At 41.5% G+C, this 51,627-nt stretch overlaps 1 pseudogene; it reads left to right on the top strand.

The window, feature by feature from the left end:
* The first annotated feature begins 20,730 nt into the window (after window positions 1-20,730).
* LOC116582160 lies at window positions 20,731-21,560 on the top strand (annotated as a pseudogene).
* Window positions 21,561-51,627: the final 30,067 nt, after the last annotated feature.

The following is a 51,627-nucleotide window of genomic DNA, read 5'->3' as shown; positions in this document are numbered from 1 at the left end:
GCAGAAATGTCTCTTCATGTCTTCTGCCCATTTCTTGATTGGACTATTTGTTCTTTGGGTGTTGAGTTTGATAAATTCTCTATAGATTTATAGATTTATATATAGATTTATACATAATATAGATTTATAAATAAATTCTTTATAGATCTTTATAGATTTTGGATACTGGCCCTTGATCTAATATGTCATTTGCAAATATCTTCTCACAGTCTGTTGGTTATCTTTAGGTTTTGTTGACTGTTTCCTTTACTATACAAAAGATTTTTATATTGATTAAGTCCCAATAGTTCACTTTTTTCTTGCTTCCCTTGCCTTTGGTGAAGTGTCTAGGAAGAAGCTGCTGTGACTGAGGTCAAAGAGGCTGCTGTCTGTGTTCTTGATTTTGATGGATTCCTGTCTTACATTGAGGTCTTTCATCCATTTTGAGTCTATTTTTGAGTATTGTGAAAGGAAATGATCCAGTTTCATTCTTCTGCATGTGGCTGTCCAATTTTCCCAATACCATTTGTTGAAGAGACTGTCTTTTTTCTACTGGACATTTTTTCCTGCTTTGTCGAAGATGAGTTGACCATAGAGTTGCGGGTCCATTTCTGGGGTCTCTATTCTGTTCCATTGATCTATGTGTCTGTTTTTGTGCCAGTACCATACTGTCTTGATGATGACAGCTTTCTAATAGAGCTTGAAGTCCGGAATTATGATGCCACCAGGTTTGGTTTTCTTTTTTAATATTCCTCTGGATATTTGGGGTCTTTTCTGGTTCCACATAAATTTTAGGATTAATTTATTCCATTTCTGTGAAAAAAGTTGATGGTATTTTGATAGGGATTGCATTAAGTGTCTGAATTGCTCTAGGTAGCATAGACATTTTCACAATATTTGTTCTTCCAATCCATGAACATGGAATGTTTTTCCATTTCTTTGTGTCTTCCTCAATTTCTTTCATGAGTATTCTATAGTTTTCTGAGTACATGTTCTTTGCCTCTTTGGTTAGATTTATTCCTAAGTATCTTGTGGTTTTGGATGCAGCCCACTGATTTTTAAAGTACCTGGAGTTAAGCCTTGCTGACTGCAAATACAAAGTTAATTTAAGTCCCAGTGGCTTCAATGCCAAATATTATGGGAATTCATCCTCCTGCTCCTCTATCTTCCCAGCTTTGGTCCAAAATATGTATTTTTAAATAATTCTTGGACTAAAGAAGAAATCATAATGCAAGAAAGTATTTAAAATTGATTGTGAAAATACTATATTTTTAAGCTAATGGGATGTCAGTTAAGTGTCTTCCTCTTGATTTCAGCTCAGGTCATGATCTCAGCATTGTAAAATTGAGCCCCAAGTTGGGCTTTGTGCTGGGTGTGGAGCCTGCTTGAGATTCTTTCTCTCCCTATCCCTTTTCCCCTCCCCATCTTTCCTCTAAGCAACAACAACAACAACAAACAAAACAACAAAACAATATATAGTGTAAGGATGCAATATCCTAAACAAAATAACCCCCAAAAGATTCAGCAAAATGTAAAAAAGATAACATATCTTCATCAAATTGGATTTATGTGGAGATTTCAAGGTTGGTTTAACATCAGAAAATTTATCAACATAACTCACCAATTAGATCGAAGGAGAAAAATCATACAGTTGTCACAGAAGATGCAGAGAAAGAATTTGACAACCATGATTTAAAAAATACTGTTAGTAAATTAGAAATAGCAGGTAGCTGCCTTAAGCTATCAGAATCTATCAAAATTTACAATAGGTTTGATGTTAAACTAGAAAAAGTGAAAAGATTTTCCTTTGTAAATGGGAGCAAGAAAAAGGTGTCCACTTCTATTCAACATTGTACTGGAGGTCTTAGAAAGAGCAGTTAACTCTGGAAATAGAAATGCTTAGGAGTAGGGGGGAAATGTCATTATTCACAGATATTAGTATTGTGAACTTAGATTTGGCAAAGTTCCTGGGTTGATAAGAAGCTTGTAACAGCCCAATGTGCTAACCAATTGTGCAACAGCATAAGCAGTTTATAAAGGTCATGTTATACTTCCATATATCATTAACAAGCAGAAAATGAAATCTAAAATATGAGCAGTGGGGTGCCTGGGTGGCTCAGTGGGTTAAAGCCTCTGCCTTCAGCTCAGGTCCTGATCCCAGGGTCATGGGATCCAACCCAGCATTGGGCTCTGTGCTCAGCAGGGAGACCGCTTCCCTTCCTCTCTCTCTGCCTGTCTCTCTGCCTACCTGTAAATACTGTCTGTCAAATAAATAAATAAAATATTTTTATTTTTTTATTTATTATTTATTACTTAATTATTTTATTTATTTATTATTTATTATTTATTTATTTTTTAAGATTCTAGCGTTTAAAGATTTTTTTTTTTAAATTGTGCCTCCATCAGAAAGGACGAATACCCAACTTTTGTAGCAACATGGACGGGACTGAAAGGGATTATGCTGAGTGAAATAAGTCAAGCAGAGAGAGTCAATTATCATATGGTTTCACTTATTTGTGGAGTATAACAAATAGCATGGAGGACATGGGGAGTTAGAGAGGAGAAGGGAGTTCGGGGAAATTGGAAGGGGAGGTGAACCATGAGAGACTATGGACTCTGAAAAACAACCTGAGGGTTTTGAAGGGGCGGGGGGGTGGGAGGTTGGGGTACCAGGTGGTGGGTATTATAGAGGGCACAGATTGCATGGAGCACTGGGTGTGGTGCAAAAATAATGAATACTGTTATGCTGAAAATAAATAAAAAGTAAAATTTTTTAAAAATTCTAGCATTGACATTTCTAAAGGACATCTGTCCTATATCTGCTAAGTTGAAATTTTCAGGTCTGGGAAGGAAAATGCAGGGTGACAGTAAATAGGCAATATGTGTATATTTGTTAAATATATCTTATGCTGATTACAGAGGAAAAATATGTTCATTGTAGGTAACATGAGAAAATGAAATACATATATTTTATATTTTTAACATCTAGAGGTCTGTACTCATATAGACCCACAAATTAGTGTGTCTTCTCATGACTCCTTTGTTTTAAATTGTTTAATACTATTTATGCTGCTTTAGAGTCTGCTTTCTTCAAAATAGAATATTTTCAGGATCAGTGACTATTTCATACCATAAATATTTTTTTTCCTAAGATTTTATTTATTTATTTGACAGACAGAGATCACAAGTAGGCTGAGAGGCAGGCAGAGAGAGAGGAGGAAGCAGTCTTCCGGCTGAGCAGAGAGCCCGATGCAGGGCTGGATCCCAGGCCCCTGGGATCATGACCTGAGCCGAAGGCAGAGGCTTCAACCCACTGAGCCACCTAGGTGCCCTAAATAAATAAAATCTTTTAAAAATTTTTATAAATAAATAAATAAATAAATATTAGCAGTAGCATTGAAAATATCTAATAAAACAGATCTTATTTTAAAATGTGGAAGGGGGACGCCTGGGTGGCTCAGTTGGTTAAGCAGCTGCCTTCGGCTCAGGTCATGATCCCAGCGGCAGGGAGCCTGCTTCTCCCTCTGCCTCTGCCTGCCATTCTGTCTGCCTGTGCTCACTCTCTCCCTCTCTCTGACAAATAAATAAAAATCTTTTAAAAAAAAAATGTGGAAGGGCTCCTGGGTGGCTCAGTGGGTTAAAGCCTCTGCCTTCGGCTCAGGTCATGATCCCAGGGGCCTGGGATCAGGATCCTGAGATGGAGCCCTGCATCAGGCTCTCTGCTCAGCAGGGAGCCTGCTTCCTCCTCTCTCTCTCTCTGGCTGCTTCTCTGCCTACTTGTGATCTTCGTCTGTCAAATAAATAAATAAAATCTTTAAAAAAAGTGGAAGACCTTTATACAGAAATCTAAAAACACTACTGAAATTTTAACAGACTTGAATCAAGTGAAGAGATATAATATATTCATGAAATGGAAGATCCAATACTGTAAAGCCATTAATTTACCCAGATTGGCTTATGGATCTATAAATTTAGTGAAATCTTCATCAAAGTGGTAAAAGAAATTGTGTGTGTAAATTGACAAAGTGATATAAATTGATACGAAAATAAAAGGCTAAGAACAGACGAGACACTCAGAAGAATTTGTTGAGAGAACTTGTTCTACCAAGTATCAAGACATTTTTAAGTACTATGAATTCTTAAAATATGGTATTTTGGCACAAAGAGCAAAAAATAAACTGGGGGAATAGAAAACCCAGAATAGACTCATGCATATATGAACACTTTATTCACAACAAAGATGACATTACGTATCAGTGGGGAAAAGATGGTCTTTCAGATGTGCAGGAAAAAACTGGATATTGCTGTGGATGAAAAGAAATTTAGGCCAAAAAAAAAAAAATTTAGGCCATTACTAATATGTTTAGATGGGATAAAGACATAAGAAAAGGTCAAACAATGAAGCTCTTAGAAAACAGTATCTTCATGGCCCCTGACAATGGGGAAGGATTTCTTTTCTTCTTCTTTTTTTAAAAAAGATTATATTTATTTGTCACAAAGAAAGAGAGCATGCACAAACCAGGGGAGGGGCAGAGGAAGAATCAAGCTCTGTATAAGCAAGGAGCCCAGTATGGGACTCAATCCCAGGACCCTGAGATCATGACCTGAGCTGAAGGTAGACATTTAGATGACTGAGCAACACAGGTGTCCCTGGGGAAAAATTTCTTTTCTTTTTTAAGATTTTATTTGACAGAGATCACAAGTAGGCAGAGAGGCCGGCAGAGAGAGAGAGGAAGGGAAGCAGGTTCCCTGCCGAGCAGAGAGCCCAATGTGGGGCTCCATCCCAGGACCCTGAGACCCTGACCTGAGCTAAAGGCAGAGACTTAACCCACTGAGCCACCCAGGCACCCCTGGGGAAGGATTTCTTAAATAAGACACAAAAGCACTGAGGTTAAGAAAAGGATTAATTTTACCACATTAAAATTAAAAGTCTGTGTTTATTAAAAAAAGAAAAAGACTATCAAGATAGTAAAAAGGAAGTATAGAGTGGAAGAAGAAAACTGCAACACATATAACCGAGGACATGTAACTAGAATATATAAAGAACCCTACAAAATCATTAAGGAGGAATGCCTGAGTGGCTCAGCCAGTTGAGCTTCTGCCTTCAGCTCAGGTCATGATCTCAGGGTTCTGGAATCAAGTCCCACATTAGGTTCCCTGCTCAGTGGGGACCCAGCTTCTCCCTCTGCCTCTGCCCCTCTCTCTGGCTTGTGCTCTCTCTCTCTGTCAAATAAATAAATAAAATATTTTTAATAAAATCAGTAAGGAAGAGGAAGGATAACCCAATAAAAAAATGGGCAAAAGACCTGATGAACTTCATGGAGAGGTTATCTACATAGTTACATAGTTAGCAGCCCTATAAAAAAGGGGAGAATCTCATTAATAATGAGGGAAATGAGGAGTAAAACAATGAGATAGCATCACACTCACCAGATCGACAAAGAGAGTCCTAAAAAAAAGTTCAATAAAAAATGGAGGATTGAAACAGAAAAAGATAATATATTGGTAGATCTAAATCCTACCATATTAATAATTATATTAAATACTAAAGAACTAAACATTTCATTTAAAGGATAGAGATTATCAGACTAGATTTAAAAAGCAAGATTTACTCAATTATATACGATCTACAAGAGACTAACTCTATTTTTTTATCTGATTTTTTTTAATTTTTATTTATTTGTCAGAGAGAGAGAGAGAGAGAGCACACAAGGACAGGGAGTGGCAGGCAGAGGGAGAAGCAGCCTCCCTACTGAACAAGAAGGGCAACGCAGGACTTGATCCCACTACCCTAGGATCATGACCTGAGCCAAAGGCAGATGTTTAACCAACTGAGCCACCTAGGTGTCCCAAGAGATTAACTAATATGAAGACACAGGTAGGTTGAAAACAAACAGCTAGAAGGAGACATACCACACAAACAATAGGCATAAGCAGTTTGGAATGGGTATATTAATATCAGTTAATATACCTGTCAAAACTAGCCTTACAAAAGAAGGCTACAGGGTAATTTCACACCTCAGTGCATGGACCTTAAATAGAATATTGACAGGCTCCAGTAGCACATTGGTGCAGTAATAGTTTATACCCTCATAGTTTATACCCTCAGTATAAACTATGTTTTATACTGAGGGTATAAATACTGAGGTTTTATATAATAGTTTATACCCTCAGGAATACAAGTACAGATTAGTAGATAAAGAGGAAGAAATGATAGGGGAATTTATGAAATGACAGGCATTTCATAAATTTTAGCACCTGTTCTTGACTTAAAGAAAAAAAAATACTTTGTCTGGGGGAAGAAATCATTTCCAAGCTCCTTCAGGTTGTGGTCAACATGCAGTTCCCTGTGGTTGTAGGACTGTGGTTCCCATTTCCTTGCTGGCTGCCAGTTGGGAGTCGCTCTCACCTCCCAGAGGCTGTTCATATGCCTCACCATATGGTCCACTCCATCTCCAAAGGCAAACATGGCATGTCAAATCCCCCTCATACTTGGAATCTCTTTGACTTCCACTTCTACTACCAGGTGGAGAAAACTATGCTATTTATACATTAGGTCCACCTAGATAGTCTCTCTTAAGGTCACTGATTTGTACTCTTAATTGCACCTAAAAAATCCTTTTGTATGGAACCAATGTAATCATGGGAGAAGCATTATGGGACAGAGAGCATAGAGGCCATTAGGATTCTGCATGCAACTGAAATTCAGAGGATTGAGGACAGGATTGTGAAGGTGGCATATGTACAAGTCAGCAGAGAGATATCATGAAGCTGTGAAAAAATATTAACAACACATGATTCTCTGTAATCCAAAAATAGTCTGAGTGGGAAAAAATTGTTCTCACAAAGAAAAAGAGTTAAAGGATGGAAAAAGAGGGGAGGACTGTAAGTCATAAATACTAAATTGCACATTTTTTGAACAAAGAGTCACTAACCACCTCTATCAATAATGGTATGAATTATATGAAGACTATTCTGAAATTCTACTTTCTCATCATCATAAGATTTTTGTGTGGGATAATTTGGACATGTATATCTTAAAAACTTTTATAAAGCTTTCTTAAGTATCTCCCAAAGGTGGCTTCTGCACAATAAAAAGAACTATCAAACTGGAAGTATGTTTATTTTTCTTTTTCTTAACTCATTGGTACAAAATGGGTCATGAAAGCCTTTTTCAAAGAACCAATGGAAGTCATTTGACTACTCTATTATTAGTCACTTCACAATATTCCAAACTAATAAAATGTGTGTGACTAAGTCTATCCTGATATGGGACACTAATGGTACGTGACAATTATTTTTAAAATATTTTGAAGAGTATTTTTTAAATTAAGGTTTAATAAATTAAGGTTTAGGAGTCCCTAAATAGGGGTGCCTGGGTGGCTCAGTTGTTAGGCATCTGCCTTTGGCTCAGGTCATGATTCCAGGATCCTGGGATCAAGCCCTGCATCAGGCTCTCCACTCGGCAAAAAGCTTGCTTCTCCCTATCCCACTCCCCTTGCTTAGTGTTCCCCTCTCTCATTGTGTCTCTCTCTGTCAAATAAATGAAGTCTTTAAAAAAAAAGTCCCTAAATGATAAAATTCCATCTCATGGTATTGGGGTTTACTAAATAAGCATAAACATGTTTCATGGAGAGCTTACATTATTTAGTGTTTATTTTGCATTTTGAGGATCAGTTGTCAGACACATGCCCAGAATAATCTCTGACACATAGTATCCAGTTGACTGTAGTCCAATCCATTCTAATTTGATCCTTAGCTACAGAGGGTGTACATTTGTACTTAGAAACTAACATCTTGGGCGCCTGGGTGGCTCAGTGGGTTAAGCCGCTGCCTTCGGCTCAGGTCATGATCTCAGGGTCCTGGGATCGAGGCCTGCGTCGGGCTCTCTGCTCAGCGGGGAGCCTGCTTCCCTCTCTCTCTCTCTGCCTGCCTCTCCGTCTACTTGTGATTTCTCTCTGTCAAATAAATAAATAAAATCTTTAAAAAAAAAAAAAAAAAGAAACTAACATCTTTGTTTCAACTTTTCATTCCTATAAACATAATTTGAATAACAGTAGCCTGAGGAAAAGGCAACTTCCCCACACCATCAGTCAATTACAAGACTCCCTTCTTTCTTATTTACACAGCTCCAAGCTTTTAAAAGATGTTCTGATAACATCAATTGGAAAGACATGGAAATTAATAAGAACATACTTTGTATCTACTTGGGTTTTCTTGGTTTCATTTTCATAACAGACTTTCCATAGTAATTTCTGAAGTTTTTATGAGGTGGAAGAAAGGCAGCCCAATGCAGGAGTCAATCCTAAGACTCTGGGATCATGACCAGAGCTGAAGACAGATGCCCAACAGACTGAGCCACCCAGGCGCGCCTAGCAGTCTTTAATAACAAATAGACTTTTCTCAGCCATCAAAAAGAATGAAAGCTTGCCATTTGCAACGATGTGGATGGAGCTAGAGTGTATTATGCAAAGTGGAATAAGTCAGTCAGAGAAAGACAAATACCATATGATTTCACTCACATGTGGAATTTAAGAAACAGAACAGATGAGCACAGGAGAAAAAAAAAAAAAAAAGGCAAACCAGAAAAACAGACTCTTAGGAATAGAGAACAAACTGAGTGCTACCAGAGGGGAAGTGATCAGGAGGGGATGGGTTAAATGGGTGACAGGTACTAAGGAGGGCACTTGTGATCAGCCCTGGGTTTGCGTGTAAGAGAGGAATCCCTAAATTCTACACCCAAAACTAATATTATATTGTATGTTACCTAACTGGAATTTATTTATTTATTTATTTATTTATTTATTTATTTATTTATTTACAGCATGAGTGGGGAGGGGAGGAGCAGAGGAAAAGGGAGAGAGAGAACGTTAAGCAGGCCCCACGCACAGTGTGGAGCCTGAAGTGGGGCTCCTTTTCATGACCCTGAGATCATGACCTGAGCCAAAATCAAGAGCTGTATGCCCCACTGACTGAGCCATCCAGGTGTCCCCAACTAACTGGAATTTAAATAAAAACTTGAAAAAAGAAAAAAATAATAAATATTTGGCATAAAAAAACAGCAAATAGGCTTCTAAATAACAAATAGACTTTCTCCCGACCCCTCTCTCTCTCTCTTTTTTTCTTCTTTCTGAAAGAGAGAGAGAGATAATCTTAATCAGTCTCCATGCCCATCATGGAGCCACATGCTGGGCTCAATCTCACGACCCTGAGATCATGACCTGAGCTGAAATCAAGAGTTCAGTGCTTAACCAACTGAGCCACCCAGGTGCCCCTCAAATAGACTTTTCACTAACTATTCCTGTCTAATTTTTCAAGGAGTGACGACATGTTAGCATATTATTTGCAATTTAAAACAATTATTTTTAAACCTGCTAAGCTGCTCCACTGTTATTTTTGAGATATCTGGGTTTTTTTCTTTTTATATTGTGGAAACTGTAGTTATTTTAAAAATTTTTTTATTACTGGATTATAGTTGACAGTGATACCTGTTTGGAAAATATTTTATTGACACTGGATTTGGCTTCTCGTGATCCTCCTTTGGCAGACATTTTTAGACAAATGTTCCCCACATTATTGGATTTCATAAGTCAGTAAGATACATATTTCTAAAATTGGCCAGGGGAGGTTCCCAACTTTTTAATTTTGCCAAGTGGCAAAATTAAACACTGTTAATAGAAAAATAGAAAAAAATAGTTAATAGAAAAAAAGTTTTTATTAAGTGCTTTTCAATAAAAGAGTTGTATAGTCAGAGAAGTTTAGAAAACCCCGAATCATGTATTTCCAAACTGGAAATTTAAAAGGAACTAGCAGGGGCGCCTGGGTGGCTCAGTGGTTGGACCGCTGCCTTCGGCTCAGGTCATGATCTCAGGGACCTGGGATCGAGCCCCACATGGGGCTCTGCTCAGCAGGGAGCCTGCTTCCTCCTCTCTCTCTCTCTCTGCCTGCCTCTCTGCCTACTTGTGATCTCTCTCTGTCAAATAAATAAATAAAATCTTTAAAAAAAAATAAAAGGAACTAGCAAAATCCCTCAGAAGACAAACAAAAAAAGCAAACAGCATCTACTATCTCCAAAAGGAAAAAAAAAAGGGGGGGGACATTTTTAACACCACAAATCTAGAAAGGATATAATATCACATGGAGAAGGGAAAGTTACTACAAAATTCCTTTGGTCCAGGGACCAGCAGCTGCTGGTGAGGCCAAAGTCCTTGTCCGTACATGACGCGCCCAAGTCACTGCTTGGCTGCTGTTAGGTCAGAAGCCACTTCAGTAGCCACTGCAGTGTTTGAGAGAGGAGGTGGGCTTCGTGTGTGTGTGTGTGTGTGTGTGTGTGTGTTAGCATCCCTCTCTATTTCTGTCACACTCTTACCTCTGCTCTCCTTCTCCTCCCCCCCTCCCTTCAGTGACACATGGTTTATTCCGCTGCTTCCTTTATCCTAACTGGAAAACTCTCAATCAAAATTACATGACACTCCTTCAAATAGAGCAAAGCAATTCAGACCCTGATTCCTCCATGGGTGGAAGTCGGAGGACGGGAGGGAGGGCGGCGTTCCACAGCTGTCCTAAATGCCCTTTTTGAATGTGGAACGTGAAACTTCTTTCTTTATTGCCTCGGCCTTTGCTGGCCCAGTAAGGAAGCATTTTGAGTCAATTATTCTTTGAAACATTACTTGCAGTGCCACTGAGAGTTGGTGACATTTTCCTTGGTTGCCTCTTATGACCTATTTATAGTCACTGTTTTAAAAATACGCCTGGCTTGACACTTTGGAGTCTATCAGAAATGTAGGAACATAAGTAGAAAAGGGTATAAAAACTAACAGAAAAATAAACAAAGTCAATGTATGTTTTTTAGCATATAGGAGTAGTCTTAAGATCTACACCTCTCGGGTCCCAAATAGCAGAGTCTAGGTGAGAGCTACTGAACTGTATCTCCATTCCTCCACATGGTCGGTGTCCAAGAAACCAAGAAGAGGTCAGTTTCAAGGGGCACATGACGGGGACCAGCACAAGTCCAGTTGTGTTTACATGGGCTGACACAGCTGCATGGGACCCATCCCAGCCCGTAAGGTGAGGACAAGGGCCCCTCAGAGCAGGGAAAAGATATTGTTTAACATTGTAACACTGATCGACACAAGCTCCTCACCCAGAGCACCCACAAGGCAATTTTGTTCACTCTTGATTTCAGCTCAGGTGCTGGGAAGGTGTTTCTTCATGATATTGCATCTGTCTCTAGACCTATGATCCCTGACACAGGTCTACAGCTGCCCTCTTAAACCCTGCATGGGGCCGCTTGGTGGGCCAACAATTCATTTCATGCACAAGGTCCAAAAACATGGCTGGAGAGACCATCCTTTCTGTGGAACCAAACTGTTATGGGGAAAAAAGTTTTCTACCTATATCCAATCAGGTAAAACTTCATTCCCTTCACCAATTATGAAGTAAGCGATGTATAAATGTGGTCTAGTTTCTTTTATCCTTTCTTTGCAGCTCTCAATTACCTGCACAGAATCACATGAAGATACTTTTCCTTATTTTTATTTACATTTGAATGGGAAATACAATCCCGTAGTTAATATTTTTTAAATATTGTGTCTCCTTCAGTTCATGTTCCATCATCATCTAGCACCTATTTCTAGAACCCTTCAGAGTTATCCATTTCTTGTCTTCCCTGTTAGGGCCCAGATGGGAAAAAAACACTTCTAGCTCACCCACAGGGTTTATGTGAAGAGGTTTTTCTTCCCCCTAACTCTCTAGGCCTTGGCCCTATTCCTTTCCTCTTACCTCAGAATGGAGTGAGTTACATGACTGATGAGTTTGGGAGAAAAAATGGTGTATGGAGCTCAGTCCTTTCCTTCTCTTTCCTTTTGTTAGCAAAGACAACTCCAGCAACAGACTTTTTACTCTACAACTCCATCTTGGAAAATACTCAGGGTTGGCTGCATGGGGAGGCTTGTAGGGGGCCAGTTCAGGTGGGCAAACTGGGTTCAGTATTGGAAAACCCGCTGTTGACACATTCCTAAGTTGTGTTTTTGATATGAGCTTTATCAATAATAAAGATAATATTTTGAATTCCAGTTGCCACTCTTTGTTTACCATCAGCCACAACATATTCTTCCAGAGATACAGACACATGTGAATTCTCCCTTACTCTTCTTTAAGAAAAACTAGTGGTAATATACTAAATAGACAACAAATGTCAGGAAAGCATTTGTTATAGTACATAGAGAAGATCCTTATTTTTGCTTATGGATGCATAGAATCCCATTGTGCTCTCTCTCTCTCTCCCTCTCCATCTCAAATACATAAATTAAATCTTAAAAAGAAAAAAGAGGGGCGCCTGGGTGACTCAGTGGGTTAAGCCGCTGCCTTCGGCTCAGGTCATGATCCCAGGGTCTTGGGATCGAGCCCCGCATTGGGCTCTCTGCTCAGCGGGGAGCCTGCTTCCTCCTCTCTCTCTGTCAAATAAATAAATAATATCTTTAAAAAAAAAAAAAAGAAAGAAAAGAAAAAGGAAAGAAAGAAAAAGAAATGCTCCAGTCCAGATCTTCTGAAGATTTTATTTATTTATTTGTCAGAGAGAGGAAAGAGAAAGGGAGAAAGAGCACAAGCAGGGGGAGCAGCAGGCAGAGAGAGAAGCAGGTTTCCTGCTGAGCAAGGAGCCCAAGGTGGGATTCGATCCCAGGACCCTGGGATCATGACCTGAGACGAAGGCAGATGCTTAACTGACTGAGCCATCCAGGTGTCCCTCCAGTTCAGTTCTTCTAAATCATAGTTGGGAGAGGCACCTGGGTGGCCCAGACAGTTGGGCATCCAACTCTTGGTTTCACCTCAGGCCATGATCTCAGTGTCGTGAGATCAAGTCTCCATTGGGCTCCACACACAGCATAGTCTGCTTGGCTTTCTCTCTCCCTCTCCCTCTACCCCTACACCTGCCCTCAAATAAATAAACAATCTTCTAAAATAAATAAATAAATCATAGTTGGGGAAAAAAGTATCGGGGCTACTAGGATTTGCTGTGAGCATCTTCTCTTGGGTGGGGGCGTCTATTATCCCTACTCATCTTTATTTTTTAAATTGTGACAGTGTGGTATTATAAAGGCATTGGTGATGAGTGCTTCCAGATTTTCTACCAGAAGAAGTTTCGGTGAGGAAACTGGGTAGACATGGGGGAATTGAAGTTACTTTTTGTTGTTGTTCACCCAAAAGATACATGAATATGTTGGAGATACAGGGTGTTTTAAATTTTTGTGGCATTTTGAAGCTGAACAGTTACACTGTTTTAGAAGCTGAGCCCTTCCCTCACAGAGATGTCATGAAGGGCTACTGGTCCACGTGTCTGCTGAGCTCAAAGACACTCCTGTCTTGCTTTTGCAGCTTTGATCATTTCTAATTTTCTCTCTGAATCTAGTCTTTTTTTTTTTTTTTTTTGCAACAATATGCCTTTGAGTGAAGAAAACACTCACAAGAACTTAGCTTGTGAATCTGACCACATTTGAAATGGCAGGCATGTTGCGGTGTCCTCAGCAGCCCGGGGCACTCGTACCTTTGAGGCCCTGGCTTGCTGGCAGTGCAGAGAGGACAAGGAGCAGGAGAGGTTCGTGGTCACGTGCAATGTTCTGCGCCCGATTTCATGTTGTCCCCTTTTGAAAAGCATAGATGATTTCTTTTTGAAAGTGAACTTAGCACATTCATTTGTTGGTTTTTCTTTATGTTTTTAAATGGTTTTTTGGAAATTATGTTTTAAAGATTCAATCTATGAATTTTTTTTTAAAAAATCACTCCCCGCATTAAAAAATCAGCTTAGTCATGGGAAATACAGAATAATTCATCTCCAGTTACAGGGAATAACTCTGTATTGAACCATAAAAGACACTAAGGAGATTCTTCTTTTCTGATACTGAATATTTCAGTAACTCCTTATCTGACTTTCCTCATTCACCCGAGCACCAATGGTTTATTTTAAGGAGAGGAGGGGACTAATATTTAAGGGACATTTGTCACTTCTGTTGTTCTTGGCCAACCAGAGAGTCATGTAGACTAAAACTTACTCCTGCCTTTCTTTATACGCACACACAGACATAAAATATCAACATTTTGAGAGATGAGCCGAGGAAGAAGAGCCTAGAGAAGGCGATGGAAATGGGGAGAAGAGTCTGATATACTGAGATTCAGTATTTCTGAGCATGAAAAAGAGAGGGAAGGAGAGAGGGGATGGTGGAAGAGATGGTCATGGCAAAGGAGAAGAAACAGCAGAGATGGGAAGAGAGCAGGAGAGACGAAGAAAAGAAATGTAGAGAAAGCAAATGATACAAGCACTTGATCTGATTTCAAGTCACTGATACAACTTACACATGGCTGTTCCTTCAGGTGGGGCTCAGGTGGGGCTGTCTCCCCTCCAGCACCTGGCAATGCAGGTCAGCCCTATTACAGTCTTTCACTGTGCTGTGAGGGAATCTTCATGAGGACACCATGTGCATTTTCTTCACTGCTTTAATGACTATGAGGGGGTACAGGGTTTCTTTTGGGGGCAATGAAAACTTTCTGGAATTCGGGACACAGTTTTGTGAATACATAACGTCTATCAAGTTGTGCACTTAAAAAAATCAATAAAATAAGGAAAATAAGATTCAAGCCATTCTTCTGCTTTTCCTTTTTTTTTTTTTTTTTTTTTTTTTAAATGCTCTTCTGTTCTAACATTGCTTTTCTTGGGAATGGGAAGTGAGGAAACCTCTCTTCTCTTCCCAGTTAAAAGAAAACTCATGCTGAAGCATTGGTTCTTTGACCTGGGCAAACAAAGAAAAAAGCATCAGTTATGGTATGTATTAGTTGCTCAAGTCTGACTTCTGGAATTTTATTCCCTTTGCCCATGGAAATGCGGGCTACTCTATGTAGCTATACAAATAGTGAGCGCAGAGTAGATTTAATGTTTTCAGCTGCACTAAGAGCCAATTCTGATACAAGAAATCATAACAAGCCTGCAATTTTCTAAGTAAGTGGTCAAAGTCAACCGAGTTTCCATTAGTTGTTTATTTAAGTAGAAATAACCTCTGTGTTAATCCTGGAAACTCCCTGTGATGAAGGGAGAGCATGTCCTTTCCTGAATTGCCTTCTGTAAGGACATGGTTCATACATGTTCTACCTAAAGCTAGTGCCCAATATTTCTGATCAAGATGATGGCAGTTAGGCTGTCCACTTTGTGCCTTCATTTCTCTATAAATAGCATATGTATCATGTGTCTTCCTCCTTTCTTTGGAGGAAAATGGTGAGGACTGTTTATAATATAGCGTGAATCTTACCTTTCTTAATTTATTGGTTTTTAAATGTATAACTCTTGGGGCACTTGGGTGGCTCAGATGGCTAAGCGACTGCCTTCGGCTCAGGTCATGATCCTGGAGTCCCAGGATGGAGTTCTGCATCAGGCTCTCTGATCAGAGGGGAGTTGACTTCTCCCTCTGACCCTCTCCCCTCTCCTTCTCTCTCTCACTCTCTCTCTCAAATAAACAAAATCTTTTAAAAAATGTATAACTTGTTAGGTTTTAGTATATTTACAAAATTTTGTCACTATTGAATTCCAGAACATTTTCTTCACACCCTCCCCCCCAAAAAACTCTGAATCCAATAGTGCTCATTCCCCATTTCCCACTCCCCCAGCCTCTGGAAACCACTAATCTGCTTTCTGTCTCATGGATTTGTCAATTCTGGATATTTCCTAGAAATAGAATCATGGTAGATAGCCTTTTGTGTCTGGCTTCTTTCATTTAGCAGAGTGGATTCAAGATTCATTCATGTATTAGCATATATTAGTATTTCACTCCCCTTAAATGCAAATCGAAGCCACAATGAGATTTCACCACACATCTATTAGAATGGCTAATATCAAAACCATAAGAAGCAACAAGTGTTGACAAGAATGCAGAGAAAAAGGAACCCTTGTGCACTGTTGGTGGAAATGCAAACTGGTGCAGCCATTGTGGAAAACAGTATGAAGGTTCCCCAGAAAGTTAAAAATAGAATTACCATATAATCCAGTAATTCCACTATTGGGTGTTTACCCAAAGAACACAAAACACTGACTCCAAATGATGTATACACTCCTGTGTTTATTGCAGCATTATTGACAATAGCCAAATTATGGAAGCAGCCCAAGTGTCCATCCACAGATCGATAAAGAAAAGTGATATATGTACAAAACTGAATATTATTCAGCCATAGGAAAAAATGATATGTTGTCATTCACAACAACACGGATGGATCCAGAAGGTATAATGCTAAGTAAATAAGTCAAAGACAAATACCACATGATTTCACCCATATGTGGAATTTAAGGGGGAAAAAAAAAGAATAAAAGTGTCAAGCCAAAATATAGACTCAAACCTACAGAGAACAAACTGATGGTTACCAGAGGGGAGCGGGGAGAGGGGATGGGTGAAATAGGTGAAGGGAACTAAGAGCTCACTTACCATGAGAAACACTAGTAATATAGGGAACTGTTGAATTACTATATCGTTCACCTGAAACTAATATGACACTGTATGTTGACCATGCTGGAATTTACAAAAAAATACTTCTTTCCTTTTTATAGCTAACATTCCACTATATTGATAGACAACGTTTTGTTTACCCATTCATCAGTTGATGGATATTTGGGTTTTTCCACATTTCCACTACTGTGAGTAATACTGCTATGAACATTCACATACTAGTTTTTATATGAACGTATAGCTTAAATTCTCTTGGCTATTTTAGTAGGAGTAGAATTGCTAGATCATATGGTTGCTCTAAGTTTAACTTTTTGATGAGCTGCCAAAATGTTTTTCAAATATGCTGTAGGGTTTTAATCTCTACCAGCAACGTATGAAGGTACCATTTCCTCTGCACCCTTTTCAGCACTAGTTATTGTCTATCTCTTTGATAGTCATCCCATCCTAGTGGGTATGATGTAGCATCTCACTGTGGTTTTAATTTGCATTTCCTTATAGACACATGGTGTTGAACATCTTTTCATGTGCTTATTGGTCATTTGGAGATCTCCTTTGGCTAAGTGTCTTTTCAGTTCTTTGCCATTTAAAAATTTTTTTTCTTAAAGTTTGTATAGTGTATCTTAAGATTTTATTTTTTTTGAAAGAGAGAAAGAGCACGCCCACAAGCAGGGGAGGGGCATAGGGAGAGGGAGAAGCCTGGTCCCCACTGAGCAGGGAGCCCTGACATAGGGCTCAATCCCAGGGCCCTAAGATCTTGACCTGTTCTGGTCAGACACTTAACGGATTGAGCCACCCATGCACCCAAAGATTTAAATGATAATTTCAAATGAATTTCCAGAGCCTGAGTTGTGGACTAATACGAGTGGGAAAGTTCTGGGGACTAATATGAGTGGGAAAGTCTGGTGGGAGTCCCACATTTTGGTGTCCTTTATCTCCAGGAACCCTACTGGATTTTTACTTTGAAAGTCGGACTGTGAATAGTCTAAACGCAACAATTAAAGACAGAGACAGTCAGTGTGGATTTAAAAAATAAGGCCTAACTATAAGAAACCTATATTATATGTAAACAGATAGATTGTAAGTAAAAGATGGAGAAAGCTTTACCGTGCTAACGTTAATCAAAGAAAGCTGGAGTATATCTACATTCATTTCAGGTAAAGCCAATTTATGAGCAAGGAAGGTTATCAGGAATGAAATGGGGCATTATATATATGATAAAGGGTTTAATTCTCCAAGAGGACATAACAACCTTAAACATATATGCACCTAACAATGAGCATTAAAACACAGGAATTAACTGAGAACTGAGGGACACCTGGGTAACTCAGTGGATTAAGCAACTTCCTTCTGCTCAGGTCATGATCCCAGGGTTCCGGGATAGAGTCCCACATCGGGCTCCTTGCTCAGTGGGGAGCCTGCTTTTCCCTCTGCCTGCCTCCCCCCACCTCTCTCTCTCTGACAAATAAGTAAAATTTAGTAACAACAACAACAAAACCTGATAGAACTGAAAAGAACAACAGACAAATCCACTATTAGAGTTGGAGACGTCTTCGGCCCTCTGTTAGTAACTGATGTATCAAATAAGTAGTAAATCAGTAAGGATACAGATAACCCAAGCAGAGCTATCAGTCACTGTATCACTGGCATGTACAGCATACATCATCCCGCATCAGCAGAAGGCACATTCTTCCCATTCTTACGTGGATTATTCACCAAGATAGACCATGCTCGAAATCATAAAACATACCTTAATAAATTCAGAAGTACAGAAATCTTACAAATAATATTCCTAGGGACGCCTGGGTGGCTCAGTGGGTTAAGCCGCTGCCTTCGACTCAGGTCATGATCTCAGGGTCCTGGGATCGAGCCCCGCATCGGACTCTCTGCTCAGCAGGGAGCCTGCTTCCTCCTCTCTCTCTCTGCCTGCCTGTTTGTGATCTCTCTCTGTCAAATAAATAAATAAATAAAATCTTAAAAAAAAATAATATTCCTAGATAATAATGAAATTAAACAAAAAGTGAAATTAAACCAGAAATCAATAATGTAAATATAGCTGGATCCCCCAAGTCCCTGAATTTTAAACAACACACTTCTAAATAATCCATGGGTCAAAGAAAAAGTCTCAAAGAAATCTAAAAAATATTTTGAATTCTACTTGAAAAAAACAAAAAGGAAAAGACTGAAAAAGTCGACCATACAAACAATAGAAACAATAAAAGCTTTGATTGTCAAAAACTTTACAGAGAACAAAACCAGCAAGCTGAGAAAAATATCCACAGCAAATATAAATAGAACATTCAGATTTTTCACATCACTCAGACCTCAATAGATAAATAGCATGAACCACCAGTTCACAAAAGGGCAAATTCAAGAGTCTAATCAGCACAATAAAACATTTAATTTTAATAGAAATAAAAGAAATATAATTTTTCCTGTTAAATTATCAAATATTTTAAAATTATACTAGTCTATTGAGCTAGACTTTTGAGATTAGTGCACTTTACTGAATCTATTGAAATCCATTAAAAAAATTCTATGCAGTATTGACAGGACTTTGGTAAGAAAGACTATTTTATACTTTACTAGTGATAATTTAAATTACTGCAGACTTTCTAGAAAACAATATGGCTAGTTATCAAGAGCATTAATAATGTTCATATACTTCAACCCAGGATTTCTACTTCTAAAATACAACAAATTTTACACACAAAGCCATCCTTTATATGAGTGAAAATTGGGAGCACAAAAATCCACAATAGATTGATGCTTACATATATTATGATAAATCTAGTAAGATTTTAGGAAGCTATCAAATATTGGTTTAACAAGTTTTTCATGATAGAATATGCTTTGGGAATGAGCAATATACAAAGTTATAAATTTATAGCTTATACATATAGTATAAATATATATAAATATACAAAGTTATAGTATAAACAATTTTATATAATTTTTTATATAAAAATGCAGAGCAAAAGAAAATAAGGAATTACAGCAAAGCAATTATTGCTGCAGTATTTTCTCTAGCTATCATTTTTTGGAGTCATTTTTTTTTTACTTTTTTTTCTTTTTAAAGATTTTATTTATTTATTTGATAGGATAGAGAGAGACACACACAGAGAGAGAACACAGGCAGGGGGAGTAGGAGAGGCAGAAGCAGGCTCCCCGCTGAACAGGGAGCCCGATGCGGGGCTGGATCCCAGGACCCTGGGATCATGACCTGAGCCGAAGGCAGGTGCTTAAAGACTAAGCCACCCAGGCACCCCGTTTTTTTACTTCTTTATAATATTTTGGCAAATTGCATATTTTCTAAGTGAGTATTCAGTACTTCAATAATCAATATTAAAAAGAGTAAATAAAAAATGAACTCCAAGTTTCTGGAATCCTGTTTCCTGTTACTCCTCCTGCTGAGCTCTAAAGCATCTTCCAAGGTGAAGGTCAAAAGTCACGTCTTCTGTGAAACCCTTCTTGACCCTCACAGACAGTCAGGCATTCCTCTGTGTTTGTCAACTCCTTTCAGGTAGCTCTCTCACCCACTGCTCCCACTAGACTGAGGAGCCAGAGTCATGTTTCATCATCCTGTCTCCCTGGCACCCAGAACAGCACCTGGTACAAAATAGATATTTAATTAATCATGATTATGATTATCGTCTGGCTCGCTTCACTATCCCCTTGATTTTCTTGCTGGAGATTCCTATCCTTGCCCAACTGATATTCCTGAGAAACAAGGAAGCCATGAGGGCAAAGAAATTCTCAGCCCCATCAAGGATTGCCATTCGTTTTCCTGCTCACGGCCACATGATTAGAAGTTGGATCCAAGACGTGAGTATCATTTCTGTCCCTGGCAGAAGAAACAGCCTGATGTTCTGAAACAGAATGAGTAGCTTGTGGTTATTTCTGCCACAGCTGAACTCTGATCTTTCTTTTCTATAGCAAATGGATTTGACTGCCCTAAGGAAAACCAGTTGAAAACTTTTAGGTGAAAACCTCTTCACATCTTAGGTCTCTTCTCTAGCTCCCTTAAAATCTGGTCCTGAGAGCAGCCTTTCTTGATGCTTGATTCTAGATTCTTGATCCAGGTCTGTACGAGCAGATGAGCATAAATGTTCTTCCTCCACGAATGTGTAGGAAGGAAATTTCCCACATACCTTTATACGAATGAGGTAGTTATAAAATGCATTAGTCATTATGGCAAAAAGAGCCCAAACTTGGATGATGCTCAAGGCTTCTTTTCCTCTGACAAATGAAAACCAGGTTGAAAGAAAAGTCTATGCATCTTTGGCTTTTCGTGCCCAGCGGGTCTCAAGCAGCATCTCCAGATGCTCATGGTCCCAAGAAGCGTCACCAGAATGCAGCAGCTACAAAGCATTGCACTCTTGATAAACTAGCTGGTGTGTTTGTCCCTCCTGCATCCACCGATCCCCATAAGCAGAGAGAACGTCTCCTTCTCATCACTTTCCTAAGGGACAGACTTAAGTGTGCCCTAACAGGAGACGAAGGGAAGGAGATCTGTATGCAGTGTTTTATTGAGATCAATGGCAAGGTCCGAACTAACATAACCTACCCTGCTGGTCATCAGCCCTGACAAGACTGGAAAGACTTTCCATTTGATCCATGGCACCAAGGGCTGCTTTGCTGTTCATCAGATGACACCTGAGGGGACTACATGTAGCTTGTGCAAAGTGAGAAAGGTCTTTGTGGGACAAAAGTAATCCCTCGTCTGGCGACCCGAGATGTTCGCCCCATCTGCTCTCCTGATCCCCTCATCTAAGTGAATGACACCCCATTAGGATTGATTTGGAGACAGCAGAGATTGCTGATTTCATCAAATTTGACACTGGTCATCTGTATGTGGTGACTGGGGGTGCTAACCTGGGAAGAACTGGTGTGATCACCTACAGACAGAGACATCCCGGTTCTTTTGACACAGTTCACGTGAAGGATGCCTGTGGCCACAGCTTTGCCACATGACTCTCCAATGTTTGTGTTATTGGCAAAGGCAACAAACCATCAATTTCTCTTCCCTGTGGAAAGGGTATCTACCTCACCATTGCTAAAAAGAGAGACAAGAGACTAGTGGCCAAACAGAGCAGTGGATAAAATGGTCTCTAGGTGATGTGATTGGAAGTCTTTATACTTAATTAAAGATAATACAGCATGAATAAAAAGGTATATGCATCACTGAAAGACACGAGACCAAAGTGAATGACCTTAAATCCAAAGAAATGGGCTCTTATTCTACACACACATCCAGAACAATGACAGTGGTTCTTTTTTCCCTATGTGATAATGTGTTAACTTGAGTAGACCATGGGACTCAGATATTCTGTCAAACATTTTTCTAGATGTTTCTTTTAGTGAGATTAACATTTAAATCAGGAGAGTTCAGGTCTTAATGAAAAAGACTCACTTCCCCAAGCAAGAAAGAATTCTGCCAGTGACTGCCTTTGGATTCAAACTGCAATTCCTTCCAGAGTCTCCAGACTGCTGGCTTAGCTTGCAGATTTTGGACTTGCCAAGCCTCCAAATCGTGTGAGTCAATTCCTTAAAATAAATCTCAATCTCTCTCTCTCTTTCTCACCTTGTCCCTCTCCCTCTCAATCTCAGTCTTTACATGCTGTTGCTTTTGTTTCTCTGGAGAACCCTGACTATTACATCCTGCTATAGCTGAATTGTTAGATCAAGGGATGCCCTGTGACATGTTGCCATTGGAAAAGAAATCTAATAAAGCTTTAAAACCATTTAGAACTGTGGGTGAAAAGACAGCCTAATCCTTAATTATTAACAAGGACATCTACCTCTTCAGGATTATGAAGTGTTTTGTTGTTAACCTTCTTTTTGAAGACAAAGACACGTTAATAGTGGGCAGAGCTGTGATTTTGCTTGGATCTTCAAGCATGATGATAGGGGCATTGCTGAATATCCCCAGTCTTTCTTCAACTCATTCGTAATGAAGAGAAGGCAGATAAAGCACCATCTAGGTCCTGGCAAGCCACTAAGTACTAGGAATTGATTCCATATTAGTTTCCAGTGGTTGTTTTGATAGATTACCATGAGCTGCTTATTTTTATTTATTTATTTTTAAAAGATTTATTTATTTATTTGAGAGAGGAGGAAGGACTGAGAAAGAGGGAGAAAAAGGCTGAAGCAGACTCCATGCTGAGGGCTGAGCCCCCTGAGGGGTGTGATCTTAGGACCCTGAGAGCATGACCTGGACGGAAACCAAAGAACCAGACACTTAACAGACTGCGCCACCCAGGCACCCCACCACGAACTGTTCAAAACAGAGCTCTTTTCTTGTACCATTCTTGAGACAAACGGGCCAACAAGCCAACACATCAGTTTCACTAAGGCTAACTGAAGGTGTCAGTTAAGTAGACCATGTTCCCTCTAGAAGCAAGAGGGGATCATCCACTCTTGCCTCTTCTGGTGGCTGCCCAATTTCCTTGACTTTTGGCTCCATTCCTCCACCTCTGGACCTTCTTGGCCCCATTAGTTTTCATTTCTCTTTAGCTGCCTCTAATCTGAAGCAGTTTTTAAAATCTTCCCTTGACTATCATAACCTTGAGAATTGTGAAGATCATAAGCCAGTTGTTTTATAGGAGATCTTTCAATTTGGGTCTGTCTGATGCATCCCCACGAGTAGGCTTGGATTCTGATTCTTTGGCGGGACCACTGTGGACATGGTACCATAGCCCCTGGCAGTGTCTCAGTACCCATGTTTTACTCTGCTTCATTACTTGTCATGTTAACTTGGATCACTTGATTACAAAGTGTTTGCTAGCCTTCTCCAGCATCCTTTTACTGTGTTTCCTTAGTAATTAGTGAGTATTTTGAGGGGCGGTACTTAGAGATTATGTAAATATTCTACTCCTCATCAGTTTCTCCTTCAGAAACCTTCAGTTTCTCCATTTGTCTACCTAAATATTTATGTATTTATATAATAGATTCTGCCATTGTTTCATGTGTTTTAATTCATTACTCTCATTATTTATTTTGATTCTCTGACTTAGCCAGTGGGTGCCTTTTCAAACTGGTTTCTGTTTCCTTTTGACATGTGCCCATCTTTTTTTTTTTTTTTGAGCACTTTCTTATTAGTTATGGCTGAATAAGACATATTCTAGGCTCATTGTTTACTTTTTCTGTTTGACCTCTGGAACCAGCTATTTTCCCAAGGATCCCTGATTCCTTTATTGAAGAATGATATTTATCTATTTATTTATAAAAGATTTTATTTATTTAGAGAATAAACACACATGTGTGTGCACAAGTGGGGGGAGGGGCAGAAGGCGAGGGAGAGAGAGAATCTCAAGCAGATTGTGCTGAGCACAGAGCCCAATGCAGGGCTTGATCTCAGGACCTGAAATCAAGACTTGAGCCAAAATCAAGAGTTGGACACTAACCGACGGAGCTCCCCGCAGCCTCTCACCGCCAGCGACACTCCCCTATCCCCCCCCCCGACCGTGCTCCTAGTGGAGAATGATATTTAGAATGAAGAGCTGGGTGATAGGTGTGGTTATTTCTATTTCTATTGTGGCTATTCTATTTCTCCCTTTCAGGGAACAGGCAGGAAATTTATATATATACACACATTTACAATTATATTTGTTTATCTACATATATTGAAAACTACGTGTTCACAGTACTATCTTCCATGCTAATCCAACAATGTAGGGTTCATTATAATTTTCTCCCTTTCCATATATGTAACTCCCTTCCCTGATAATGAGATACCCGACTCCCATCACCCAGAGTATATTTACTTATTTCATCTTCTCACCTTCTCATTCTCTGACACCCTGCTCTGGGCCACCACATCTCTTCACGCCTTCACAAAACCCCTCCCTTCCATGGCCCCTCATAATGGCTTTTAGACTAAATTGTTCAGAAAGGAAGGCGAAGGGAAAGAGAACAATTTTGTTCAGCTATGTTTTTTTTAAGATTTTATTTATTTATTTATCAGAGAGAGTGAGCACAGGCAGACAGAGTGGTAGGCAGAGGCAGAGGGAGAAGCAGGCCCCCCGCCGAGCAGGGAGCCCGATGTGGGACTCAATCCCAGGACGCCGGGATCATGACCTGAGCCGAAAGCAGCCGCTTAACCAACTGAGCCACCCAGGCTTCCCTGTTCAGCTATTTTTTATTGAATGTGTACTGGAGGCAAAAGATGATGCTGGGTGCTATTTGGGATATAGAAAAAAGTGAGATGCTCTGGAGTTTATAGACTTAGCAGACCCCTGGGCTAGATTATACAGTGATAACAAATGACTCCCAAAGCTCAGAGGCTTAAGACCATAATGGCTTATTTCTCACTCCTGTTTTGTGTCCTTTGTGCCTCTGTTCTGTGTGTTCTCTTCGTTTCAGGACCCAGGCTGAAGGAACAAGCCATTTTTAGGATGCACTGATCTGGGATGATCTTGCAGGAGGGGAAACGATGAGAGAAAAGAATAGGGTGGTGTGGGAGTCAGATACAAAGGAATGGATGTTCCATCCCATTTGGTCATGCTGGGTCTTAGCGCTTCTGAGTGGAAACAGCTTATGTCCCTTGTGCTCATAGCTCACTGGCCGATGCAAGTTACAAGACCAAACTTGACACGATTGGAGTGAAGAGAAGCAATCCTTCTAAGAGAGAGGAAGGGACTATTTGGGGGAAGTAATGCATTAAACCGCTTAGCGCTGTGAGAAAACAGACAGTACATACCTAATTAGCAGGCACGGAGTGAGAGGGGAAGATGTTTAGCCCATTTAATCCTGCTTTGCCATGAGACGGGTAGGAAAAATATGACAAACTGAAGGGTGTGATCCATTCTGTGGTCTTAAAGAGAGAAAGATTTCAGGTGAAAGCGAGAAACAGATAAAAGTGACAATAAGGATTCTTGCCTGGGTAGGACAAATAGGAGAAGTTAAGGAAAACAGCACATTCTTTAAGACCTGGGGAAGGAACATAATATAACATGTAACATTGCTGAGGAAGCAGATGTTTGGGTTAATAATTAAGATTGACCCTCTCCTCTTACCCACAGCCATACAGGGTTTTCTAGAGCTTTATCAGATTCATTTCCCAACAGTGGAACTCCACAGGGCTGTCTCTTAGACCAACAATTCATTTGTAACAAGGGGGGAAAACCCACTATCATTGGACTAGATATACAAACAGAATGAAAATCATATTTTGAATTTTCCCTAGTCTAATAGTTGAAAATAGTATATCCTCATAATTTTTGTATTTCACTTATTATGAGGAAGGATGAGCATCTCTTGTTTTCTGTCCCTATTTCCATTTTATCGGGCTGTTTTTATTAAGACTTTTATGCCTATTTTTCTACTGGGTTTTGGGTCTTTTTCTAATGATTACTAGGAAAGGTTGAGAAGGGTTTTGTGGGTCAGGGTTGAGATGAGGAATTCCGACAGAACTCTGCCAGGTGTTAGGGATGTCCTTGGACTGAGTCTCTCTCTCTAGATTACCACAAGTGAAAAGACTCACCTGTTTCAAGTATTTAGGAACAGCCACGAGTTCAAGAGGCGGGGCTTAAGGTTCATGGTGTGTTTTGGCGGGAGCACAGTCCCATTTCGGCCAAAGAGAAGTTCTTACTGTCTTAGGGCTCCCTCAAAGCAGAGCCTGTGGTGGGAGTTCCTTTTCAAGTGATCTTTTTTTTTTTCTTTTTCCCCAAGTCCTCTCAGGAAAAGACTAGGGAGAGAACCAGGACACGTTAAAGGAGAAAAACTAAGCAAGAATGCAGTCGGCTCAGGAGATTAGCTTCAGCCTGGCCCCAAGGGGAAACTCCGGAGCATGGATCTCATCACAGAGACAGTCAGCCCTTCGCAGAGAGAAGCAGCTTGCCATTTGTGCTCCATGCCAGTAAGTGACTCGCCGGGGGTGGGGAAGAGCATAGCTTCCAGGTCAAGATGGCTGCGGTTTGGTGGAGGGCCATCCTCTCCAGAAGGGAGCAGCCCTGAGCTGTTAGCAGCTACCACTTAGAGCAGCTGAGGGAGGGGGCACCTGCCTTGGATAGGAATCTGGGCGGGGCACCAACAGCTCAGGTTGCATTTAGCAGGATGTGGGGTTCCCCCCAGAATCCTGCAGTAAACTGCCAATGTCTAGTTCCAACTGTGTCCTTGAATGTCCCCTGAAAGTGTCCCCAGTAGCAAGTGGAAAAGCTTTCAACAAAAGCTAATGGACATAGCCCAGAAGCATAATTGTGAAACTCATGAATCAGTTCGACTTGTCGTGGCTTTGCCTAGGATCATCATTTGTTATCTTGAGCAAGACACTCTGCTGGGACTCAAGTGTTAGTTTATGAACATTTTGATTATTCTGGAGTCCCAGCTGTAAGACGCCAGAAGCTTGACTCTGCAAATATATCACTTAGTTACAGGTGGTAATGGCTCCATCGATGGTGGCAGAGGTTAGCCCAAGCAAATATTTATAGCTGACAATGAATGTGTGAGCAGGATGCTAATGAATGGCTGTGCTGATTGCTTTCCCCTGCCACAAACACTGGCTCCTGTTTGGTTTAGCTGCCAAACGGACGCTGTCGATTAGAAACGACAGGATGCTGGCAAAGATCCATAGGAGGGAAGAATATTAAGAAAATTAGCAAATTGTGTAACTTTTGATAGTTCTAGTTCCAAATATAAATTGTTTGTGGGTGTTCACGTGAGGTTATGGCTTAATTATAGGCCTAAAAGGAAAGCAATTAGATTGACAAGTAGGTTTGGATTTTTGAAATCTTTCAGTTTAGCACAGGAAGCCAAACTGATCAGCACGGGAGTTTTGACCTGCTCCGTTTCCGACCTGGGCCGGTTCACCCCTCCTTAGGCAACCTGGTGGTCCCCCGCTCCCGGGAGGTCACCATATTGATGCCGAACTTAGTGCGGACACCCGATCGGCATAGCGCACTACAGCCCAGAACTCCTGGGCTCAAGCGATCCTCCTGCCTCAGCCTCCCGAGTAGCTGGGACTACAGGCGCGCGCCACCGCGCCCGGCGAAGCCAAACTGATGACATCTTGTTCGATTCAGGTGGATGTATTTGAATTTAGATGTATACATAAAACAAACATTTTGCTCTTTCCAGTCCTTTCCTATTATAAACATCAGTGTTGAGTTTTTATTAGGACGTGTAATGTGTTTTTATATATACTTGCATATATTGGTTTGGCTTGTCAATAACATTGTTCTGTGTATTCATGGTGGTCTTGGCTGACAGTCTTATCATTCATAAAGACGACCAATCATCTTCGCTTTGGTTACACTGGTGGTTTTACATGTTGATGTTTTTCGTGGTTGAACCTATAAGCTGCTAAGATGCCTTTCAACATCATACATTAACTGCCTTTCAACATCATACATACATTAACCTCTCGCTGACAGGACCCCGAATGCTGAGGTGTGGGCTATGCCTTCCAGGTATGAGTATCTCTCACAGTTACGGCAGACATACAGACTGTGAGCTTGTGGGTGCCTTGATGGACACTTTGTCCTCTAGTGACCCACCAACATCTTGACCTGCTTATTCTGTGGGCTGTCTCATTGCATATCAGTGAGTCACAAAGCAGAACATGAAGGCCAGGAAAGCAGACATGGTGACCCAGTGCGCATGAAGCGTCTTGGAAAGAGTGACTCTGTGGACTATTGTTTTTCCAATGAATCTGCCGTGGTCCCATTTGGGCTTCCTTCATCTAAGCCGTAGGACTTTTCTTTAAGGCATGTAAAAGCTCCCTTGTCAAGAGTGAGAAGAGAGGGGCACCTGGGTGGCTCAGTCAGTTAAGTGTCTGCCTTCAGTTCAGGTCATGATCCCAGGGTCCTAGGATCAGGCCCTGCATTGGGCTCCCGGCTCAGCAGGAAGCCTGCTTCTCCCTCTCCATCGCCCCCTCCATCTGGCCTCTCTGCCTGCTTGTATTCTCTCTCTCTGACAAATATATAAAATCTTTTTAAAAAATGCGAGAAGAGGGTAGAAGGAACCAGCAGGTGTGTCCACTGATAGGGTAAAGTGGGCTTTTGGTCACAGCTTTTCCCAGAAGAATAGCAGCACAGGGATGCATGTACCTTGCTGTTCTTAATTTCTGACACAACAGTGCTGCTTTGCTTTGAGATAAAGGGCACTGCCCCTTCCTTCAATGGCAGTGTGAGTTTCTCTAGGGTGTCGGAACAGCAGCGCCGGTGAGAGTTTCTGTCATGGCAGCTCAAGGCTTGCTTACACGTACTATATTCCAGGCACTGTGCTAAGGAAAATGTGTACGTTGTCTTATCAAGTCCTTCTACTCACCCAGTGTGGTCACTGAAGGTACTAAGAGTGAGAACTTTTATTATCCTTATTTTGCAATAAAAAAACCTGAAGCGCAAAGAATTTAAATAGGTTTGTTGAGGTCACGCAGTTAGCAACAAGGGAGCTAGGCTTCCTACCCCAGCGTTCCTTAACCACTCAGTTACAGTGCATCCACGCCCACTGTTTGTGGGTCTGGCGACAGCTTGACTCTGAGTGCTGGGTGTCTGCTTTTCCAGTTACCTAGACAGCTGTCCTGGTTAGGGAAGCACTTAAAAGTATGGCTTTTTAATAAATTTTTAATCCTGGGGCCCCTGGGTGGCACAGTCATTTAAGCATCTGCCTTTAGATCAGGTGATGATCCTGGAGTCCCAGGATTGAGCCCCATGTTGGGCTCCCTGCTCAGCAGGGAGTCTGCTTCTCCTTCTGCCCTGCATCCCTCTCGTGCTCTCTCTCTCTCAAATAAATAAATAAAATCTTTTTAAAAATCATAATTTTTAATCCTAACCACTTAGACGGACAAATTTATTCAGTGAGTTTCTCTGATCCCTTAAGCCAAAGGAAGGTGTCCTTGACTTGTCACCATTGTCGTTTGCTCTGCGAATTCAGGCTGATGCAAGATCCTGTTGCCTTCACCTTCCCAGCGGCTTGAATCGGCTCATAACCTTTGCTTCCCGGGGTAACTAGAGGCGTCATTCCAATCTCTTTGGAGGCGGCCCCTCCTCTGAGGGGACCCTAACTAGAATGTACCCCTCATTAACTCCCACTCCTTTATTTGGTTTGATTTTTGTCCATGTCTTGTATCCCTTACCTGACGAATTATTTTGTAATTCTCTATATATTTCTGCATCATCTGGTAGAATATTAACCTCCTCGGAGGCGGGGATTTGGTTTTATATTCGCCCGCAACCTCAATGCCTCAGACCATGCCTTGCTGGAAATAAGTGATTTATAATATGCCCCCCCCCCAGACAGAATCACGTGGAAGCAATACACAAGATCCATATCCACCAAACCCAAAGGAAAAATAAACTGGTTTTTATGACGTCCTTATTCTGTGCTCCACACACCATGTCCTGCCCCCAGAGTAGTCCAGTCCTTCCCATTCGCCAACAGCAGCTGGAGTTATTATCATCAAGATGTTGGGATTCCAACTCAGTCCCCTCATCACACTGAAAACCCACCAAGAGCCCCCAAGCCACTGTATGGGAAAGCTGTTTTCAGTCTGCTTTGCCTTTGACTGTAAGCACAGCGGTCCTTCTCTTGGGAGCGTGCGGCGAGGTGTGATGCGATTCATGGCTAAGAGTGCGGAGGCTGGAGAGCGTGGGGTAAGGAAGCTGTCAGCTGGGGCACCGGGGAATTGAACGGTTTTGCAAGCATTTCTTGCAAGCTCCGTGACTTCAGCCCAAGCCTCCTCTGCAGTGAGGAGGTGGGGGGAAGCTCAAGGCTGAATGATTGATTCTGTTGTCTTTACTTCAGTAATAAAATCCCAGGGTTATTTTAGCGGGAAGTTTCTGATGTACCTTTTAGTATGTCACGCTTTTATCTTGAACTCCCTACCTTGTGAGGAGATGCTGCAGGCAAGTGGGGATGGTAGGGTGGTGAAGGGGACGTGCGAGGTGATTTTTATCACAGTGTGGTGAGAAAAGAACTTCCTTCTTTTTGTGTTAAAAGAGGAGCACTTGCTTTGTGCACACTGCAGCTGAGAACTTGACGGGACCACAAGAGGAGTCCTGGGCTGCTGCAGTTGTATGGGATTTTTCCTGCTTTAAAACATTAGTCTCTCTTATATAATCCTCAGACTATTTTTACTGAGCAGCACTTGAATGTGAGAAGAGTCCTTTAGAATAATTTCTGTGGAACAAATTTGGCGGCAAAATCTTTATTTTCTGCGTGACGTGGTAGATTCTTAAAGGACTTAAAGGACTCTTTTTCTTTTTTTGTTTTTTTTTTTTTTATCTTTTTCCTCTCAAAGCCATGCGGCTGTGCACGTTGGAAAACAGTTGCTTACTACTATCTGGAAATCAATTAAAATAGAAAAGAGTCATTTGTCCAAATCCGGATTTTCTCACCTTTAACATGGGACTGATATGCCCACTGTATAGGGTTATCGTGAACATTAAATGTGCTGATATAACCCAAGCTTTCAGCTCAGAGTTTTATAAGGAGCAGCCCTTCCATAGATTGTTCTCATCCTTGTTATAATATTATTATTTTAAGGAGAAGAAAGCAAAGCATTCAACTCGGAGCCTTACCAGCAATTTAAGGAAGTAGCTCCAAAAGACAAGACCAGCCAGAGAAAAAGCTGCTGCTGGGGATTTTGTATCAATCTGCACAACTTTCAGGTTTCAACTGGTACCAGTGTCTTCCTTCTGTTATTCAGGATGAAATATGGTGTTCTTAACAACGATTAATTTGTATCTATTTTAATTTTTACTTCACAAAAATAGGTTATGGGACACCTGGGTGGCTCAGTTGGTTAAGCATCTTCCTTCAGCTCAGGTCATAATCCCAGGGTCCTGGGATCAAGCCCCGCGTTGAGCTCCCTCTCAGCGGGGGCCTACTTCTCCCTCTGCCTGCTTCTCCCCCTGCTCATGCTCTGTCTCTCCCTCTCAAATAAATAAAATCCTTAAAAAGAAAATTTTAAAAAACAGGTTACACATTGACTTATTTCAGAATTCAAAAGGCACAAAGGAATTGCATTGATAAATCTGTCATTCTCCCTGCCACCAGCTCCCTCTTACAGGCAACCAAGGTTTTTTTTTTTTTCTTTCCCTAAAGAGAGGGTGTGGAGTGGGCAGAGGGAGAGGGGGAGAGAGAATCTTTTTTTTTTTTTTTAAATTTTTTTTTTTTAATTAATTTGACAGAGAGAAATCACAAGTAGACGGAGAGGCAGCCAGAGAGAGAGAGAGAGGGAAGCAGGCTCTCTGCTCAGCAGAGAGCCCGATGCGGGACTTGATCCCAGGACTCTGAGATCATGACCTGAGCCGAAGGCAGTGGCTCAACCCACTGAGCCACCCAGGCGCCCCGGGAGAGAGAATCTTAAGCAGGCTCTGTGCCCAGTGTAGTACTCAATACAGGGCTTTATCTCATGACCCTGAGCTCATGACTTGAGCCGAATTCAAGAGATGCTTAACCGACTGAACCACCCAGGTGTCCCAAGGTTAGTAATTTCTTAATAGTTAGTTAAATACAGAAACTTGTATATATTTTCTCCTTCACACAGATTGAGCCACATAGCATTTGTTCCACATCTTCCTTTTTTCACTTAGCAAATTATGTCAATAATAATCCTCATTTTTTAATAGTTGTTTAGAAGTCCTTGTATGAAGGACCATAATTTATAAGCCTCTTATTAACACACATCTGGTTGCTTCCGTCCTTTGCTATCATGGCAGCACCATAATCTTGTGCATATGTTATTTTTCACAAACGGAAATAGACCTGAAGGGTAAACCCAAACAAGAGTCACTTGGTAGGAATTGCCAAGGGGCCCCCAGAGCAGCTGTTGCCCTGTGTCCCCCAGTCACTGCCACAGGGTGACCCCAAATGTTCTTCCGCTCTGATACATCATTGGTAAGTGAAGTTTTAATTCCCATTTCTCTTATTTATGGGAGAAACAAAGTCAGAAGAAAATTCATTAAATGTCCTTACTATCCAGAGCCCACTGACGAGTCCCTGAAACCGGCAGAGTCACATTCCTCTAGGGACTCTGCTGCCTTGATGTTAATACTTTACTAAGGGTGAAAGGCAATCCCTGCCCCCACCACCCCTGCCAGGATTCTGTAAGTCTACTTTAACATATAAAAATGCCTTTGGAAACTTTCTTTATCTCTAACCAACCCACCCCCGGCGCCCACCAAGATACGTGTTGGCAATCATCCCCCAAGCATGTGGCTCACCGATATAGATCTGAAGGGTCTCATGACTAAGGTTCTCTTAGACAGTAATAAATGACCTTTTCCCAACAATAGTTAGCCCCCTCAAGATCCTGGAAACCTTGCTTCCAAAAATGCTTAGAGACCTGTGCTATCACTAACCCCCTCCCGACTGGAAAGGGGCCACTTCTCATGACCCCGGTGTAGCTCTTTCTGCCCATGAGTCCTTTCCCTGTACTTTAATAAAATCACCTTTTTTGCACCCAAGACATCTCAAGAATTCTTTCTTGGCCATCAGCTTTGAACCCTAACATCTTTCCTACATCATTATGAGTATAAATGAACACTTTTTTAAAAAAGGCTTAAGAGCCTTTTCTGCAAATGGTTGGTTCTCTCCTTTGCATGTTTCTCTCTTGGGCCATTGGTAAATGGAGTATTAAAGATTATAGTATATTGGGTAGCAGAAAGAAATAGGTCTTCAAGTTGGTGGATCAATACTCAGATTCTGGTTCAATCTTTCACTGGTTATGCAAATGCTTTGGTGCCTCAGTTTCTTTGTCTCTAAACTGGGAGGACAATACCTCCATCAAAGGTTCCAGGAACGTAGCTGGGGCGCTGAGATGCAAGGGCCCCTGGTTCCTGGGGTCCCAAGCAGACCAGGTTTGACTCCTAGCTGCTGACAAAATCCAAAGGCAGAAAGAGGAGTGGTGGTAAAACAAGAAAAGAATGTAGTTCAGTAAGGCCAATGCCAGGAAGACAGAGAACTAGAGTTTCAAAGGCCATCTCCAAAGTGCCAAAAATACTTCCAGTTTTACATAAGGAAATGTGGGACAAAGGTTGGTGGGTACATATAAGTCCGCAATGAAGGTCAAGTCAGTCACTGTCTTGGACTCAATGGGGCGAGATGGGTGGGACTGGGGCGGGGGTGGGGGGGGAAATGGGGGTCTTGCTGACTCCAGTAGTCCTTATTGCTGGAGGGGTAGTTTTGGTTCTGGTCACGGGATGCTTTGCCTGCAGGGTCTTTTGCTTGAGAAGCTGGAAATATCTTAATCAATTAGCAAGTTTGAGGTCAAAATGGAGGTAGCCAGAGTCCTCTTTGAGGACAATTAAAAGATAATTTATGTAACAGTCCAATGTCTGGCCCCTCATAGGAGGATCAAAAAGTTAAAAAGTGGGTTTTTTTTCCCCCCTTCTCCCATGATTTTATAAAAATTGCAACAAACATTTTTCCATATTCCTAAGGAGCCATATATAATTTCTAAGAAAGAATGAAAGAAAAAAAAAAAAAGGCTTGGAGAGGAAGGAATGGGGGGGGCGGGGGCGTGGCAGAGAAGTTTTTTTGACTTAGGTATTTTGAACCCATTTTTATCTTGCTGCCCAGCATGCTTCTAAATCCACCTCTTCCTCTGAAGATGGTCAGGGAATACAGGCTAATTTTAATATTTGCATGAGCAAAACATAATTGGGGAAGTAAATCTGCTATTTCTGAATACACATTATGAATGACAAAGCAATAGGTAATAATGCTTTAAAAACCCTTTGCCAATCAGCAGTATTTGGGGGGTTAGGGGGCTTTGCCCTAGCCCTTAAATGAGCTCTCCAGGATGTTTGCTGCACTAATGTGGTGCACGGCTTTTTGCTAGCAAAATAGCAAAAGTGCGACCTTCTAGTCCCTTTTCCCGCGGACGTGCACTCTTACTCTCAGATCAGAGGTGCCCAGCTCAGTGCCGAGCACGCAGAAGAAGCTGAATCTGACTGAATCACGGCCTGAGACGTGTGCTTCTGAAATTCAGTATGAATCACGGCTAAAACCCCAAAGAATTAAAACATCTTTGACTTTCAGAAAGGACACTGATGCATGTTTCTGCTCTATATCCAGTTAATATGTCAGACTTATCTACAGAGCCGTGCTTCTCAACTTTTTTTCTTCAGTTCACAAGATCCTATTTTTATTCCAAATTTCCTCTCTCTGACTCACCAAATGTGATATGCCATATATTCATTGAAATAAAAATAATTATAAATCTGTTTTGTGAATTACTTAATATCTCATGGGAGAGACGGAGAGAGGGTAAGGTGTTGTAAAGCTATGATGGAAAATTCATGCTCTGGAGATCCCAGGATGTGAGATTTTAATAGCCTCACAGAAGGCTGAATGCTGAGGATGACTTTCCTACGTTTCTCTGCTTTCTAACCGTGTAAACTCAGTGGCGCCGCTCTCTATGGGCCCAGGGTGCCGTTTATTAGGAGTAAACATGCAGGCGCTCAATGTGGCTCTCTCCAAGCTAAGAATGAGATGTTCTCACGACCCCCACGTCCGCTTGCTGAGAGCTGGAGGGTCTGATCTCTGTAGCTGACTTCAGAGAAAGCACACAGACGACCTCCTGTCTCCATTTTCGCTACTGGCAACTTGGGGCCTCTACCTGCAGACCACCGCCTGGGCTGTGTGCGTGCTGGAAAAGCCCTTTGAAGCCTCCTCCTCCTTCACTCAGCGCTCCACCCACAGCCTGCGGCGCCTCCGCCGCGGGCGCCCTCCGAGTACCCTGCTCTCTGATGTGGGAGAAGACGGCAGGGATGAACACCCCAACCTCTGCCTATGTTTTAACGCGCTGTAGCCTTAGGAGTATTTGTCAGACGTGGCAGGAAGGTCAGCTGTTTGCAAAACTTTTCTGCGAGGGCTCTGGCCTGGAGGGGGACGCCCGAGGGCCAGATGAGATCACAGACGGTACAGGCTGCTCCAGGGCTGCTGGTTCACTCGGTCTGCCCTTTCCCTCTCCTTTCTCCCTTCCCCACTTTTATCCTTTTTCCTTATCACTGACGTCTTCGAGGAGCAAAGGTGACACTTCTTGATTAAATCTATTGCTTGCTGGTTGACTTGGTAAAGGAGGGTCGATTTCATAGGGAGACACTGGTTTGTGATGCAGCCTCAAGGTCCACCCCCCCCCACCCCCCAGCTCCTGAGACCTGAAACCACGGGTCATTGAACGTGGCCAACACACAATCTTGTGAATTTCGGCTTCGAGAAGAAACCTAGTTGGGCTTCTAGGCTCGAACATAGCCTTTGGGATAGGAACCCAGTCACTTAGCAGAAACTGCCCCAAGTAAGAGCTTGGGGCAAACAGTGGACGACTGACTCAGCAGGGGCTCCGATACTAGCAGGAGGCCAGATAATAGCAGTGAAGACCTGACTGGTTTGGCTCAGAGAACAATTATGTGAAGGGTGCAGGACGCTACAGGGAGGAGTGGGTTCAGACTGACAAACTGCTTCAGTCCCCGGATGCTCCCTTATTTCCCTCCTGCTGATTGTAGTTTGCACATCAGTGGCAACCACCCCTGGCTGTCACTGGGGATCTTAAGTGCGTGTGCACACACTGGGCATGTAATACTCAAGCCCTCCACAGCTAAAATTATTGTCTCTGTGTGTGCAACTTGTATCTTGAATGAGATGAGTTCAGTAGGATATAATTAAGAAGCAGCTCTCTTTTTGTCCTGCCACTGCCAATGAAGACACTTGGTCAGACCTTTGTTCAAAGCTTGTGGAATGCACCGAGGGCAGAGGCAGTGCTTTGGACTCTTGTTACCTTAATGAATTCTCTCATCATTCATAATAGTTGTTTCATAGTTTCTCTTGGGCTTCCCAGATACTCATTATGTCAAATGAAAGTAGTGGAGATTGAAATTTTTCCTCTCTAACTTTTACACTTTTTAAAAGATTTGATGTATTTATGTGAGAGAGGGAGAGACAGGTAGCAACAGACAGAGCAAGAGAGAGCACAAGCAGGGTGAGGGGCAGAGGGAAAAGCAGACTCCCTGTTCAGCAGGGAGCCTGATGCGGGACTCCATCCATCCTGATCCGAAGCTCCGGATTATGACTTGAGCCAAAAGCAGATGCTTAACTGACTGAGCCACCCAGGCACCCCTAACTTCCACACTTTTAATTTCATTTTCTTTTCTAAGTCTGTTTTACTCCAGTAAATAAGAACAGTGATAGTGGGTATTCTTGTCTTGTGCTTTTAAAAAGCATGGCTGAGGGCACCTGGGTGGCTCTGCGGGTAAACCATTTGCCTTCAGCTCAGGTCAAGATCCCAGGATCCTGAGTCAGGCTCCCTGCTCCACAGGGAGCCTGCTTCTCCCTCTCCCCCTCTTCCCACTCATTCTCTCAATCTCTCCCCTCCTCTCTCTCAAATAAATAAAATCTTTAAAAAAAAAAAAAAAAAAGAATCCCCCCCCCCCCAAAATAAGCATGGCTGAGCTTGCAGAAAAATGCATACCCTTGTATAATGCAGCTGGAAACACACATAGTTCGTATGTAGCAATGGCATATCTAAGAATTTAGAGACAGTGTAAGATTAATAACAATGTATTATCAGTTTCTTTTTATAGTAGTAGTATTTGTATGATGAAAACTCAGAAGCAATCTAAATGTTCAACACTGAAGAAGGATTAAACAAATTATGGTATACACCCATAGGATAAAATCAGGCTGTATTCTTTAATACACAAAAAAGCACCCTAAAACTTAATGGCTTCAAACAATAAACATTTATGACCTCACACAGTTTCTGTGGGCCAGGAACCAGGAGAGGCTTAACTGGATAGTTCCACCTTAGGATATACCATGAGGTTTTGGTCAGGAGGTTGGCCAGGGGACACCTTGCTGGCTCAGTTGGTTAAGTGTCTGCCTTCCACTCAGGTCATGATCCCGGAGTCCCAGGATCGAGTCCCCCATCTGGCTCCCTGCTCAGCTGGAAATCTGCCTCTCCTTTTCCCTCTGCCTCTCTCCCTGTTTGTGCTCTCTCTCTTTCTCTCTCACTCTCTCTCAAATAAATAAATAAAATCTTTAAAAAAAAAAAAAAAAAGTGGAAAGATTGGCCAGGGCTGTGGCAGTCTGCAGCTTGCCTGGGGCTGCGATGGCTGCTTCCAGGGTAGCTCCCGCACAGTCCTGGTGCGACAGAGCCGGTTGCTGACAGGAAGTATCAAGTCCTCACCACATGGACCTCCCCACAAGACTGGAGTGTCCTCTCAGGGCTTGGTAGCTGGTTTCTCCCACAATGCGTGAGCCAAGAGAAAGCCAGGTGGAAACTGCATTGTCTTTATGAAGTCACACTCTTATTTTCACAGGATCCTATGTGGTACCGATCAGTTCTGTTCATTGTGGTACCGATCAGTTCTGTTCATTGTGGTAGGGGGTTCATTTTGGATGGTTTCCATCCCCTCAGTACAACCTGTAGTATTTCTACTGATACTAGTTTTTTTAAAAAGGCGTCGTAGGTCACTTGGAGAAGAGTTGTAGGTGAGGTTCATTTCATTAGACAAAAGCATTGCATCTCTACAAGATAAGCCATTTTCTACCTCAGGTTTTTGTTGAAATTGCTGACGGACAATACCCTTAAGTCTCTTAGAAGTCCTGGAGTTCTCTGAATTACACCCTTAGAGTTTTCTTAATCATTACAATGTTACAAGTTCTGCAGCCTCAGTTTCATCCGTAGATCATGTTTTCCTGGAAGAGCCCTGAATTTGGTCTTTGCCTGGAAGCCATTTTACAATGTTAGTGTTTTCTGTCATTCAGAAAATTTCAGAAGAAAGTCTTAATTATTTTTTGTTTGATAGTTCTTCCTTCAGCATATTTCTTCTCTCACATATTGTTACCAGCGGCAAGAAGAAATCAAGAGCACTTTCAACACTCTGCTTGGAAATCTCTCTAGCTAGATCACTTAGTTCATTAGATGTATTTTCTTTTCTTTTTTAAAATATTTTTTTGCATGTGACGGTGTTGCTAAATTTTCTGTCATATCTAACAAGAATCTCTTACCTTCTAGTTTCTAGTCATATTTTCCAGATTTTCCTCCAAGCTGTCACCAGCAGTGTCCTTGAAGGTCACCAGGCTTCTGCTAACATTCTCTTCAGTACATTTTATGCTTTCACTTCTCAAAGTCTTTCCTTCCTGCTGTTGTGAAGTTGCTCCCATGTTTTAGATTTTTTGATATGGTAGTGCCCCACTTCTGGCACCCAAATTTAGATGTTTCAAACAGTAAATAATTACTCTCACAATTCCAGGAACCCAGGAGCAGATTAGTTTGGTGATTCTGTTTCAGAGTCTCTCATGAGGTTACACTCAAGATGTCAGCCAGGGTTGTAATCATCTGAGAACTTGACTAAGTGGGAGGATCTACTTTTGTGGTAGTAATTCAAATACCTGGCAAATTATTGGTAGACAGCCTCAATTCCTCTCTGTAGGAATGCTGGCGTCCTCATGACGTGTCAGTCGCTTTTCCTGTAGTGAATAATCCAACAGAGAGCAAGGCAGAAATTATAATGTCTTTTATCACATTTCTTTGGAAGTCACACTCTATTTCTGGAGTACCTTATTAGTTCCTAAGATCAGCTCTATTATTTGTGAGAGGGTACTGTGCAGGGTCAAAAATAAGAGGAGGCCATAATCAGTAGGGACCAGATAAATAATTATGGCAAATACCTAGAATAATGTGTTTGAAAGGTCTTTAATAATATATGAAAGAAAAGACTTAAAACTTTTACTTAGTTCTATATTATCCAAAAGTTAAAAGTAACTTTTTATGCTATTGTCTGGATGTATCTATTCATGCAGAATGATAGACCAGATGGAAAACAAAAAAATTAGCATTGCTTATCTCTACGTGAGAGGATTGTGTATTTTAAAGTTCACTTAAATTCTTTTTATTTCCAAAATACAATAGTATAGGTGAATAATTTTTTTTTAAGATTTTATTTATTTATTTGAGAGAGAGACAGTGAGAGAGAGCATGAGCGAGGAGAAGGTCAGAGGGAGAAGCAGACTCCCCGTGGAGCTGGGAGCCCAATGCGGGACTCGATCCCGGGACTCCGGGATCACGACCTGAGCCGAAAGCAGTTGTCCAACCAACTGAGCCACCCAGGCGTCCCTAGGTGAATAATTTTATAATTATTAATTTTGAGGGTATAATTAAAAAATTTAAATTTGTGTTTATTTTCTGTAAGATGCAAACAATATTTCCCTTTGGTTCAAAAATTTAAAACTCTTTTTTTTTCTTTAAAGATTTTATTTATTTACTTGACAAGAGAAAGAGAGCACACGTAGGGGTGCGGCAGGCAGAGAGAAGGAGAACCAGGCTCCGCATTGAGCACACAGCCTTACAGGGGCTTAATCCCAGACCCTGGGATCATGACCTGAGCCAAAGGCAGATGCTTAACTGACTGAACCACCCAGACACCCCTAAAAATTAAAAATTCTATGCCCTTCAAAAAAACAAATGATAGTTTCAAATGGCAGGAACTGTTAACTCCTAATTTGGCAGTTGATGATTTATCTCATTAAAAGGTAATCATGCTGCCAAATTTAAAATGAATATTTGTACTAGCACAGATAGAGTATGTGTGCATGCATACATGAGTGTGTTCAATGGGAAAAGGGGGAAAGACTCCTTTAAAGATCATTCCTTTGAGTTATTGCTTAGAAAAATACTCATTTGGGTTATTTAATATTGGATACTAATTAACAAGTGCAAACTTTCATATTTTCTCTCTTATTTGAACACCTGCCTCCATAATTTCTCCTAAAAAGGTGAAATTTCAAGATGAAATATAAAACATCCCCATAAGATTGTTTGAAATAGAAAGGCAAAGCAAAGTTTAATCAAGCTGGATGTGAAACTTCCAAAAATACACCAGGCTTGAGATCCTTCGAAGCTCTTTCTGAAAATTAAGGCAAGAATTATTTTCTTCCCTTTGGATGTGAGGATGTCCAACTCCTTGTTCAGGTCGTAGCTCAGGATCCTAGCAGTCTTTCCAACCCACCTCTGTCTACTCAGATCAGAGCCACTGTGGATGTTCAATTATTTAGTTTAACTGCACAAAGTTGCCCACTGAGGGTTGGGGTGAGGCTGAAATTCCAGCTTTACACATAGATGTGCAGGTATCAGCCATGAAGGGAAACCTGGTTTCCCCCCTTCCTATTTCACAAAATGTCTACAGATGAGCTAAAGTGAGTTCTATCACCCCTTTGAACCCTAGGAAAACAGGCATTTTGTCTGTTCTTGTGACTTTCTGCCCGTTACTATGTAATTATTGCTAAGGGGTATCACTGTTGTGCATTTTGCTTTCTGATCTCCTTGTAAGTTGAGGTCAATGACCATGTCCTTTATTTCCTTAGTTCTCTGTTTGACTACTAACATAACAAATGGCAAACTTTAAGCATGGTAAATAGGCACTTAATTAAAACAAATCTTAGACATCAGAAATTAAGGCCTCTAAGATGTTTATATCCTTGTACTTTGTGTTATTGTTGTTATGTATTTTTCTTACACACAGATAAACCCCAAATAAATTTCTTTTATGTTAAAGAGTCACTTATCTTTCAATGTAATCAATAAAATGGAAAAACCATAGCCTTTTATATATACCAATCTATTTATATTTCTGGTGCTCTTCATTACTTCCTATAGATCTGAGTTTTTATCTGATATCGTTTCAATTTAGCCTAAAAAATTTCCCCTAGCATATCATGTAGTGGTTTTCTCAGTAACTTTATTCACTTTTCATGTACTTGAGAGTATCTATTTCACCTTTATTTTGGGGTCATATTTTATATATGTATGTATTTGAGAAAGAGTATGTGCACCCACAGGACGGGGTGGGGGGTTGTGCAGAGAGAGAGAGAATCCCAAGCATGCTTCACACCTAGTGCAGAGCCCAACTCAGGGCTCAATCTCAGGACCCTGAGATCATGACCTGAGCCAAAATCAAGAGTTGGGTGTTTAACCGACTGAGCCACCCAGGCACCTGTGGGGGTGTATTTTAGCTCTCTGTATAACTGAGGTTGAGATCTCCTCATGCCCCAGCATTTTAAAGATGTCTTTCTATTGTCTTCTAGCCTCTGTTGTTTCTGATGAGAAGTCTTTTTTTTTTTTTAAAGATTTTATTTATTTATTTGTGAGAGACAGAGAGAGAGAGAGAGAGAGAGCGAGCGCACAGGCAGACAGAGTGGAAGAGGGAGAAGCAGGCTCCCTGCGGAGCAGGGAGCCCGATGTGGGACTCGATCCCAGGACGCTGGGATCATGACCTGAGCCGAAGGCAGCTGCTTAACCAACTGAGCCACCCAGGCGTCCCTGATGAGAAGACAGATATAATTCTTATAGTTCTTCCTCTTTAACTTCATTTTTAATTTTTGGGGGGTTGATTTAAAGATTTTTTGTTTAATTTTCAGGCAGTTTAATTATAATGAGCTAACAAGTGGTTTTCTTTGTATTTATTCTACTTTTAATTTGTTGAGCTATTTTGCATCATAAGTTGATTTTTTAAAAATAAAAATTGAAAAATATTTGGCTATTACTTTTTCTGATTTTTTTTCTATCGTATGTCTTTTGTCCTCTTTATTTGAGACTTCAGCCGCATGTATGTTAGATCTTTGACATTGTCTTATAAACCACTGAGCTTCTCTTTATTCTTTAAAAAAGTTTTTCCACACTTTCTTATTCAGTTGGGTTCCTTTCTACTGATCTGTCTTCAAATTCAATATAACCCCTTTTTCTGTAACATCTGTCACTGTTAAACACATCCAAAGAAATTTTCATTCCAGATGCTTTTCTAGAATTTTCATTTGTTTTCTTTTTTGTATTTTCATTGCTTTGCTGAGACTCCCATCTGTTTACTCATTATGTGTATCTCCTCATTTAATTCTTAAACATATTGATTGTTTTAAAGTTCTCTGATTAAGTCCAACATTTGGGTCTTCTCGAGATCTGTTTTTATTGGCTACTTTTTCTCTTTATTATAAGTCATATTTTCTTCCTTTTTTCGTATGTCTAAAATTTTTATATTATATGCTAAACATTATGGATGTTGCTTTGTAGGAAGTTTAAATTATTTCTTTTTTAAAAGATTTGAGTTTTATTGTGGTAGGTATTTGAATTACTGGAAGATCCTCTAATCCTTTCAAGCTTGATGTTAGGCTTTGTTAAGGTATGTCTACTTTGATATTTCCTAATTTCTAAGGGGTAGCCCTTTCACTAGCACACAGTAATTATTCCTAAAATATGATCCCTTTCTGGGGGTCTCACTGAAATTTCCATGGTGCTAATATATTTCCCTCCGCTCAGGCTAGACCAGGTCTTCCAGGGATTTATGCCCACAGTAACCCTGTTCAACTTAATCCCCAGTTGCCATTCTCCGCTAGGCTTCAAGAAGTGTCATGCTGCCCATGCATAATTAAAAACCTGAGGCAAGGGCAACCCATTTGGGTCATTTCCCCCTTTGGGAGCTTTGTACTATCATCTTACCATCCCTCAATAAACCCTGCTTTGGTGCCCACCAAAAAAAAAAAAAGAACCCAAGGCAAATCCCCATGAAGACTTTCATACCACGAACCCCTCTTCTGAGCAGCTCCCTCCTCTCTGGTACCTTGCCTGATGAATTCCAACCACACTGGCCACCTGTACTCTTAACCTCTGCCTTCTCAGCTCAGCAATCCCACTTCTCTTGGTCTCCATCATTTTGCAATTTGGTTTGAAAGTACCCATAGGCAAAAACAGGGGTGAAAATAATGCTAACTTTTTTTTTTTAAGATTTTATTTATTTATTTGACAGAGATGACAAGCAGGCAGAGAGGCAGGCAGAGAGAGAGGGGAAGCAGGCTCCCTGCTGAGCAGAGAGCCCGATGTGGGGCTCAATCCCAGGGCCCTGGGATCATGACCTGAGCCGAAGGCAGAGGCTTTAACCCACTGAGCCATCCAGGCACCCCAATAATGCTAACTTTTAATGTGTTCCCTCATCTCGTGGATCTCAGTTCTTCGCTGCCTCTTTCCCTCGCCTGTAAAGTTTGCCTCATATGTTTTCTCCAGTTTTACGGTTATTTCAGTGGAAAGAGAAGTTTAGTATCAGGGAAGCCCCATGTTAGGGCTTCATTAAGTAGAAATTATTTAAATTAAAAAAAACTTTAAAAACCCAGTATACATCGTTTTCTGGAAGGAACAAGAAATTATGTGACAGGAAGAAGTGATTCCTGTAGGAATCTGCCGTATTTTGAACAAAGTGGAGAAAGAAGGCAGCGGGAATTTCCCAGTCATCTCTGTCAAGGTGAGCTGTAATGTAAAAAACCCCTTCGCAAAGAAAAAATAATCATGCATCCTGTGGTTCCTACATTTCTTCTGTCGTAAAAAACCTCCTACAAGCTCATTCTACTCTGAAAAGTAGAATGTGTGGGGTAGAAGAACTAGACTTTATGTCAGAAGATCCTGGTCACTGTTTTGCCACTTACTGTTGCTGGGATTGATGTTCAGCTATTCTCTGAGTCATAATTTCCATTTGTAAGATGGAGAAAATAGTATCTTCTCCATCCGTGAACAAGGTGTTTGTGATGCTTAAAGCTATGTGAAAGATCATTTTGAAGATTTATATTTCAGATACTATGTGTTAAATTTAAAAATTGAGTTTGGGACACCTGGGTGGCTCAGTGGGTTGAGCCTCTTCCTTCAGCTCAGGTCATGATCTCAGGGTCCTGGGATCGAGCCCCACATCAGGCTCTCTGCTCAGCGGGAGCCTGCTTCCTCCTCCCCTCTGCCTATCTCTCTGCCTACTTGTGATCTCTCTGTCAAATAAATAAATAAATAAAATCTTTAAAAAAAAATCAAGTTCATATGGGCACCTGGGTGGCTCAGTCAGTTAAGCGTCTGCCTTCAGCTAAGGTCGTGATCCCAGGGTCCTGGGATCAAGCACTGCACTGGGCTCCCTGCTCAGCGGGGAACTTGCTTCTCTCTCTGCTCCTCCCCCTGCTCTTGCTCTCTCTCTCTCTCATCCCCTCTCTCTGCCAAATAAATAAATAACATCTTTTAAAAAATCAAGTTTGTAATAATGCTTATCAAATTTGCTACAAGGATCGAATGACTAAATAAAAGAGTGCTTAGCATATCGTGAATACTGAATAAATTATTATTTGTATCAGGTAAGCTATTGCTTTGTAACAAATCATCCCATACACTAACTGTTGCTTAAAACAACTATTGTTTTTCACAAGGCTATAGGCTGTCTGGCGGTTCTTCTGATGAGCGCTGGCTCATCTGAGCTCTCTCTCGTGGGTGGAGATCACCTGGCTGTCATTTAATTTATGATGGCCTCAGCTATCATGGTAGACTGGGTTAGGTCTACTACATGACTTTCACCCACCAGCAGACTAGTTCTTATGCTGATAAGAGAGCAAGGCATGACATGGAACCATGTGAGGATTTCTTGAAGCCCCTGCTTGCATCCGTGTTACTACAACCCCATTGACCAATACGAGTCACAGAAGGAAGCAGAAAGTCAGTGTGGAAGGTTCTACCAAAGGAGCATGGTTATAGGAAGGCATTAGTGCAATCAGTATACAACATTACCCTTGATTATCACTATTATTTTCCTTTAATTTTGCAAATAACATACCAGGACGTTATATTAATAACCTTCTTCCACATCCACTTTTAGGGCATGTCAGTCATATTAGAACAAAACAACCTAGGAATGGCAGAAAACAGACTGTTCACTCTATTTAGGAGCATTTTTTTTTTTTAACGATTTTATTTATTTGAGAGGGTGAGAGAGTGAAATAGTGAGACAGAGAGCACAAGCAGGGTGAGGGGCTCCCTGCTGAGCAGGGAGCCTGACTCCGACTCCATCCCAGAACCCTGAGATAATGACCTCAGCCGAAGGCAGACACCCTTACCCGACTGAGCCACCCAGGCGCCCCCACTCTATTCTCTGTAATTGAGTCTCATAATAAGGGATACACATTGTAACTTAGCTAAGAGTGAAGCAAGCATGTTTTGCCTTCTCTCCACCACCCTTATCCACCTGACTCTCATTAGCAAGAGACTCCTGCAGATAACAATTCAGTCTGGGATGTTTGGGAGGATGTTTTCCTTCGTTGTGTATCCATAACATTCCTGTAACCATGTAGGTTTTTTGCAGGCAGTAAGGGACTGAGGGAATTTCAAGAGTGAGAGCATGAGAAGAGAATTGCAAGAAATGTGTACTGAAACGGAGGAAGTAGAGATTAGATAAAAATGTTAAAAAGGATTTGGTAGCCAATTTGGTAGCCAAACAGGTTTGTGAACTCATACTGAGCATGAAGCAAAATGGGATTCAAATGTTTTCTTTTTCCCCATTGCTCACCTTTTGATTAAACTGTCCTGGCAAAATATGAGGGGATTTTCTTTCAGCTGCAACTTGCCTTTCCATCCTCTGTTACTAAAGTGCAGTTCAGCACTACAGAAACAGATGGGAAGGAAAGTTTTGAAAGAAATGAGATTTAGAAACCACGAACCTGTTAGGAAGCAGCCTTGTTTCCTTATTCCCATGGAAACAAAAATTTCTTGGGAAATGCAGACACAACAGAAATCCATGACTTTTCTGTTTCTGCTGCCCTCTGTCTGCATCCAAGGAAATGGACTTCAGGTCCTACTTCCATTCGATTGAAGGGGACACACCCCATCACTTCTTTCTGATGCCTTCCTTGCCCCTCTTTCATTTACCCATCTTGTTTCTATCCCACACCATGTTAATTTCCTTTTTGGTCACCTTAGCATCTTTGACTCTCCTTAGAATCAGAGAATGTTATGACTGTAAAGTCCACAGAAGTCGTCTAGCCCAAACCAATTACATAATGCGAAATCAGAAGCCTGGAGAAGGGATGTTGAGGTAAAGATAGGCTAGAGCTCAGACTTGCAGCTCCCAGTTGGCGATGTTTCATATCGACTTTGCTTTCTCCTTGTAGAATGTCCATTCCACTAAATAACAGATGTCTCACCACCTGTTCAGGGCACTGACATCATGCTGGCCCCTGGTTCCTGGTTCAAAGTCCCAGGCTCATGTGCCACAACCCCTGTTTACTCCTTCAGCCACAATCAGCCCTTCTTGTGTTAACTCCGAAAACTGCATACCACCCCACCGTGAAATTCAGACATATTTGAATCCTATTTGGGCTCCAAGTCAGACATGAATTATAGTACTCTATAATACTATATCATATTTTTACCTGTTTGAAAATCTTATTATAAGACTATCAGGCCTTCCCCTCAACAACCTGTTCTCTCATTTTCACTAAATGCTAGTGTCTTTCTATTTATTTCTATCTATTTAGTGAAAATCTCCTCAGTTGCTTTCAGCAAAGACATTTTCTCCTCCAGTTGAAAGTGTGACATAAATTATTATACTTTAATTGCAACTTTTGGAGTATCAAAAGGTTGTGATTAGTTTTTTAGTTTTTTGTGGTCAGTTTTTAGGGTGGTCTCAAATTTTTTAAACTTATTTTTTAGGAAGTTTCCTGTTATTCTCAGGGGGAAAAAACCCACTAAGTATCTGATTTTAATAATGAGACTGTGCCAAGTACATTGGAGTTTCTCTATATAGGGATTTAGAGGCTTGGCGGGGTTTTAAACCTATTTTATTTAGGAAGATGCAATTTTCATCAGAATTAACTCAGGGAACTCAGGGGATAGAGTAAAAATGAATTTTTCAGTTAGACTCATTGTTTATACAAATATAAGCCCATATTCCAATGTTTGGGAAGTATAAGAGTCTTAACATGATGGGATCTAGGACAGTCTGGGATTTTACAGAGCCTGAGTGACATAATTTCTGGAACTAGTGATCTTTCTAGAGTCTTTTGGATATTAATGCAGACAGGGCGGAATGTTTATTGATCTCAGGATATAGCTAGTGAGTTGTTTTGTCTTTATATATAAATCCTTGGAACCAGGTGATTTTTCTTGCCTTTTTCTGCTAAACATTCATGCCCAAGCAGCCATACCTGGGGTGAAGCTAGGTGTAGGTGTGATGGCTCTCAGGGCTCCAACCACATGCAGGAGCCCTGCTTGAGATCCCAAGTGACAAGAGGCCTGTGTCGCCTGTCCAGTTGAAACAGAGACCACAACAAAAGGGCTGGGGGAGAGCGGGAGAAGGATAATCCTATATGCTAGAAAAAGTAGATTCTACCTAGATTTCCTTCCACACACACAGCCCAGAAAGATGTATTCCTTTTAATTTCCAAGATTTCTAGAAGCATTAAACTCTTGTACTCTCTACCCTTTCATCAAGATCAGAATCTAGACAACATGATGATCCACTATGATCAACAGAGAGCTTGTGAGGAGACACACAACCTACACTTTCGGTGACTAAGACAACTGAAAGAAGCAGGTGTTTTGCGATCAGCTTTAGATCCAATATTGATCAAATTTACTCTTCCATTTAGTTATTTGTTCAATAAATGAATCATTCATTCAATGAACACCCAGTGAGCACCTACTTTAGTGACCTTTATTTAGTCAGAGGACCTCAGCTCTTGGCATCACAGACTCTTCATAAATGAGCTGCCAGATTTTGGCCAATGCGTTCATTTTATTCTGATACAGATGAAAGCATCTTATGATTATGGTGATGTCTGGTCCCCAAAGTTGAGCTGGGTCTGTAGGATAGTGTAGAGCGATACACAACTTGTGGCAAGGGCCAGCAACGAGCAGTAGTGAAGTCAGTGCTGGGAGAGGCTGTTTGCAGGTCAGAGAAGATCTTTGATTCCAGGAGTATACACAAGAGTGTGATCAGGGCTGTAAACAATTTGTCTTGGACCGCAGTACTGTTCTGACGGGTGACCAGATGAAGACTGCGATAACTGGAAGGTGGTGTTTTGTTTTGTTTTCAAGATTTATTTATTTATTTGAGAGAGAGAGAGAGAACATGTGCGAGGTGGAGTGGCAAAGGGAGAGGAAGAAGCAGGCTCCCCTTGGAGCAGGGAGCCGGAGGCAGGACTCAATCCCAGGGCTCTGGGATCATGACCTGAGTCGAAGGCAGACACTTAACCTACTGAGCCACCCAGGCATCCCTAACTGGAAGGTTTTATACATGCTACAACAATTATTTCAGGAGTGATTCTGGTAACTTACTCCTGGCTTCTTCAGCTCATAGTTGAAGTCATATACAGATCATTATAACAGAATAGTTGGCAAAGATCTGAGAATGGGAAACAGAGAAAGTTTGTTTTTGACTAAGTCACAAAAGGGCAGGAGGGTAAGTTCAGAGAAGTGATGAAGGTGAACAAAGGCTGGTTCAGGTGGAGAAAGTGGCAGAGAGGTGGCAGACAGCTCTCATAAACAAGACTCCCCTTTCCCTATTTTTTTTTTTTTAAGAGAGAGAGAGCATGAGCAAGGGATAGAGGGGAAGGGGGAGAGGGAGAGAGAATCTTCAGCGGACTCCACACCCAGCTCAGAGCTCCATGTACGGCTCAATCTCATGACCCTGAGATCATGATCTGAGCCAAAACCAAGAGTCAGACACTTAACCCATTGGGCGACCCAGGTGCCCCAGTATATTATATTTTAATAGTTTATTATTATACTTAATATTTTAGTGCTCTAATCATACTTGAGTTGGCCAGTGGGACTCTTTTGAGCCGTCTCCCAAATTCTTAAAACATGCTCCATTTAGGTCCCCCTTTCGTGAAAGAATACCAGGTATTTGCATAGAGCACAGGGCCACCAGGTAGAGAGTGTACCCTCCAGCAACCTTGCAGCTAGGGATGGCCATGTGACTAGGTCCCAGCCAATCAGATGAGAACCGAAGTCATGTACGCAACTACTGAGCCATCTCCTTTGGGACAAAGCCACTACCCTGGGCTCTGTTTTTGTCAGACATGAGGGTAAGCCCACTTCAGGCCTGTGAATGACTGCCACACCCCAGGAGATGGAGAAGGCACAAGGGGTTGGGGAAGTGGGTCCTTGAATGACGGTATGAGACAGCTCTGTCCTGCTGGCTCTGTACCACTCACCTCTAGACCGCGTCAGGAGAAAAACGCATTTAAGGCCCTCTGTTTTATTCTCTCCTTGTTACATCCACCACACCCAAAGTCTTGTACAGTACTCAAAGATACAGCAGTAAGAAATGGCAGGATGTGATCAGGGAAATCTTGTGACTGGAACATGAAGAGATGAGTTGGGGAGTGGCAGGAGGTAGGGCTGGAAAGGTTGGAAAGACCAGAATCAGTGCCATTTTGTGTTCTGGGAAATTGTGGCCCCATGTGGTTTGCCACAACAGAGGGATGATGGATTGTGTACAGTCAGCCTTGGTCTTAACAGGTCTGCAGCGAGGTCTCTCCCCTCCTATCCCCTCCCTGCCCTGCCGTGCCCTGGCTTTCACCATTATGAGTTCTGCCTTTCCCCATGGTGAGTTCTGCCTTCCAAACAGCGAACTCAGCTTCAATGCTGGCTTCCCACAGCCTTGGTCCTGAATCACTGGCCAAGCACTGCCACACACCATGCCTCTGCTCTTCCTCCAAACCTCCCACCCTCTCATTTTGTCTTTTATCTTCACCGCATCCCTTGAATTTACTTTGTGAACCAATTGTCCTGTCAACGTCCTGCCTTGGCCCCACACCCCAAAGAATTCCACTGAAAACACACAGATCCTGGATCACATTTTGGTGGGGCTGTCCAGAAATTTACCACCTTTTTGGTGAAATCTGGCAGGTATTCTAGGAAAAATTAACAGGGCAATTTCTCTGTCCACTGTGTTGTTAAACTCTCCTATATTGACTTCCTACTGGCTGTGGTTGACAATTTAGAAAATAATTTATTTAGAGGAAATAAGGACTTTCAGAAACCCCATTTCCAACAATCAAGAAAGCACCTTTTTTTTTTCTAGTTTTCTTATCAAACTCTTTAACCACACCAGTTCCAAGAATCGTCTACATACCAATCAGAACTCTTTTGCTTGGTGATGCGGAGTGTCAGCTCTCTGTGCTTCCACAAAACTAAACATTTACTGTAGCCCCGTATCGCTGGCAGCTAAACCCACCTTCCCCTTCCAGATTCCCTCTCTAGTTTTCTCTGCCTTGCTCGGTGCCCTGCGAGCCTGACCTGTATCGACAGCATCTCCAGGTCCCTTTGCCTTCTGCTTGCCCAGTGGATTTGGTCATTGGTAGATGGCCGTGGGAGATCAGAAGGTGCAAGGGAAGTGTGTTCCAGGTGATGGGTCTGCTCAGCTCCCTCCCTGCTGGGTGGCTGGGCCTTGGCTGCAGAGCTGGGTGCATCCGTTCAGCAAGACAAGAGATCCTATCAGATGGCCATACCAGCTATCTGAATAGCTCTTCTCTGGGCTTCCGGTTCTGGTAACTGCTCCCTCCTTTCATCTTTGCTGACAGTTCTGGCTTCCCACTGTGACTTTCCAGGGGAGCAGTAGCTTCCCTTGTTGGTTTCTTTAATCCTGTCTCCCACCTTTGTAGCTAGTCGGGTTATTATTATGCTGTCTTCAGTATCTAGTTTCAGTGTCCATCTGTTTCCTACTGAAAAATTGAAAATTGACTGGGACAATTGTGTAAAAAGCATCATAACACACAGACCCTGAAAGGGGGTTGGGGCATAAGGGTTATTCATTTGGTCTAAATGACCTGATTCAGGGGCGCCTGGGTGGCTCAGTCATTAAGCAGACGTCTGCCTTTGGCTCAGGACATGATCATCCCAGGGTCCTGGGATGGAGCCCCACATCGGGCTCCTGCTCCAAGGAAGCCTGCTTCTCCTTCTCCCTCTCCCACTCCCCCTGCTTATATTCCCTCTCTTGCTCCGTCTCTCTGTCAAATAAGTAAACAAACAAACAAACAAATGACCTCATTCATTTGGTCTAAACGACTTCATTCTTCACCTCATATATTTTTTGTCATTTCTTCAGGTCAGAGAGTAATTTGTCCAGCTTGACGTGGGCATGGCCCTATGTATGCTTCTACTGCGTTCTCCAGGCAGAGGGAACAAACATCTCTTCTGCACAGGTGCTTCCCCCGCCCCAGGAACTTTGTCAGTCTTCTACCCCCTACCCACCTCTATCTCTATTTTTGTCTCTCTCTCTCTCTCTCTCTCTATTTATCTGTCATCTATCTATCTATCATCTGTGTGTGTACAGACACGTACATATGTGTGTGTGAATACAGAATTCTTTTTTCGGAACCAAAGGTAAATCACATTATGGCACTTTACCTTTAAATACTTCAGCGTGTATTTCCT

The sequence above is a fragment of the Mustela erminea genome, chromosome 2 (assembly GCF_009829155.1).
Source record: "Mustela erminea isolate mMusErm1 chromosome 2, mMusErm1.Pri, whole genome shotgun sequence".
NCBI lineage: Eukaryota > Metazoa > Chordata > Mammalia > Carnivora > Mustelidae > Mustela > Mustela erminea.
This window is presented reverse-complemented; position numbering and strand designations above follow the sequence as displayed.